At 32.8% G+C, this 72,089-nt stretch overlaps 3 protein-coding genes across 4 annotated transcripts in view; 1 reads left to right on the forward strand and 2 right to left on the reverse strand.

Moving 5' to 3' along the window:
• Positions 1-12,625: 12,625 nt before the first annotated feature.
• LOC114186865 (uncharacterized) lies at positions 12,626-20,250 on the reverse strand. 2 transcript variants are annotated; one of them, XM_028074908.2, is made up of 3 exons: positions 19,999-20,250; positions 14,147-14,244; positions 12,626-13,434 (listed from the first exon to the last, which is right to left on the reverse strand). In XM_028074908.2, exons 1-3 carry the CDS (start codon positions 20,162-20,164, stop codon positions 13,354-13,356), a joined length of 345 nt encoding a protein of 114 aa, XP_027930709.2. In that variant the 5' UTR covers positions 20,165-20,250; the 3' UTR covers positions 12,626-13,353. The 2 variants fall into 2 exon arrangements, with proteins under 2 accessions (XP_027930709.2, XP_085530707.1); XM_085674581.1 differs by having other exon boundaries at positions 14,147-14,256.
• A 12,442-nt stretch (positions 20,251-32,692) lies between these two features.
• Positions 32,693-37,115, reverse strand: LOC114188424 (uncharacterized). Its single transcript, XM_028077011.1, has 2 exons — positions 36,635-37,115; positions 32,693-32,718 (listed from the first exon to the last, which is right to left on the reverse strand). Exons 1-2 carry the CDS (start codon positions 37,113-37,115, stop codon positions 32,693-32,695), a joined length of 507 nt encoding a protein of 168 aa, XP_027932812.1.
• Positions 37,116-70,715: 33,600 nt separating this feature from the next.
• LOC114189196 (glutathione S-transferase F9-like) overlaps positions 70,716-72,089 on the forward strand; it is a 5,293-nt gene continuing 3,919 nt past the window's right edge. The window contains exon 1 of the mRNA XM_028077911.2: positions 70,716-70,859. Within this exon, the coding sequence (XP_027933712.1) occupies positions 70,719-70,859 (141 nt within the window). The 5' untranslated portion in view covers positions 70,716-70,718. The remainder of the gene's footprint in view (positions 70,860-72,089) is intronic.

A 72,089-nucleotide genomic window follows, 5' to 3' on the forward strand; every position in this document is an offset into this window, starting at 1 on the left:
AATGGTATTAACTAATTATTACATTAGATACAAAGAAGGGCATGTGATTAAGTTAATTCGAATTTCTTTAAGAGAAATCTAATTAATTTTATATGACCATGAAAGAGGGAGTACTTGATATCAATCGATTATTCTGGTGAGTATTGCAAAAATAAAACTCTCTTAGTTCTCAATGCTATGTTGTTTGGGTTAATGCAACTCTTGAATCCAAGTATTCAATCTTTAATGTAACTCTTGAATCAGAAAATTCTTTGTTTTCAACCATTCTTCATAAATCACTCCATTAATAAGATATTAAGCAAATTTTCTAAGAGATGCAGTGGTTATAAGGGGTGTATAAGCTGGATTAGAAGATAATTGAATTATAAGATGTATATCAAAACTACTTTTAAGTTAATTTTCCGTTGAATCTCGTAGAAGATAATTGGATTTTCAGGCTAAGAGGTTCACCATAAATAGGTGAATTGTGGAAGTCAGGAGATATTCAAATCAAAGTAGTGCAATAGTCTATTATAGTGTTCAGAGTGAAAATTGAAAATAGAAATGTGAGTGATTTTTTATGTTAGAAGAAACAAAGAGTTTAAAGTGAAAGTTGAAGAGTTCAATTGAAACGTTGAGTATCTAAGAAAAGGAAGCTAACTAGATTATAATCTCTTTTGAGCAGTGTTGTATAATTATTATTTGATGATAAAAAACATGTTTTTTTTGAAGTGAATGTGTTGAAAATTTTCATATTTTATGAGTTCATGGATGATTAACAAACTAGTTTTTATTATTGTCATGTTAAGGTCAGAATGCAAGTTCATTATGGGACGACTTTAGTTAACTTTTGGGTGTTTAAGGGAGCTAAAGAGTATTAATTATAGTGATACAAATTAATTGTACAATGTGTATATTCACTGGTTTATACATGTTATAAATCATTGTTATCAACTCTGATTTTATATGTATATGAGGTGTGATTGTATGATTGATGTATTGTGTATCTCAACAAAAGGTGGGCTATGGATGATCAACCATGGCAATGGTACCTTATGACTAGAGATGGCAAATAAACCCGTCCCCGTGGGTATTGTCCGAACCCGTCCCCGTTTTGACGGGGAATCCCCGCATTGACTAGGTATGGGTACGGGTATGGAGAATCCCCGACTTTTTCAATTGGATTTGGGGATGGTTATGGGGATGTACATATCTCCGCCATAATACCCGTCCCCACCATATCTTCGTCATCATTTAAATTATTAAAATATTCACAATTAATTAAGTAACCCTATATATATATATATATATATATATATATATATATATTCAATTTTTTATTTATTCTAATTATTTGGTTTGTTATGAAACTCATTCCCATCTCCAATATATTTTTCATCTCATAATAACATTTATGTAATTATGTTAAAATGATGTATGTCAATTAAAAAACATTTATGTCTCATATTTGAATATTTCTATTATTTTTTTAATATTTTTATTTATTGTATATTTTCCTTTTACATGAGTATGTTTAATACTCTCAATTTAAGTGTTTAATAGCATAAATCTTTCATTTACTAGGTAATATAAAAAAAAATTACTTATTTTTATCAATTGTTGTTTCATTTGAAGAACTCTTTTGCTTCGCTAAAACAATTATTTCTCAACCATTGAGTATATATATGTTGATATTTGAAAAGTGTTCATAGATGTCGAAGGTATTTTTCATCTTATCATACCTTTAATTATACACTCATTTTTCTTTGTGCGATTTCTTTCAATAGTTTCTCAAATTGTTTCTAAGACATACATTTGTTAATTTTTTAATATTTTTATTTGTTGTTTATTTTCATCATGTAAAATACTATTTCAATATTTTATCTAATTATTTTTTGTTTTTTAACTCATTATATCAATCATACTGTAATTTTTCACTATAATTGTATAAATAACTTTTATTTACTACAATATCAAAATTTAACGTAATTGCCATGAATATTTTTTTATCACCATCCAACATATATTGGAGTTCAAAAGATACAATATCCATGTTAATTTTTTTATTATGTTTATTATTTGTTATTTGCGTCATTTTGATTAAATGATGTATTATCATTTTTATTAGTGTATAAAAAAAGAGATTAACTAGAATTTAAAAAATTGAAGTAAACAAACATTTAAAATATATTTTAATTGAATATTTGTTTTCCTTTAAATTTTTAAAAAAATATTTTTAAATGTTATCAACTAGGTTTCATTAATGTTTGCAGTTATCGTCGGTAATGTATTTGGGTTCAAGGCACTGCCAACGCACAACCACTATGCCAATTCATATTTGGTGATAACCATTGGTGATAACCATTATAATCTTATGGTTATACTATCACTCACCATTCACAATTCCATTACCAAAACAAAATAATAAATAAACCATACAACACTTAATTGGCATACATAGGACTCGAACCCAAGTCCTCTCACATAATCAAAGTACTCTCAACCACTTAAGCTAGTACTTTTCCACGTCACACTAAACAACAATTAATGCCATAAAGGCTCTTTCAACTCGTATTTATTGATTAATTTATTATTTAATTAATTGATTTCACGGGTCTTACACTCTCTATGAGCAAAAGGATAGAAACTTTGTGTGAGTGTAATAGTTGATAGTTTTATATGAGCAGGATATATGATAGCTTTGTGTTAATTGGCAACTCTGTGTGGGCTTATAGTGGTTCTGTGTGAAACTATGAATTGGGCAAATATAAGACCTTGTGTTGACATTATCTTTGCTAATGTACATGTGTTACTGTATGGATGCTGGAAATTGAATTAAACTATGTGGATAAATTGTGATAATAAAGTATATATTGTAGTTTTAAACTATAAGTTATTTGTTTTTATGTTAGCTTATCTTTTTATTTGTTATGTTTGTGTTTGAATGTGATGATCATGATTTATCATGGGAATAGGTGATAATACATGTGATGTGAAAGATGCATAACAATGAAGAGTGTTATGCAGACAATTCTTGGGACTAAATTGGTCAAAAGTTTTGAAGAGGGACTAATTCCAAATTTTACTGAAACTTGAGGGACCCAAAACATATTTAACCCTTATATTAATAACGTACCAACATACCTCTTATACCAAATATTCTATAAATATATGTTTTTAAAGAATATCATAACGTAATCAAACTACTAAAATTTGTCATAATTATTGTTAATATGAGAATATTTACTCTTATAAGCATATCTTAGTATCTCAATATTATTGAGGCTTATTAGGTCTTGTTGAACTATATTATTAAACATATATATATATATATATATATATATATATATATATATATATATATATATATATATATATAAGTCTTCTAATACTATGGCATAAAAATAAAAATAGCAAAAAGAATTTTGAAAGTAATGAGAGAATGAAATCCACAGAAGTTAAATTAAAATATCGTAGAATAACTTTACAAAGAAATATTTTAGTATGACAAATTTAAAATATAGTGGTGACAAGTTTAAAAGTGTTATAAGACTTTTTTTGATAGAGAAGAGTAGAGATGGCAAATAAACCTGTCCCTGTGGGTATTGCCCGAACTCAATCTCTGCTTTGACGGGGAATCTCTGCATTGACTGGGTATGAGTATGGGTATGTGTATGAAAAATCCCCGACTTTTTCAATTGGGTATGGGGATGGGTATGGGCAGTGGCGAAACTTGGACAAATATCTAGGGGTGCCAAATTAGATTTTTTATATATAATTTTTTTAATTAAAAAAATATTTCCTTTACTTAAACCATGCAATTTAAATCTTTCAATTTTTAATCTTCCTAATTTATTAAATTCACATAAATGAGTGTTCTAATTTTTATTTCAATTCCAGACTATTCAACTAATTCATTGTATGCAGTTGAAAAATACAAAATATCAACATTTTATAATGTTGGGTTATACTAATTTGAGAAAATATAATTAGGTTTCATGCCAATTTCATACAAAAAATTCCTAAAATCATAGTTAGGGTTTATACTAATTTGGGAAAACTTAAGTTGGGAAAAATATCGTAATGGAAGAATCATAAATTTAATTTCCATAAATCATAGTAGGATACTTATTCATGAGATCGTGTGAGTATGCATTATTTATTCTTTATTTTTTCCAATTTCTTTTTCTTAATCTATCTTTCTTTTATTTCACACTTTTTTGATGACTTGTGGAAAAACCTTATAACCAGATATAAAACCTTAATCTCTTTAATCCAGTTATTAATCTATCAAATTAATTTTTATTTTACTTTTTAAACAATAAAAATATAATATATATATATATATATATATAACTTAATAAACATAATATAATAAATATAAATTTTAAATATATATATATATATAATAAAATTAAAAGCTTGGGGGAGCCATGGCTCCCCTTAGTCCCAACCATGGTCCGCCAATCGGTATCGGGATGTACATATCCTCGCCATAATACCCGTCCCCGTCATATATTCGTCATCGTTTAAATTATTAAAATATTCACAATTAATTAAGTAACCATATATACATACATACATACATATATATATATATATATATACTCTCAATTTTTTATTTTTTCTAATTATTTGGTTTGTCATGAAACCCATTCACATCTGCAATATATTTTTCAACTTATCATAATCTTTATGTAATTATGTTAAAATGATGTATGTCAATTAAAATTTTGGGTTAAATATGTTTTTGGTCTTTTAACTTTCAATGAATTTTGGAATTAGTCCATTTGAATATTTCTATTACTTTTTAATATTTTTATTTATTGTATATTTTCCTTTCACCTGAGAATTTTTAATACTCTCAATTTAAGTGTTTAATAGCATAAACATTTAATTTACTAGGTAATATAAAAAAAAACTTTACTTATTATATTAATTTTTGTTTCATTTGAAGAACTTTTTTTTTCGCTAAAACAATTTATGTTATTTCTTAACAAATGAGTATATATGTTGATATTTGAAAAGTTTTATTAGATCTCTAATGTATTTTCCATCTTATCATACTCTTAATTATACATTTGTTAATTTTTTAATATTTTTATTTGTTGTTTATTTTCATCATGTAGAATACTATTCTGACATATTTTATCTAGTTATTTTTTATTTTTTAACTCATTATCAACTATATTGTAATTTTTTTCACAATAATTGTATAAATAACTTTTATTTACTACAATATAAAAATTTAATGTAATTATCATGAATTTTTTTTATCAACATCCAACATAAATTGAAGTTTAAAAGATACAATATTTATGTTTAAATTTTATTATTATGTTTATTATTTGTTCTTTATGTCATTTTGATCAAGTGATTATTATAACTTTTATTAGTGTATAAAAAAGAAATTCATTAGAATTTTAAAAAATTGAAGTAAACAAACATTTAAAATATATTTTAATTTGAATATTTGTTTTTCTTTTATATTTTTTAAAAAAATATTTTTAAATGTTATCAACTAGAGTTTCATTAATGCTTGCAAGTTTAATAAATATTTTGGTTCTCATGAAATTTTATTTGGTATTCTAATAAAAAATGTAAACAATTATAATTATTTCAAAGTATTTGATATGGAAGAAACAACCATCCTCCTAATATTGAATATTTGATAATATTATGTTTACTTTACCGTATTTTTTTATTATTTTATGAAAATTAATTAAAATTAATATTGAAGTGGTAAGGAAACGGGTACGGGTATGGGTACGAGATTATACCCGTTATCCGATGAGGATGGGGATGAGAAAAAAGTTTGATACCCGTTGGGTTTGTATATGGGGATGATGTTGAATTTTTTCTACGGGGATGGGTATGCAATGACGGATCTCTTTGGGGGCAGGGAGGGGCCCTGGTCCCCCCAAAATTTTGATTTTTTTTAGTTATATATATATAATATAAAAATATATTTAAAATTTATTAAATTTTAAAAAAATTAAATTATAGGTAATATATATCAGAAATTAATAAAAATTAAATTTTTACTTTTTATTTCTTTTATTTAATCATAACATTTAATGTAAATAAATAATAAAATATAAAATTAAATATAATAAAAAATAAAAATATTCAGGTTTAATTTTTCTTTTGGTCCCTCTTTTTATTTAAAAATTGACACTAGGATTAAGTTAATTACACCAATAAAGTAAATCATCCATATTATGAGTCTCAATTTTAATGAAAAGATCATCATTGACCTGCTTCGAGGAATTTAATGAAATATATCGTAAAAGACCAAATTACATCATATTTTCAAAAATCGAGACTAAATTGAGATTAAAAAAAAATTGGAGGACCAACTTAACATTGTTAAACGAAAGCATGAATCAAAGGAGTAATTAAACCAAATATTTATTAACATAATTTTTATTTTCTTTTTCATTGTGTTTTTAGTTTTTCACAAATTATAATAATCTCTCACTCTCATATGTCTTCTTTGTAAGGCCCACTTATATTATCTACCCTAATGTTTAAGGGTTGCCCTAATCTAATGGGCCTAAGCGCTGGCCTATGGGGTGTCCAAAGTCCCTAAGACGGCCAAACCCTCTCAATTTGTCCTCACTTTGCAAAAACAGTACTCACTCCTCTCCTTTTTCCCTAAAATAGAGCTATGTTAGGGTTTGGTTCCCGCTTGTTCGTGCTAGCTCAAAAGCTGACATCGTCTCACGTAAGTTGGTTCTTGAACCGTACTCCCTCCTTTCTAAGTTTGTTTTCGTGGTTTCTGTTAGGGTTCATAGTAGTAACCCTGTTATTATTTCTATGTCGTTGTTCCAGTTCGTAAATCTGCTCTTGGAGCTACTGGGTTCATTGGCTTAAGGGTCAAAGTCTGATATTAGCCCTTTTCCAGGTAAGGGAAGCTAGGGTTCAATGTTTTATTCGATTTCCCTAGTGTTTTGATTCTGTTTTCTTGGTTTGAGATAATTGGTTGATGTTATCATTGCTTGGGAACTGTAAAAATACAAATTTGGTTGAAATGGCTATTTGTGCACGCGGGAACCGTGGAGAATTCTGATAATCTCGCCCAAGCGAGCCAGTCTCGCCCAAGAGAGAGTAATAGAGGCTGCTCGCTTAAACTTGCGCGAACTGTCACCCAGGCGACGTGCCCTTGTTTTGAGCGAGAGTCCATCTCGCTTAGGCGAGGAGGTCTCGCCTAAGCGAGAGGACACGAAGGCCACTGTTCCTTCTTTTTGAGCTCTCGCCTAGGCGAAGGGAGCTCGCCCGAGTGAGGGAAACCTCTCGCTTGAGTGAGATCCTTCAGCCTGAGTGAGAATTGGATGAGAACGTGCGTTTGTTCTGTTTCTTCTTTAATCTTGGGTGTTTGGTACATGCTTGATTGAATTTCTATGTTATAGCATGATGTGGGTGAATATGCATGAGTAAGAAGGTTTATAGGTGGTGAATGGTGAGTTTGGCATGATCTTGATATGGAATATATATGAATGGTTGGATATATATATATATATATATATATATATATATATATATATATATATATATATATATATATATATATATATATATATGGTCATGAATTTGGTATGAGCAATAATGCACATTGATGGTTGGGATCATGGTTTTGGTTTGGTTAGGACGTAATTCCACGATAGTTTCGTGGTGGTGTCTCATTGGTTAGGGTGTAATTCTATGAGTCTCTAGGTGAGACCTCATGGTGGTGCCTCAGTTGGTCGAGACGTAATTCCATGACCCATGTTAGTTGGAGTTCATGGTGGTGCCCCATCTATATAATTTAGTAAGGATTCAATGTAAGGATTGCATCTTGACACTCTAGAGAGTCAGTTAGTCTCACATAGAGCGTACTGACTCTAGTGGTGAGAGTAGCAGGAGGCTTGAAACCCATTAAGGGCTAACCTTGTGTGTGAAGGGATGAGACACTGGAACAATTAGCTCGGTAGAGCAGTAAAAGCCACCACAAGTGCAAGCATCCGCTGAATCTGGCTAATTATATGTATCCAGAGGAGTCGTGTCTGAGTCTTAGTGTATTGTTTGCAAGTCATAACATGATTGGTTGGCTTATGCATCTTCAACCATAAAATTGTATGCAACTGTATGATATATAATTTTCTGCTCTAGCTTACCCTTTTGTTTGTTGTATGTTCTGTGTGTGTGGTTTTCTCTATTTGCGATGATCATCAATTTATTGATGTGAGCATATGCGAGAATTCCTCATGGCCAACAGGGAAATGGTGACTCCACTACATAGTTGGTTTGGGTTGGATTCCTTTTGCTTGGGATTTTCTTTTAGGGCTACAACCAAGTATTGCCTTGTCGTTAAGTCTTCTTTTGAAATATGGTTGATACATTATGATACTATGTTACCGACATCGTGGTGTGCTTGAGTTTCCTTCCTATTTCTTTTGGACAACTGTAAGGATTAATGTTTATACTCCAGGACCATGCTTCTATTACTATTTTGTGTAATGCTTCATTTAATTATATTATATTTAAAATGAGGCGTTACATCCTTTTTTTTAAAGAAAAAAAAAATAGACATAAACTCATTATATTTCTCATTTATGCTCTTCATTTCCTGTCTCTTGTCTTACTTGATAACAAAAACATTATTATTTTTTATCTCATGAGCTTTTTGTATATTCATTTTTTTAATGAATATAGAAAAAAATAATAATGTATTATGTATTAATAATAATGAATATATTTTTCTTTTAATAATTACGTGTCTTAATTTTTTTTAGATTATGATCAATTATTTTTTAGTATTATTTACAAAAAAAGTATATTGATAAAGAATGGAAGAATAAATTAATCGTTTAAGAGTGATGAAAAGAAAATTATTGACTAAAACAAGACAGATTCTACCTCTTCACATATTATATTTTGAAACATTATACTAATGATAAAAGATGTTCAGTTAGAGAAGTAATTTTTTGAAGCATTATACTAATGATCGAATCTAATGATCTCAAAATTATATTACTTTGGCCCCTCCGACACTTTTGATCAAGATCCACCACTGTGGGTATGGGATAGCGAAACCTGTTCCCGCCACGTTGCGTTGCCATCCCTAAATAAGAGAGATTTGTTATTATTTTAAGATTTAAATAAGACTTCACTTTACAAAAAAATTAAAAATAATTGACAAAAAAACTAAAAATAATTGTTTGAAAACATTAATAATCCGTTATATTATTAATTGAAGCGTTGGTTTTATAAAACTTTCTTATTGGAGAAAAAAATTATAAAGAGATGTTAAAAATAATGTAAAACAATAAAAAAAGAAGTTAACATTTTTAAGTCATTTCCTTTCTATTAAAGTCTTAATTTAGTTTTTAGAAGTTCCCCAGAATGCAAGTTTCCTTGAATCACATTAATTTTTAAAAGGAAAATAGTCAAATTTAGTCTAATGCAATAGTTTTATAAAACTTACACTTAAATTAACATTTATTTTAGTTGCTCACACTTAAATCAATATTTCTTTTAGTTAGTGACAAAAAAAAAATTCGAGATAGAAAATTATTCATAATTTTTTTATAATATTCAAATTTGAAGTTTACAACCCTAGAATAAAAATTACTTCATAATTGCAATAGAAAATATTACAAACCTCTCAAATAAATAGACATAAAAGCTGAGACATCACTTAGACAACAACAATTAAGTTAAATGAACCTTAAATGCATTGCACATGAAAGAATGCTGGTGGTTCCGGTAGGAGAGTGTGTATTAATTGTTTGTTAAATTTGCAGTTATTTCTTGTTATGTGTGGGCCTATAGTCATGGAAGGTAAGAGATATTTAAAATTGGGTCTTTCTTCCTCCACCCCATTTGTTTTCTTCCTACACCCCTAAATAGGGAAATGTTGACTTTAACCCTTAGTCAAAGTCAAAATATCCTAAACCTGCTTTCCCATTCCGATCATTTTCTCTTGCACTGCACCTTCTCCCTCTCATCACCTCCAATTCCTCTCCTATGCATCGAGTTCCTGCACCTCTCTCTCTCTCTCTCTCTCTCTCTCTTCATTCGTGAGTTGTTGCACCAACTTCCCACTCCCTCTACATCAAATTTCCATTGAGTGTGTTTTGGTGGAAGAGGTGGCCGGAATGTGAAAGAATGGTGAAAGTATTTTTAATTTATTTTGAAATGCTTATTTCAAAACATATTTCCGAATTCAAGAATAACTTTCGGAATGAACACTCGGGAATAAATTTAAAACACTTTTTTGTAATACCAATTTCCGAAGCCATTACCAAATCCGGCAACTCCTTATGGAAACAGGACCAGATCATTTAAAGGGCAGTGGGCCATGACCCCTCCAATAATTTTAATTTTTTCTTTAAATTATATGTATATTTTTGAATATTTTTTAAATTATATTTATATTTTTGAAATTATTTGAAATTATACAGATATATATATATATATATATATATATATATATATTTTTTTTTTTTTTTTAAAATTTTTAATTTTTTAAAAGTGTAGTATATTTTAGAAATTAATGGAAATTAAATTGTGTGACTTTTTATTTCTTTTATAAAACACACCCTTTAATCTTAACAAAGTTGGTCATCTAATTTTTTTTAGTTTCAATTTGGTTCCGATTTTTGAAAAAGTTTATGCAATTTTGTTATTTTCATTGAATTTTTTGAAGTGGATCAAAAGATTTTTCATCAAAGTTAACACTTGGATTATGTTAATTGTACCAACAAAACAAAACATCCTTATTAACCGTTTCAATTTTCAACAAATTGAGACTAAAAAAACATTAGACAACCAACTAGACATTTCTGGACAAATAAAGAAACAAAAAAAAAATATTAAACCAAATATTTATTAAGATATTTTTTATTTCTTTCTCATTGTCTTTCTAATTTTTCACAAATTGTATTCATCTCTCATTTTCATATGTTTTCTTTTTTCTTTTTGAAGAAAAAAAATTAGACACAAACTCATTTTTTTGTTCTGATTTCTCATTTGTGTTCTTTCTTTCTTGAAAAATAAAGGTAACTCTCTATCGTGTTACCTGGTAACAAAATATTAGTTTAAGAGTTATTAACATGATTTTTTTTTATCTTACAAGCCTTTTGCAAATTTATTTTTTATGAATATATAAGAAAAAAATTGTATTCTAATATTATTTTGAAAAAATATTTATATAGATGAAAAATAAAATAATAGATTTTATTTTTTATTAAATGATTAAAGGGAAGCTATTCGTGAAGATGAGAACAGATTCATTCTACTTCTTCTTCATATATTTTGAAACATTATACTAATAATCTAATCTAATGATCCAATTGTTTAGTTTAAAGAATTATTTTTTGAAATATTATACTAATAATCTAATTTAATGATAAAAAAATTATATTATTTTAGCCCCTCCAAAATTTTTAGTCAAAATCCGCCACTATCTAGAAAGGCCATTATGGATCAGATTCAACTGTGACAACATCTTCCATCATGGTGTCCTCATTGTGTGGCTTTTATTTGTTTGCAACTATCGATTGATAATAAACATAGCTTAGAACTATGTCCAGTTGAGTGAGTTATGCTTGTTTTTATAAAAATATTATTTACGTGAGAATAGTACTAAGAAAATTGAGTCATGCATGCATTAATAGCATTAATACACTCAAAGCATTTCTCCACCGCAATTACTCATGTACATGCATGCTTCTCAACCTTCTTATACACTACCATTCCTCTGCAATTGAATCCAATTACTATGTGTTGAAAGTCATACATTAACTAGAGATAACACCAATTTAAAGTATATAAGTGGTCGCAAACATCACCTTACAAGCTAGTTTCATAACAAGAAAAATTCTATTTAGCTACAGAAATTAGTGAGAAAAAATATTAGTAGCTAATCCCTCTCTAATTTGCGAGGAAATAACGAAAAAATAAAACTGTAGCTTGTCTATAGCAAAATAGCTACAAATTCACTTAAACATCTATTTGTAACTAATTCCTCACTAATTTGCGAGGAAATAACGAAAAAATAAAATTGTAGCGTGTCTGTAGCAAAATAGCTACAAGTTCACCTAAACATCTATTTGTAACTAATTCCTCACTAATTTGCGATGAAATAGCGAAGAAATAAAATTTGTAGTCAGTTGGTAGCTAATCTTTCTCAATTAAAATTATTTTTAATTTTAGTATAAAAATATATTTTTTAATTTAAATATTAAAAATTATTTTTAGTTTAAATATTTTAAATTATTTTTAAATTAAGTAATTAAAAGTTATTTTAAATTTGAACATTTAAAAATTATTTTAAATTTAAATATTTTAAAATTATTTTAAATTTAAATATTTTAAAATTATTTTAAATTTAAATATTTTAAAATTACTTCTAATTTAAATATTGCAAAATTATTTTTAATTTAATTATTATAAATTATTTTAAATTTAAATATTTTGAATTACTTTTAATTTAAATATTTTAAAATTATTTTTTAAAATATAGTATTATATATTAAAATGTAAATGATAAATATAAATATTAATAAATTAATTAAAATATATAATAAAATAAGACAAAATGATTTTATTAATCCATAACTAACAAATAGAAATTATATTTAAAATATTATTATGAGGAAAATAAATTTACGAAAAACAATAAAAAAACTAATATACTAATAGATTATCAAGATGTACTTTATTATATATAACTTAATTTTTAATTTATAAATATCATTTTTTTAAATGAAAAATAACATTTATCTAATACAATATTTTTAGAAATTAAAAGTTAGAAATATATGAAAACTTGTAATTCGTATGGTAACATCAACAACAGTATTCCCTCGCTTTAGGCTTTCCAAATAAAAAAAAGAAGAAGTACGTGATAAATGGTGGAATCAGCAATAGTGAAATATCTCAAAGAGTGATTGTTTTTCTTCTTCCAAACTCATCAAATGCGGCATTCAAACCCTCTATGACATTTTTCGATTCATATTTCCTCCATTTGAATTTGCTCATACATTGCTTCTTCTACTCCCAACTTTTCCTTCCTTCGCCATTTTCTCATTGCTGTTCACTATTCCATCTTTAGTATTTCACTCATTCATGACAGTACTTTTCTGTTTAAGAGCTCATGGCGTCGTTCAATCTATGCATGGTGTTGGTTGATGTCCAAGGTTTCAATCTTCCATTCCAAATCTGAAATTCGTTGGAGCCTTTGATTCGATTAATCAAAACAGGTATTTCGTTAAATTTTTAGGGTTTGAAATTTCGTTGAATTAATCTTCCACTCCAAACTGAAATTTCGTCGGGGCTTGTATGATTTGTTGTTCTGCCATAATTGCTCTTATGAATATAAGTTGGTAGCTACCTCTTATGACTATTTTCTTCACTATTATGTATCTTCACTGTTTGTTTCCCCGCATATGGCTTCCTTTCGGCAGAAATCTGCATGATTTGGTTTATATAGAGATTTATGATTTCATATGACAAACTTTCATTAAAATATTTCCATGTTACTGTTATTTATACTTTTCCTTGAAAAAGAGTGTTATATCTCAATCCCAACTTCCACATTAGGTGCTGCTAATTGTCAAAACATTAGGCGTTTAGCCTTAACTGGGAGTACTTTTAAATTATTATTAAAAGATTATATAATTGAAATTAAGGAAAAAATAAATCAAAGATACGTGTGTTTAAGAAAAGAGGGGACAAATTCATAGAGCTACTTTGTTCTTTGCTGATAATAATACAACAGTTACTGGTCAACAATATCTGCTACAGAGTGGTTCTCTTCCAAGGTTAAATAAGTTGGCCTTATGAAATTGGATGCAGTCATTTATTCTTTCTGTTATTACCTAGCTACTAATATAGCGTTTAAGAATGAGTCTTTGATCTTAAATGTTCAATTTCATTAAAGAAGGTATTCGACATGGTTTTTTTCTTAATTAGTTAGGTAGTTGTTTTCATTGGAGTAATAGTCCTTTATTTGTTTCATAAATAAAATAGTCTTGTGATTGCATGAAACATGAAGTTAAATGAGATACTTCACATTAGTTATGTTCCTTTACTTTAGTTTGGCTTATCCAAAAAGTTATTAGTTATCTTTTCAATTTGTTTCTGTAGAGAACAAATAAGATATGTCAGACACAAGTGCTACCTTACTCAGGTCTACTATCTCCTCAGTAGGCTTCCTCTTGGCCAATACATGTCGCCTATGGATATCTCGGTGTGATCGGTTTGGACCGAGGGGGTTACCTGCAGAAGAGACTTCGAAGCTCAAGTCAGCAAAATCTCTAAGAAAGTCAAATCTCGTGATTAAGAGAGTAATGAATGCGTACCTTTAATCCGTGGGGTCCATGCATATTTATAGATTATTAATTATGACTGACCACGTCATGGGCTAGGCCCTCGTTTGGGCTATAAGTGGGCTTGGGCCTTAACCCAGACCCCTTAGTTCGATCATCGTGGGCCCTGTGAGTCTTACTATTGATGTTCTGAATTTGCCAAGTCCTTGCTTAGTTTCCTACAGTTAATGGCCTAGGCCGGTTACTCTTTAGCGGCTTAGGCCGCTGTTGTTCTTTTAGTGTGTTCGGTCGATGTTGCGCCTTAGCGGCTTAGGCCGGATACTTTGATTCACTTTAGGGTGTGTATGGTGATTGTTATTATTTACATCCTTGGTAGTTACACAGACGGGTTTTATGGTTATTACTCGGCTCGGCCGGCTGGTGTGGTACACAATTAAATAATAAAGTCCTCAGTACTCTCCAGTACTATAGATTTAATGCATATTCATTGAGAAAACATTAATTATTATATTTATAAACTAATTATTAAGCACATATAAAAAAAAAGATAAAATGTAACTTAAGATTCAAGCCTACTTATTATGAGATTTATAGTATTTAACCATATATCTCATTATTTAGTGAATTTATAATTACAAATTTAAAAAGACTAATAAATTTATATTTTACTGCAACAATTTCAATTTATAGCATAACAAAAGAAATAATAGAAGTTATATATCTTTCCACATTTTTTCATTGGTTTTCTTAGGTATATTAAATAATAAAACATTACATACTTGCATATATTTTTCTAAAATACTAATTATATTTACTTGAGTAATAAGATTGGCTTATTAACAAAGACTTTCGAGTGTTTGTATTAATTATGAGAAACTGATGTATGAATATCATATTCTCTTAATTAAATGACAATTATATGTTCAATTTTATGAGTACCAATACTATAATATTGTTCAAATTCTGGTTGCTTTTCTTATGTAAAAATAGATATGGCAGATATAATATCTTGCTTCAATTAATGTTTACTTATATTTACTTTATTTTAACTAATTTTTGTTCTTAATTTTAATTATGTCTTCAATTATTGTCAATGTTTAAACTATCTGCAAGGACAATGAGACCTGATAAAGGATGAATGTTGCGAAGAAAAGATCAATTTGGTAGTATAATTGAGGAATTTAGAAATGGTGTTGATGACTTCATTCAAGTAGCTAAAAGAGATCCGAAATATGCTGATGTAACAGGGCACATTCCTTGTCCATGTGGAAAATGTAGGAATCGTTATTGGGATATATCATTTAATGTGGAAAAGAACTTGTATGACCATGGATTTATGGATGGGTTCACAAATTGGACCCTTCATGGTGAAGAAAGGTGGACAAATGGTGCGTATGTTGTCCAAGATCGTGCTAAAGGAAGTAAAAATCCATATCATGATATGGTTATGAATGCTTTCCATGCTAGATCAAATCTAGAAGTACAAGAGGTGGAAGAGGATCCAAATCCACTAGCTAAGAAGTTTTTTAACTTATTAAAGAATGCTGATGAACCTTTATGGGATGGTTGTAAGAAGCATACAAGATTGTCAGTAGTAACACAACTCCTAAACTTGAAGTCTGAGTTTAACATGAGTGTTAGTTGTTATGATCGAATGATTGCTATAATCAAAAGCATGCTTCCAGAGTTAGAAAGGTTGCCTGAAAATTTGTACATATTAAAGAGAATGTTGAGTGAATTGGGATTAGGATATGAGAAGATAGATGCATGTCCTAATCATTGTATGCTATATTACAAAGAAAACAGTGACAAGAATGTTTGTTTAGTGTGTAAAGAATCGCGATTTAAACCCAAGACAACAACAAAAAACAAGGATGTGCCTTACTTAGTGTTAAGATATTTCCCCATTATTCCAAGACTTCAACGCCTCTTTATGATTGTTAATACTTCAAAATATATGCAATGGCATGCAGATGGAGTACGCCAACATGAATCAATGATGACACATCCAGCTAATGCAGAGGCTTGGAAAAAATTTAACACAGCTCATCCTAAGTTTGCTTTAGATCCACAAAATGTCAGGCTTGGACTTTGCACGGATGGTTTTAATCCATTCAGTAATTCAAGTAGCCCATACTCATGTTGGCGAATTTTTTTAACACCTTACAATCTTCCTCCAAGCATGTGTATGAAAAGGGAATACATATTTCTTACTCTTATGGTTCCTGGACCCAAATCACTTGGTAAAAGTTTAGATGTTTATCTCCAACCTCTAATCGATGAGTTAAAGATCTTGTGGTATATTGGAATTAATACTTTTGATGCATGGAAAAAATAAAATTTAATTATGAAAGCAACATTAATGTGGACAATAAATGATTTTCCAGCTTATGGAATGTTGTTTGGATGGAGCACTCATGGAAAATTTGCTTGTCCATATTGTATGGGGGACATTAAATCATTTACTTTGAAGAGTGGTGGTAAACCTTGTTGGTTTGATTGTCATCGTCAATTTTTACCTATCAATCATTCATTTCATCGTGATCAATGCTCTTATAAGAAGTCGGTAGTTGAGAAGTCGGTAGTTGAGAAGTCTTTACCACCACAAGAATTTAGTGGCATGGATGTAATAAATCAAGTAAATCAACTTCAAAAAGTTACGTTTGGCTTGAAATCAAGCAAGCAAAAGCAACCCGACTTTGGTAAAACACATAATTGGGTTAAGAAGAGCATATTTTGGGAATTACCTTATTGGTCTACTAATATGGTTCGTCACAATTTAGATGTCATGCATGTTGAAATATGTGGGGTTGAGATAGGCTTAAAGTCCACTTTTTAATATGGTGTTAGAGCCATTGTTAAAGCCTATCCTAGCGAGATTGTTGGACATATATCGTTCCGCCAACTATCGGACCACCCATTAATGTCTAGTCCCACGCACGAGATGAGATGTATAAACCTTGGTGTGAGGTGTGTGTTGGAATTCCCACATCGACTAGAGATAAGGCCAATTCAGAGTATATAAGTGGGTGTAAACCTCAACTTACAAGCCAATTTTGTGGGGTTAGGTAGGCTTAAAGTCCACTTCTTAACACTATGAATTTCTCCATCCCAAGTTTGAGACAACACCACGTGATAATGCCCAACCTCTCTCCATCACAGGCCACCATGAAAGGCTTTTTATCTCAACACCTAAATCCTTCACCCACATCGCAAAAACTACATAATACAAGTTTTAAGGGTCTGCACTTCCACACCCACCATCATTGTCTTCGACAACGTGACCCTCACCCCATCCTTGGTCTTCCATCACTCTAACCCCACCATCTTCCCCACCACCAATGGTTATAAGGAAAGTGGTGAAAATTCGTTGGATACTGCCAATTTAGGACAACTTGGACCTTTTCTTGATTCATTGCTATTCCACTACCCAATACTGTACAACCCACATAATCAAGCTCTTGGAGTCCAAAGGAACATTTTGTTAGATTGGAATGTAGTCGGAGTATTTGAGAGACCAAATGGTAAAATAATCCATTCATAATGACATTGGGGTATTTGGAAAGTTGTTTTGTGCTTAGACCTTAAATAAAATTTAGAGAACTAGTTTGCTTCATATAACTCATCGATTAACTCATCCATAGTTGGAATAGGGAATCTATCTTTAATTGAGATGGTGTTTAAGGCTTGATAATTCGTGCAAAATCTCCATGTACCATCCTTCTTTTTACAAGAATGATAGGGGATCATCATAATTATTCCTTCTTTTAGCATGTCAGCTATCATCTTCTCTATTTGATCCTTCCTACTATGTGGGTATCTATAAGGCTTCACCTGCACTGGATCAACTCCTTCGATTAAGGGAATGGAGTTATTTTGAGATTGTGTTGGAGGCAACCCAACTGGAATGTCAAAAAACTTATTTATATGTGTGTAGTAGCATAGCGAGTTATGGGTCCATGGTTGATGGTAATTCAAGTGGCTAATATTTAAAGCCCTCACTATTTGAAAATTGTAAGGCAAATAATTCAACAATTACATCGGTATTGTGCACCTTTCATATATAATTAAATTGGGCGAGTTGTGGCAAAGATTGTTTTTCACCGTGTAATGTAATAAACTGGATGCCTATGTAAAATTTCAAGGACAAGGTGCTATAATTAGATAGGTTTGGTCCAATTATAGGTAATCAAGCAGCCCCTAACACCAAATCTGCACCTGAAGCTGATAGCAAATTTCAAAGTGTGTCCTTGAATTTTCACTCCCAATTATTAGATAAATTCTTCTACTAGTAAGGAGTTGTCATTCCCAATTAGAACCTGTAAATATGGAACTAGTTCAATCGATAATTTCAAGAATTGTGTAATTCGTGGTTGAAGGAAGTTATTTGAGCTGTCACTACTGAGTAAAACTTGCACTGTTGTCCCATTTGTTGTTCCTTGGAATTACATTGTCCTTAACCCTACAAAGCCTTTAAGTGCGTTGTAAAATAAATGATTGTCTAACTATTCTGTATCGTCACCAAATTCTTTTGAATCAAGTGGTTTAGGTCACCATTTTGGTTTTTCTTCCTCTCCCACTAAAGAACAAAATGTCGCTTGTTAGGACCTTTATGGTTAGAAGAGAATTTGTCATCATAAGTGAAACAAAGACTATTGTCTCTCCTTAATTGCCTTTTTATCGATGTTAACCTTTTGTCATTTGTGGGCTTGTAGTTTGGGGCTAGTAATAGAGGGGGTAAGTTGATGAATTTTAAGGACTGAATGATTGATATTGTCATTGCGAAGTAGTAGAAATGAAATGGGAGTTGAAACCAATCATCCATCGTTGTCCATCTTCAACCAACCAACTCGTCCTTCTAGCAAGCCATCAATTCATTGTTAACACAAAGAGAATATGACTGATTGGGGAAGCCATCGTTTGGGTTTGATTGGATATGACTGATTGGGGAAGATGAAGCGGGAATATTTGACACTAGCATTGGGATTTCGGTTCTCTGTTTTTTTATTTTGATTTTATGCAGGTGAGCAATGGAGATGAGGGTGTAGGTAGAAGAATGGATTTGGAGTATTGGACTGTTTTGTTTGGTGTGTCTGCAGGTTTGAATGAATTGGAGGCTAGTGTGGGCATATGAATCTGATTGTGATGGAAAAAATGAGGAAGAAAAGTTTGGCGTTGGATGAATGGAAGGAAACTGCGGCTGTGGGTTCGGTTGGGGCTCTGTTTTGGTGGTTATGCGGGAGGATGCAAAGGTTTTGGTGCGCTTGGGGGAAATGAATTAAGTCGAATGAAGGTGTAATGGTTGGTGCGTATATACGGATCGTGTTTTGGTGGAGAGAATGAGCTGAGAATGTTGCTGAAGATGGTGGGTCTTGAACGAAGATTAAACATAGAGGATAATGGGGTGGTGGATAAAATTGATTTGGAGATTATGCGTGCACATATGAGGTGAGGGAGAATGGACTGGTGAGAGTGTGTTATAGGTTGGTTTTCTTGTAGTATGAGACTGTGTACTATAAGACTGTGAGAGGGAAGTGAAGTACGGGTTTTCTCCAACACTTAAGCAAAACAATATTTGAACACTAGTACATCACTAAATAGATAAAAGAATGATGCGAGAAACGCACACGCATACATTATATCACGTTCATTTAGGAACAAAACACAACAAAGCCAACACAAATCATGAAGGCACCAACCATACCTCTTGAAGCTCTCGGTGTGCCAATTTCCCCGAGTGTGCTCTTCGTTCTCCTCCCTCTGTATATCTGCTTTTCCCAATTTTTTGCTTTCTTCCCTGTGTAAGCTTGTGAAATTGTCCCCCCAAATTCGTCTTCCCCCTTTCGTGTGGAAAGTTGCACTTTAGCCATAGCTGCACTGCTATGCTCAGACTGCCTCCCCTGGTTCCTGCCATAGTGATACACCAATACCCAACCTTTCTTCTTTTTATGTCCAAACCCCCCAATAACAAGATAACGTATGAATCTGGCCATATTTTGCATGGCAGAGTCAAGTCAAATGACTTTCATTATTATTTTTTATTTTTATTTTTTTTATTTATATATTTTATATGTTTTTTTAAGAGCAGAAAAACAAAATAGTGTGAAAGTAAAATAAAATGGAAATTGGAATTAAAATAAGATAAAATAAAATAAAGTAAAGTAAAAATAAAAAAACATAAAAATAAAATAAAACAAGATAAAATAAATAAAATAGATAAATAAAAAACAAAACAAAATTAAAATTAAAAATAAAAAGAATAAATAAATAAAAGAATAGGAGTATATATGTACATCCAAATTAATGTTGATTTTTTTTGTGATGTGTTTTTTTTTAATTATTATTAAAGTCAAAATTTTATTTCGTATCCGGACGAAATTGGGTGTTGACACTATGTCTCATATCTACCATCTCGAATAGATAAACGTGATTTGTGTGCTGTAATCAAGACAAAACCTAGAGGTCACATAGAAGCTACTAATTTAGATTATGATATGCCTTACCAAGAAGACCAAGTTTCACACGTTAATGAAATCATAGAAGTTGAACCTATTTTAGGCTTCCAAGATTTAGAAAATGGTGTTGAAGTAGAAGATGAAGCAATAGAAGAAGACACGGAAGAAGAGGAAATTCAAGACTTTGATTTGGAAGAAGATGATGAAGGGGAATTTGATGATCACGAGTCAGAAGAAGACAATGAAGAAATGGAATTGGATGATGATAGTTCTGAATAGGCGTACAATAATTAGATCAATGATTTGTACCAATTTCTGTTTGGGCAATTTTTTGTTAGATTTGCCTTTTGTGTGTTAAACTTATGGCTTTTATTAAGTACTTTTAGATGAGGGTGGAAAAATGATACATTGTTCTTGTTTTTTTTCCATGGTTACATGACATAGTTCGAAGTTATGTTTCAATAAGGGAATAAAGGTAAAGTTGTCCAATGTTTATGTTTTGTTCTCTATTAGGTTTGACAACAACAACCAATTTGATTATCAAATATAGAGTTATTTGATACTCTAGTTGAGTTTCTGCAGCATAAATGATAACAAATATGAATTTAAGTACTTTGAAGATATGTTTCTATGAAGTGTAATGTGAAGATGTTTGAATTTTAGTACATTTTTCTATAGGGAAAAAAATTATACATCTCCTTGCTTGATTTCATTGAGTCCTAAAGTTTGAAGGAATTGTCTCATAATAATTGTAAGAAAAATCATTGCTACATATTTACTTCCATTTACATAATTATCATGAAATGTACATCATTTTGATTTTTAGGTAGTTTTTGTAATGTGAGTTGTTTCTTAGCTACATTTTACCATTTTAAACTTGTTAGGATAATTTCTTTACAGTTGACTAGGCTAGTTTAGTGCAATTTCCAAACTTTGGCCATTTTATTAAGAGTTTTACAGGTTTTGATAGTGAATTTTGGAAGTTGTCTTAGGAACTAGTTTTTGAGTCAATTCTTGGTCATGTCTAGGTCATTAGAACTTGTGCAAGTAGTTTTAGTCCCTGTTTTATGTATCTTTTACAGATTTAGCATCTTTACTCTTTCCTTATCTTCAATTTTATGATGTGTATGTATGTAAAAATTTATGATTTGAGTAAGATTGATTTTGAACTGGTTCATTGCATTCCTTTCATGGATAATTAGGTAGTTAATATTTTTAAGAATTAAAGGTTGTCTCCACTCTCCACTAAGCGATGTTTAATCAACTACAATCATAGAAATTTATCATAACACAAAAACAACAATCCCCATCTTTGTAATTGTAAAACTTTTTGAAATTCAAATGAAGTTATTTGCTCTTGCAATTTATGTGAATTAGTACACTAAACATAATTTAAAACTTGCACTCAACATTTTACATATTATTAGATCACACCAATTCCTTATAGGTTCAAGAAATTTTGGTTGTGGTTCAAAATTTTATCACAATTTTGGTTGTGCAGCTCCTACTATCTTTCTCTTCTAAAGATGTAAATAAAATTGTTTTATCTCTAATTTTTGAATTATTTTAAAAGATTAAGATAATTGGTTGCACACCAAATTTTTTCCACATTAGTTTAAAAGGGTGAGATAATTGGTAATTGAGTTTTAAACTATACATTCCCTTGGCTTGGATATTGATAACAAAATTGCACGTGAGGTTTGGGATCAATTACTCTCTTTTTTTCTTTTCAAATGTGGTCTGTTATTGCATGATTCTCCGACCACACAACCCTTTTAATTCATTTGCACTAAACAAAGTTCAATGTTGTTTGTTACAGTTTGTCTGCAAAACCACATGTTGAACAACTGATATGATACATCATTGAAGAAGCTCTAGAGGATGTTGAAAAGAGGTTACCTTTTAAGTAGAATGCTCAAAATGAAGATTGACTAAGTTTTCATTTAAGTGGATATTTTCTATGAAACCTTATAGTTATAATTTTTAAGAGGTTTCCCTTTATTGCTTGTGAAGTAGTGCTTTGAAAGTTACCTTTAAAAATATTTTTGGTTAATGTTTTGAAGTAGTGCTTACCTTATTCCTTTTTGACAGTTGATGAATTTGTTGTTCTCCTTTTTAGATTTAAATCACTCCCACGATAACCTACTAGTAGGGTATTTTCGGTTAATGTCGTGGGCATTCTTGAACTTGCCCACAAAAATAAGTCTATTGACTAGAGAGTTAGCTTTTGCTTTCCCATTGATATCATGACTTAGCATTCTGTTTAATTTTCCTTCATTCTCTTTTTAATTTAATTATTTTTTTCCATTTCAAAGTTCCTTTTATAAATAATCTTAACCATTGTATTTATTAAGTTCTTATTCTGCTTTTGGTAGTTGTATGCTTATTGTTACATAAGACAGTTCCTTTCATGAAATATGTTCAAGCAAGTCCACAACTTCTTTATTGATTCATATTCCTCAAGTATGTTACTCATTTTTTATTTAATAAGCCATCGATAACAAATACAAATTTATATATGTAAAAAATTGTTCTCTAACACTCCTCTCTGATTTAGTTGTCATAGCCCACAATTAGCCTTTGTTTGGTTAAAGGAAGTAAATTAAGGGAGTGAAAGAGAAAAGAAAAGAAGAGAAACCTGTTATAATATATTTTTTCCATTCTCAACCAAGTTTCCACATGAAAAATCAATTTGGTAAGCACAATGGAGTAGTTCTTCTGTCAAACTCCATGCTCCTATTGATATTCATAATAATTGATATTCATTTCTTATTGAAATAGTTCCAATTAGTCTAACTAATCGAACACATGAAACAATAGCAGAGAAGATTATAGCTAAAGTATAATAGCAAAATGTCAACTTATAAGACAAGTACAAATTTGTTAACCTAAAAATGCATAAAAGGATATTTCATATTTAAAAACTAAAATCATTACCTTATATACAATGATTATACATAATAGTAATAATAATAATAATAATAATAACAAAAGGAACTTACATAAACAACGTGATGAATTGTGTGGGGATTGAAAAAAAAGAATATTTATTTTTGTAAACAGGCCAGCGGGCCAGCCCACCCCGCCTCACCTTTAGCCCGTGTCGCGTTTTTTTTCTGCGGGTCTGTGGGTGAGCCTGCTTGGTTCGTCTCGAATTGCCATCCCTAACTGGAATTAACCTGTTTTACTATTGTTGTGTTCTTTTATTTACTTGTCATTTACTCTTTGCACATCAAAATCCCATATCTTCATATTAACTACTTTTAATTGCATTAAGATAGATTTTTATAAGAATCAAATATTTAAAATCAATTTTGTATTCGTTGGGAGATGACTCCGGCTTAGCTTAACCCTATCTAGTTTGTTCACTACTAACTCGACAATACTAAAGTTGCTATAATTAAGTAGTGCTAATTTGATCGCGTCAACGACAACATTATCAATATGTCATTGCCATTTTTTTTTCTTTTGATTTATTGTACGCGTTTTTGTTTTTTCACCTAACTTTGGCATTTTCTCTCAAGGTGACATTGGGTCTACTATTCACAAATATCTTTGTTCTATAAAATCAAAAAACTATTTCTCCTCATTTTTTGTGTGTTTGTTTGGTTGCTAACTATTTTCTAATAATTCAAGAATACAAAAACAATATAAAATTTTCAAAAATTAAAAATCAACTTGTCCTCAAATCTTTTTTAAAGAACTACACGATCATTGATTTTTCATATGAAAATACGTATGAGCAAGGTCAATCATTGTCACTTAAAAAACACCTCATTTTCCTACTAGTTCTCCAAATAGTCTTTTTAAAAAAACTATGTAACCTTGATTTCTTATTTTGGATGAGAATACGTAGGAGCGAGGTTAATCTTTGTTAGACCCAATAGTAAAAAAATATTTTTTTTCTTTATTATTTGGTATATGCATCATCTTGTTTGATTTTCTCGTTTGATTTTTGGGTAAAATAAATATATTAAAAATCTACCTTTATTTTGCACACTTAATTAAAGGAAATCGTTCTTAAGACGAACATTGTGGAATCCTTATACTTTCCTCACATGTAACCGATTTCTGAACCCAAATTTGGTTTGAAAGACTATTGTTTAAAAGTTTTTCTATAGTTTTCCATAATAAACTATAATAGCGACTCTTATGTATCCTTTAAATTATTTTTTACCATCCCGTCACGATTTTAGTTGTCATAGTTAAAGTGAGAATATTATGTTAATTATTGAATTCAATTAATTATTTTTACTTAACTTAATTAGAATAAGATTTATTTAAGTTTTTAAAAACAGAAACTAGTTCTTTTGTAAGAAGGGAGTAATTGAGAAGTAAATGAGAGGTTTTGATTCATTGTTCCACATGCTTCATATGATCCGTTAAGAGACAAAATTGGTTTCCTTTCCTAAGCAAAAGTTTGCAGCAGCCTGGGTATTTGTTCCATTTCACAACATGCTCTCACATTGAAATTGAAGTTGAAAATGAAAAGAAAAGAAAACTATTTCCAATGCACAAAAATTTCTTAATGGAGGGTTCTCTCTTACTTGGTAATTCGGGCACAAATTCCATATTTGGTAAGTAAGGACCACGAAAACCCACACAATGATATAATGGCACCCTAAACCCTAGCTAGTACTATATGGCATCAAATGTCATTACAAAGTTTCACATGGCATCTCCTCCAACATGTCATTTCTCACAAAAGAAAGGTGCAAAGCTTCCAAGCAATGATAATGGGGAACAATGAAACTAATTTATATAAAAATATAATAACATTGTTAATTTTTTTATCATGCAAAAGGTACTACCGAGAAATTCATCTAAAATAATAACTTAATATTCACTTTTAAAAGAAGTGGTAATGCATGCAGTTGAATATGGGTTTGGTACGGTCAACAGTGAAAAAAATAGTTGTTTTATGAAAGTGGTGGGGGAGGAAATGTATATAAAAGTTAAACATGTGAAATGACAGGGCATGATAGAAAATTTGTTTGATGATGGCATGGTTGAAACAAGAGAAAATGTATACTCACTTTGCCAAAGGAATTTTTAGATTTTTATTTTGTTCCACATGTTTGGTCTTGAGAAATTCTTAATTTGTTTCGACATTTTTGGGGAAATTGTTGGCTGTGATTGCTTTACGCCTTAATGCAGGGATAGGGATGCACTTGAAAAGAGAATGGGGATGGAATTATTTAGTTAAAAAAAAATGGAAGAAAGTAGAAATTTTCTTTTAGAAAATTATAAAATCCATACACCTTGGAATCAGCTAGCTGTCATGTTTTTATTTTATTGATTGGTTAACTGTGAGTTGTGTGACCAAAATATTTTAATGGCCACGGAAATTTGATATATATATATATATATATATATATATATATATATATATATATATATAAAATGGTGAACCATTGTTATGATAAGGGAGCCATGGCTCCCAAAAAATTTTAATTCTATTTTTTATATATATTATATATTTTTTAAAATTATAATTATATATTATTATTTTATTTATATTAAATTAATAAAATATTTTATTTTATCACCTATTTTATTTATATATATTTATTGTATAAAAAATAAAATAAAAATCAACTTGATGACATGAATTAATGAAAGATAATAGGTTTTATCAGTAGTGATGAGATTCTTTTACAGTAAATCATTAAAAAATAATGAGAATAGAAAGAAAGTAAAGAGAAAGATTAGAAAACAAAAGATTAAAAAATGCACAAGACCTCTCATGAATCAAGGTTAATATCTTATTATGATTTATGTGTTTATGATTCTCCTATTATGATGATTTTCTTAAATTAAGTTTTTTTCCAATTAGTTTGCTTAATTATGATTGTAAGGATTCTTTTATGAAATTGGCACTAATCCTAATTATATTTTTTCCTGAAATTAGTATAACATAGATTATGAAATTTAGAAATTTTGTGTTTTCCATTGCATATGGTAAAATTTGTAAGATTTTATGGATGTATCTTGGGTTGAACTACAAATTTCGCTGCACATAATAAATTAGTTGAATAACCTTGAATTGGATTAGAAATTAGAACATCCCTATTATGTTAATTTAATGAATTAGAAAGATTATAAATTGGAAAATGCATAAGAGAATCACTTTATGAAAATGATTGAAACAAAGAAAATAAAGAATTTTTTTATTTAATTAAAAAAAATAATTTATATATAAAAAGATTTAATTTGGCACCCCTAATGTTTTTGTCTAAGTTTCGCCACTATATATGTACTTATTTATAAAATTCATGTTAGACATTATACTTTGACATGAAAAATATTATTAAGAAAAAATAAAATAAAAAATAAAAAATATGGATGTGAAATGTAATCTATATACAAAAAAGTATAACTAAAACTTCCAACTAAAGAATTAAACATCTCTAAACATAGGATGTTGATTGATGAGTATATTGTAAATGCAATTCGAAAACTTGAGTTTATGCAATTGGGATTAATAAGTTTTAACTAAAATCATTGATTTAAATCAACATTTAAAGTCTTGGTAGACATTAGATGAGATCAATTAAAGAATCTAGTTAGTTGACTTTTATTAGACGTTTTGATAGATCATCCATAAGCTGAATTTTGATGTTATGCATAGACATTTTCTGAATATTCTAATTTGTGCTTTGTGTAGCTAAAGTATAAACAAGCTCATAAGTCATTTATAGAAGGTATAATGATAGATCATTTAATGTATTTATGGATGATGCTCGAAAGTTGATTTGGAGATTTTTCACTAATTGAGAGAGACTAGATTGTAAATTTTACGAGGAAATAAAGTATTTTTTAAGATGGAAAAGAGAAGATGATTCATGAATCGTCTAGTCGGTGTATGACTAGAATCATCTTGTTAGTGTATTTCCAGAATCATCTTGCTAGTGTATTGTTAGAATCGTCTAATAAATGTATTGCTAGAATCTTCCCCTACAAAAAATATTGGATTTACCAACAAATTCTTTTCCATCGGTAAAATTGACTCACCGATCAATTTAACTTATGAATTTTAGATTTCACTTGTCAACAAATATACTTTTGTCGATAATTCCTTCATTTAAAGTTTATTAATAAAAAGAATTTTAATTATAGAAAACATTTATCCATTTTTTTTTCTTTTATAGTATAATATCATTTTCAATATTTCAATATTAATTATTGATATTTTATTATTTTCTTTTAAATCATCAAAGCCATTATGACTAAGAACTATTATTTAAGCTAAAAACAACGTTCTTAATTTCCTCAAAATTAGGATACTTAATGATCCTCCAAAATATTATCATGAGAGTATGAATACATGATTAATTATATCTTCCTTTTTAGCCATTGTTTGAAAGAAGGATGTGTTTCCATCACCATCATTGAACGAAGCGTATTAGCCTCTCTTTTTTTCTTTCCAAAACAACTATTGGTAATTTAATGTTACATCGAAATCTGGCATAGCCTAATGCTCTTTTAAAAGAATGGATGGATTAAAGAACCACAGGGGGGGCATTGTTTAAAGCCATATAGATTCCAAAAGCTGAGTTTTATCAACTATAGGAATATCAACAAGGAAGGTAGGATATCCATTTACAATATCCATTTATTACCCGTTGTGATTTTTATCCGCGAATATTCACGGGTACGGATTTTTTTGACATCCCTAATCAACTACCTTATGATGGACATTACCAAAGACAACTTTGTTCCAAACCTTAAGAGTATTTTCCAAATTCTATAATTTTTTTTGTAACATGAACATATAGGACAACCAACAACAAGTTAAGAAAAAGATTATTTTATAACTCCCTTATAGTTAGGATGTGTGATTGTTGTTCCTGGTGTAATCAAATAAAGATTAATCTAGTAAGTAATCGTCTAATGGTTTGCAATAATCATTTAATGTCTTTAAATTGTTTGTTTGTTGCATAAAAGTTTAACAAAAAGAATTACATATGGTTAAGTTAGCCCAAATTGTCTCCTATCGAATTTGATTGATGATTTGAGTTACAACAATACTTATTGAAATATGCAATAAGATTTAGAAAAATAAACAATAAAGGATGTTTTAAAACAAATATGAAAGATAAGTTCGTTCTCAAGATCCTCCGTAGTTAAATTCTTCATTGGTTTTCATCTAATTATCACTCAATAAATTTCGAAACAAATCGCAAATGAACTAAACAACCATTTAATTAATTTGTTAAGTTTCTCGATTGTTACACCCCATACAAGAAGATCCTTTTCATACTTTACATGTGCACTAACAATGCAAAATCTTATGTATTCTTTTACCTCTTTTTATTGAGCAAGAAAACATACAAGTTTGAGTTAATCATTTAGTTAATTCATCTAGCTTCCTACTTATTTCAAGTAATATGACATTTACACTTTATTCATTCCATCATATATGAATGCAGTGCCACAAAGACTCCACATGTGCAGCCCCTAACAATGTAAAGTCCTTACTTTTTACTTAAACAAGGGATTATCAAAATCTAATAAGAATAATAATAAAATATATAAGATCTAATTAGAAACAATTGTTCTAAAATAATCCTGAGAGCATAAATCAGAATTCAAAAAGAATAAATTTAAGTAGAATAAATTTTGACCAAAATTCCAAAGAATAACATATTTATTGTACTTAGTCTCTGAATCAACTATGAAAGTAGAAGAGTATCAACCAAGAGGGATTAGCCTTAGATGAGGAAAACCACCCAAGACATGAAGGAAAATAGTGGTGGATGGATGAAGTGAACAATTATGAAATGATGAAGGTTGTAGTGGATCTTGCCTTTTATAGTGGTATAGCTGGACTTTAGCTACTGCTTAGGTTTGCACTTTTCCCATCTTTAGTTGTAGGAATTTGAGAACCATGTTATCTCATATCAGAATGTCTTTTGAATTTCACACAGAATAAAACCTTAAAAACAATTTTATCTTGTAGAAAAATCTAGCTTAATATATGATCCAAATGAGCCCCCAATGTGTTAAATGATAGGCGTAGACAAGGTTCTCCAACTGATACATGTCAGGAGAAAATATTAGACTATATCGTTAGACAATTTAACCAAATATGTTCACCAAATGGGTCATGTAGATGGTTCATTTAGATGAATCCCTCATTAGATGATATCGTCATACGAGTTTGGTGACATACTAAGTAGACAAGTCAAGCAATGTACTGAGTAGACGATTCGAGCATCAAGCAATATATTGACTAGACAATTTATGTGAGAAAAGAAGTCCCACATCGATGGGAACTTACTTTGGGGCTTACTTTTAATGTTATAAAAGGAGTCCAGTGTTTCCTTAGGAAATAATCCCAAAGTCTCTCCCTTTCTATTCCTTTTTGCTTTATTTGCTTGAGAGAAGAATTAAGAGAGAATATTAGTTTCTCCTCTAAGAGAGAAGGTTAGTTTCTCCTTTAAGGTTCTCCTTGTATGAGTTTTTTCCTATTTCCAAGAGAGAGGTTGCCATTGTTTTCTCCTTGGAATTAGAGAGAATGGTATGTAATTTTTCCTTTCCTTTAATAAATTATATTCATTGCCTATTATCTACTTTTGTTCCTTTATTTTTATCTTTTATTTTAGTTGTGAGTACTTGTGCTAGTACTCTGATACCCAACAGTGGTATCAGAGCTATTGGTTCGTGTGATTATCTTCCGCTACTATTGTCATTAGAATAGTGTTGTGATAGTGGATAAAGTGTGGTAGTGTGAAAGTGCTTGTCTAGGAAAATTCTGGCTAGGAAAGACTTGGTACTTAAGCGTGTCCATTAGTGACCCACCTCTCTTTCCTGGGAATTACCTGGTGCATTGGTTCACGGTCTGCCTCCATTGTTCTGGTAGACAGTACTATTCATAGTGAGAAGTGCATAAGTCGGTTTTAAAGCCATGGCAACAAGATACGAGATAGAGAGGTTCAATGGGAAAAATTTCTCATTGTGGAAACTGAAGATGAAAGCAATTTTGAGAAAGGACAACTATCTAGAAGCAATTAAAGAAAAATCTGACGGAATTACAGATAAAAAGTGGAAGGAAATAGATAACAATGCTATAGCAAATTTGCACTTAGCATTGGCAGATGCGGTTTTATCCAGCATTGCGGAGAAGACCACAGCAAAGGAGATTTGGGATACTCTCACAAGCCTGTACGAGGTTAAGTCACTTCACACAAGAATATTCTTGAAGAGAAAACTCTATACTCTTCGAATGAGTGAGTCCACATCGGTGACAGACCACATAAACAATCTAAATACGTTGTTTGCCCAACTTTCAGCGGCAGATTTCAACATAATTGAAAATGAACGTGCGGAGCTTCTACTACAGAGTTTACCTGATTCGTATGATAAACTTGTCATCAACATTACAAATTACAACGTTATTGACCTCCTACGCTTTGAGGATGTTGCCGGAGCTGTTCTTGAAGAAGAATCCAGGCGAAAGAACAAAGAGGATATGGTGGAAAGTGCAAGGCAAATAGAAGCTTTGGTGATGACGAAAGGTAGATCAACAGAACGTGGATCTAGTGGGAGTCAGTCTCATGATAGATATCAAAGTAAGAAGCATCTCAAATGCTACCATTGTGGCAAAAGAGGGCATGTGAAGAAAAATTGTTGGCATTTGAAGAATGGAGGAAAGAACTTTGAGGCATCAACCTCACAAGGTTGTATGGCAAATACCTCGGAGGACGAAGATATTCTGTGAAGAAGAGGAGAGATCTGGTAAGTCATGAAAGCTCAGAAGATCATGGCAGATGTGTATGTGCTTTTGGGAGATACGTTGCAGGAAGCTAATGCAATGGTTGCATCGACAAGTCAAGAAGAAGCGATGTTGATGTGACATCGTAAACTTGGGTATAAGTCAGAGCAAAATTTGCAAATCCAGGCGGAACGTAATCTCTTACTCGGGCTCAAGAAGGTTGTTTTACCTCTATGCGAGCACTATATGGTAAGCCAACAAACATAGTCATAGATCGCAGATTGCTAGTTTGACTACCAGAAAAAGGAAAACACAAGAAGACTTGGTTTATTCTGATGTAAGGGAATCACCAGAGTTATCACTAGGAGAATCAAAGTTTACTCCAGGAGATTGTGGGTGTACTACATCAAGAGGAAGTCAAATGTGTTGTTACCAGTTCAAGGAATCCAAAGCACGAGTAGAGCTTGAAACTGGGAAAATTAAGTGCTTAGGCTATGCTAACAATGTGAAGGGGTACCACTTGTGGGTCCCACTACCCACAAGGTTATTGTTAAGCAGAAATGAAATGATGCTCCAACCAGAAGGCGTTAAAGAACAAGAAAACATGGTTTGCATGGTTAAACAAATCTCAGTACGGTTTAAAGAGGGCGCTCAGGTGTTCGTACCAGAGATTTGATTCCTTCATAAGCCTCGGTTACAACATACTGGGTGTTTAGACCATTGATGTTGTATGTGGATGACATGTTGGAGGTAGGCCCCAACAAAGTTCAAATCCAGGAATTGAAGGCAAAATTGGCTAGGAAGTATGAGAAGAAGGACTTGGAACTAGCAAACAAGGATTTCAGGGATGCAAATACACCGAGACAAAAAAGATAGGAAGGTTTGGCTTTCTCAGAAGAAATACTTACTAATAATCTTGCGACGCTTCAACATGCAAGATTGCAAGCCAATTTCGACCCCACTTTCTATCAATTATTCCTCACGTATGAGTCCTAGTAGTGAAGCGGAGAGGATGGAGAAGTCTCAAGTACCGAGTGCATCGGTGGTGGACAGCCTTATGAATGTTATGATGTGTACAAGACCAGACATTGCACAAGCAGTGGGAGTGGTTAGTAGGTTCATGGCGGATTTGGTGGAGAGCAATGAAGTATTGACAAAAGGTCCTTAGAAGGAACCTCAGGTGTTGCATTGCGTTTTGGAGGATCAGAATTATGTGTCAATGAAGTCTATGTGGATTCGATCCTACTGAAGTCTACAAGAAGAACAAGCAACATGAAGGCATAGAATAAAACATGGTGTGAAGATTTGATTAATTTCATCAAAATCTTCAAGTGGGAGATTGTGAGAAAAGAAGTCCCACATCGATGGGAACTTACTTTGGGGCTTACTTTTAATGTTATAAAAGGAGTCCAGTGTTTCCTTAGGAAATAATCCCAAAGTCTCTCCCTTTCTATTCCTTTTTGCTTTATTTGCTTGAGAGAAAAATTAAGAGAGAATATTAGTTTCTCCTCTAAGAGAGAAGGTTAGTTTCTCCTTTAAGGTTCTCCCTGTATGAGTTTTTTCCTATTTCCAAGAGAGTTGTTGCCATTGTTTTCTCCTTGGAATTAGAGAGAATGGTATGTAATTTTTCCTTTCCTTGAATAAATTATATTCATTGCCTATTATCTACTTTTGTTCCTTTATTTTTATCTTTTATTTTAGTTGTGAGTACTTGTGCTAGTACTCTGATACCCAACAATTTAAGCAATATATTAAACGCTTCATCTTTAAGAACACTTATTTTTCTTCATTATGCTTACAATTCATCTTTGTATGATCTATAGACGGTTTATGAGCTTGTTTTCACTTCTTTCACTTCAGTTACGCAAATCATAGGTTAGAATTCTTAGGAAACATCATTACATTTCATATCGTTCAAAACTAGATTTTTAAATAGTTCTTCAAGTCATCTAGGGAAATTCCACACACTATACTCTCTAATTAGACTTGTCTAACTAAATTATCTAGTGCATTTTCTGTACATAGAGCATATATAATTTAACATGGTTTAAAAATCTAATTTTATTGCATAATTTGATTTAAAGCTCATTTTGTCCCATTTGCACAGATCCTAGTTAAAACAATGAATTTAAACTCAATTATTTCTCAAGATAGATAAGATTAAGTGTTAATGCATTCACCAATGTGATAACCACATTTTGAAAAATCTAAGAGTAGTGGCTTATAATGAAATCTAGTAGCAGAAAAGGTGACCAGTAAAGGACTATGGTAGGAGCAATTTTAGGGAGAGTTTAATATATCAGGTTAAACCACATGTCAATATAATGAAAATTAATAAAGACTTTATCTAGCTTTCAAACAATCTTATTAGAATCTAGTTTACCATTACTCTAAGTAAAATAAGGACCAAAAGTTGGAAAGGTAATAAGTGCATTAGAATTAAACCAGTCGTTAGAATTTTGTTAGGAGCTTGATTATTGATGTTGATACAATGAAATAAATGTCCTTCGTCTAGTGCACTATGAAACACTATATTTTAATGCTATATTTTGTTCATCATCATCCCTTATATATATATATATATATATATATATATATATATATATATATATATATATATATATATATATATATATATATATATATATATATATATATATATATATATTTACAATTATTGTAAAACTATGAAATAAAGTTCCTCAAGTAATTAAAATAATTTAGGATGGTAGTGAAAATATATGTAAATTGTAACATCCCATCCGGATATTACGAATTTAATAAAATAAAATAGAAATAATACGTCAGCAACATTTATTAAAGTCTCATTTAATAATAATACCTCGTTTCCCAAAACACGGGAAATGTAAAACTTCATTAAATTACCAATAAGTCCATAAATACAAAACTGTGAGTTTAGTCAAGTAGGCCATGAGCCTTTACATCATATATTAAAATAGAGTAACAAAAACATGAACATAAAAATTCTCGTAATCATCCCCTCTCCGTAGCTAAGCCTCACCAGCTCCACCTACATCATCACCTGCTCAAGTGTACTGTGTACACGATCATCGCCAAACACAAGCAGATAGGGTGAGCTAACAGTTGAAACACACAAAATTATACCAAACATACATATACTTGTATAACCAATACAAATAATATAACAACAATACAAACTCTTTCTTTATACTGCATGGCCACAACCATATAAAATATCCTTTCTTTTCCCACAGAACCTTACTCCCTTTCCATCACATGGCCACCACCATGTACACAGATGCACCTAGTGGAAGTCTCGTTACCTTCCCTCCACATGGGCACCACCATGCATAGTAGGTACATCAGGAAACCTCGTTCCAATTATTCTCATGGCCACAACCATGTTAGCAGTGTTCTATATCTTCTATTGAGTATCTCAAGGTGCCTTGCTGCCACACCTATCGTCCACCACCAATAGAGCACGTGCGAAAACCATGCTACGGATCACACACCATAACGCCAGGTGGAGTTCCCAAGTACGAACATAGTCCGTAACGTCCCAGAACTACCAAACTCGTCAGCAACCATTGAGGAGGGCAATCCATCTGGACCCATCCGTACTGGCCACAACCAGCACACTCACACCGGCACACTCGCCAACCCGAGCCACAACTCAAGGTTCCTCGTGTTCATCCGCTATCCCGAGCCACAACTCAAGGGAAGTCATTCCGGGCCACAACCCATAGAATGCCACGTGCTTAACCCCTATCCTGAGCCACAACTCAAGGATACGTTCCGGGCCACAACCCTTGGAACACCAGCAAGCCCATATCGAGATATTCTTAGAAGCCTTATAGACCATACTTTACAATTTCTACTTCATCCCATTAATATAGCAATAACACATGCTTTGAAAGTTTCCCGACACCCTCACTCCTTTAAAATATACTCCTTTGTTTAACCTGTCCAACCTATCACGCTTAAGCTAGACCCACTAGCTTGGGCGAGCCCCTATCACCTCTGCATCCTATGAAGTCTCGCTTAAGCGAGATCAGTCTCGCCTGGGCAAGACTCCCACTCGCCCAAAAATAATATACCTCGTCTAGGCGACGAGTTCAACAACAACCACCAACCTTCCCTCGAGATCTCGCTTAGGCGAGAGGTGCTCGCCTGGGCGAGACGCCATTCCGCTCAAAACAACAATCGATCTCGCCTACGCAAGATATCAAATCAAACCACCTAAAACACCCACGAATTCTCGTTTGGGCGAGGTATACTCGCCTAAGCGAGATGACCTGTCGCCCAAGACCAAATCACACCGCCTGGGCGAGATGCACGAGCAAAATAGAGGATACACTTCCCTGCATGTCTCGCCTAGGCGAGCCTAGCTTGCCTGAGCGAGAATTGCAGGTTCTGGCACTGATTCACGCATACACACATTGCACCAGCGACCCGAAACACATCTCAAACACACCAATTCATTAAGCACAATTTGGATAGGCACATGAGCATTATTTGGACACGAAAATAATCCCCAACCACCCAACTTTGCATAATCACAGAATGCACAACATACCATCCCATTATAGGCAAACTCTTAGGTCCAATTCCAATGCAACAGTCCCCAAAATCCACAACCCCGAATTCCCTCAAGTATAGCATGAAATTTAGGGCAGCAATTCATCAAAATCATACAAAAACAGTGCAGTTAAGATAGGGTTCGGGTTCAGCTCCCCTAACCTGAAAAATCCCTTGCTTAACTTCTGAAATTGGGGAATTTCCTTTGATCACCAAGGCTTGCCTTATCACCACTTCAATTAGCTCTATCTAATTCTCTCAAAACTTTCTATCTTAGCAAAAAGAAGTTAAATTTGTGTCCACCCAGGTTCGAACCCACACCATGCCAAAGTCAAATCAATTCCAAACCATCAGGCCAACTTATGTTTCTTGCTAACACACACAATTCAAGTATACATAGGACTCGAACCCAAGTCCTCTCACACAAACAAAGTACTCTCAACCACTTGAGCTAGTACTTTTCCACGTCATATATAACAGATTTTAATGTCATAAATGCACTACCTTCCCGTATTTATTAATTAATTAATTATTTAATTAATTAAATTCCACGGATTTTACATTACCCCCACCTTTAAAATTTTTCATCCTCGAAAAAGAGAACTTACCAGTGAAAAGATGAGGGTAAGACCTCCTCATGACATCCTCCATCTCCCATGTCATTTCCTGAGTTGCCTCATCCCATAACACATTCACCGTTCTGATCTCCTTCCCCCTAAGCTGCTTCACTTGAGAATCCAAGATTCTTACTGGTCCAACCCACATAGTCAAATCCTCGCGCACCTGGACATCATCCTGCTCCAGCACATGATTAGGATCTGCCACGTACTTCCTCAGTTGTGAAACATGGAAGACGTTGTGCAGATTTGCCAAGTGAGGTGGCAAGGCAATCTCGTACGCGGCGGGTCCGATCCTCCTCGTAATCTGATACAGACCAATGAACTGAGGGGTCAACTTCCTCGATTTCAGGGCTCTCCCAATGCTTGTTGTAGGTGTAACCCTGAGGAATACATGGTTACTAGCCTCAAACTCGAGTGGCCTCCTCCTCTTATCGGCGTAGGATTTCTGCCGACTCTGAGTTACCCGCATCCGATCCTGTATCACTCTTACCCTCTCAGTAGTCTACTACAGGAATTCTGGTTCGAACACCACAAACTCTCCATCTTACTGCCAACACAATGGGGTCCTGCATCTCCTACCATACAGGGCCTCGTATGATGCCATCCCAATGCTGGAATGGTAGCTATTATTGTACGTGAACTCCACCAATGGCAACATGTCACTCCACGTACCCAGGTGATCTAACACACAAGTCCTCAGCAGATCCTCTAGTGACTGTATGGTTCTCTCAAACTGCCCATCAGTCTGAGGATGATATGCCGAGCTCATTCTCAGCTGCGTGCCTAAGGCATTCTGCAATGACTGCCAAAACCTGGAGGTGAACCTCAGATCCCTATCCGACACAATACTCGCTGGCACACCATGAAGTCTAACAATCTCTCTGACATATAACTCCGCTAGCTTATCCAATGACATCTTCTGATTGATTGGTAGGAAGTGTGCACACTTCGTCAATCTGTCTACAATAACCCATATCGAGTCATGTCCTCTCATAGACCGTGGCAAGTGCGTGAAAAAATCCATGGAAATGCTGTCCCATTTCCACTAGGGAATGTCAAGAGGCTCCAGTGTACCACCCAGCCTCTGGTGCTCAATTTTTGCCTTCTGGCATACCAAAAAAGAAGCGACATAGTCAGCCACATCAGTCTTCATACCCGTCCACCAGAAGGTCGCTTTCAAGTCCTTATACATCTTAGTCATACCTGGATGTATGCTAAGACGACTCTTATGCCCTTCATCCAAGAGCATCTTCCTTAACACCCGACTGCGAGGTACACACACTCTCTCTCTGAATCTCAGGATACCATCTCTGCCCATCCTGAAGTCTTTTCTCTTTTTAGTTCCTAACTCACTCATAATCTGCTGTAGTTCTTGATCTTTACCCCGTTCCTCCCTAACCTCATTTAAGAACTCATTAGTGATTTAAAACATGCTGCATCGTATATGATCAACACTTGTGTATAGATTCAAGTTCATATCTTGCAGTTTCTCTATAAGCTCCAACTCCTTCATCATCATAGCAGACATATGAACTCTCTTCCGACTCAGAGCATCAGCAACTACATTGGCTTTCCCTGGATGGTATAGAAGCTCAAAATCATAATCTTTTAAGTACTCCATCCAACGCCTCTGTCTCATATTCAACTCTTTCTGATCAAATAAGTACTTCAAACTTTTATGATCACTGAACACTTGAAACTGCAAACCATACAAGTAATGCCTCCACGTCTTGAGAGCAAAAACTACCGCAGCCAACTCCAAATCATGCGTAGGGTAGTTCTTTTCGTGTACTTTCAGCTGGCGAGATGCATAAGCAACATGTCGTTTGTCCTACATCAACACACACCCCAAACCCTGGTATGAAGCATCGCAGTACACCTCAAACATCTTGGCTGTATCTGGGATAGCTAAGATGGGTGCAATGGTCAATCTCCTCCTTATATCCTCAAAACAGACCTCACACTCGTCTGTCCAAGAAAAGGACTGGTCATTCCTGGTGAGTTGAGTCAATGGACTCACCATCTTGGAGAATCCTTCCACAAAGCGCTTGTAATACCCTGCCAGGCCCAAGAAACTTCTCACCTCGGTCACAGTCTGTGGCCTTTCCCACTTCACCATTGTTTCAACCTTTGCTGGGTCCACTGAGATTCCTTGGTCTGAGATTACATGGCCCAAGAACTGCACCTCATCAAGCCAAAACTCACACTTCGATAACTTCCCATAAAGCTTATCCTCTCTAAGCACCTCCAACACCACTCGCAGATGATCCGCGTGTTCTTCTTTACTCTCAGAATATATCAGTATGTCGTCAATGAATACAACAACAAACTGATCCAGATACGGCCGAAATATCCTATTAATGTAGTCCATGAATATAACAGGCGCATTCGTCATCCCAAACGGCATCACCACATACTCATAGTGGCCGTAGCGAGACCTGAATGCAGTCTTCTACACATCCTCTAGTTTGAATAAGATCTGATGGTATCCAGACCTCAAGTCAATCTTAGAGAACACAGCTGCTCCCCTTAACTGGTCCAGCAGATCATCAATCCTCGGCAGCGGGTACTTATTCTTAATTGTTAACTTATTCAACTGCCGGTAGTCAACACACAACCTGGAACTGCCATCCTTCTTTTTCACAAGTAATACCGGTGCCCCTCATGGTGATGCACTTGGCCGGATAAAGTTCTTCTCAAGCAGATCCTTAATCTGTTTCTTCAACTCTGCCAACTTAGCTGGTGCCATCCGATATGGTGCCATAGATACTGGGCCAGCACCAGGGATGAGATCAATGGTGAAATCCACATGCCTGCTTGGTGGCAACTCTGGAATTTCGTCATGAAAGACATCCGCATATTCATCTACCACAAGAATCAGACTAATCTTCTCTGCAATACTCTTCTTCTCCGTCTGAGCTACTATCATAAAACATGTAGCCCCCACTTCAATCTTCTTCTCTGCTTGGTGGGATGATATCAATTCCAGTCCTTCTGCAAAATGGTTGTTGGCCAACCAATCTATACCCAAAATCACATCTAACCATTGGTAAGCAAATGAGATTCACCTTGAACCTGCGGCCTGCCACCTCTATAGGTCATCCCACACAAACAGACGTGGTGGATACCTCCCCAAACGCTGGTGTCGCAACTATTAGCTCGCACGCTAGCTCTCACATCACTAGATCGAGCCTCCTCACGCATTCATTGGATACGAATGAATGGGTAGCTCCTGAGTCATACAACACAACAACCTTGTGATCAAACAACAAACTAGGTTACCTGACTGGGCGGCCTCAGTAGTCGTCAAGGCGAATACACGACCAGGGGCTCTAGGTCGATCCCCTACTGGTTTCTTCACTAGTGCACCTCCAACTGGTTTCTTATTCGGGCAGTGTCGTGCAAAATGGCCCGTCTGATCACAAACGTAGCACTTGCCAGTGCTACCACCACTACCACTAGAACTGCCAGAGGGTTTTGGACAATCCCTCCGATAATGCTCCCCACCATAGTTGTAGCACTTTAGTTTCTTAGCCGAACTCTGTGGCCTATCATACGGCTTCTTCTGCTGCCGTGAATCAGATGTAGTCTTCTGAGGTCGGGCCCCTTTGCTGGGCCCCATCTCAAGTTGCTCTACAGCCTTGGCCTACTCCACCAAGACTGGGAATTCCCTGATCTGGAAAGGTACAATAAAGCGGCGCAACTCGTGTTTCAACCCGCCCTCATATTTTCGGCATCTCCACTCCTCGGTAACAGTAGGTGTGTGGAACCTGGCCAAATACTCAAACCTGTCTGTGTATGCCTGCACAGTTAGGTTCCCCTACTGGAATGTGAGGAATTCCGCCTCTCTCTCATGCCTGACACTGGCTGGAAAATATTTCTCCAAAAATCTCTCCCTGAAGGAAGTCCAGGTAACCTCCTCGCCCCGGGTCTGCATGAGCTGCTGCATGCCTGTCCACCAGTACTCTACGTCAGCTACCAGCAGGAAGGAGACAAATGAAAGCTTCTGGGCATCTGTGCAATCGATCACCCGGCAGATTTTCTCACACTCTTTAAGCCAAGCATTGGCTTCATCTGGAGAAGATTTGCCTGCAAACTTTGAGGGTTTATGTCTCATAAAGTCCTCCATCGACACCGGGCGTGTGGGTGCTACCATGGCCCGAGGTTGCGCTGCAATGGGCTGCATCGCATCTACCATCCGATGTATCGCCTGAGCGATCTCATCAGCCCCAGCATTATTCCTTCTTCTCCTATTTGCCATAGCTTGAGCACGCCACATATAACTGTTCACATCAAATAGCTTTGGTTAAGACTTCATACTAAAAGATAGCTAACACACAAGGATCAAAATGATCTCCCAAGCACACACGGTAAGCTCACTCCCCATAGACGCCAAAAATCATTTTGAAAACAAAGCTCTGATACCATATGTAACATCCCGTCTGGATATTACGAATTTAATAAAATAAAATAGAAATAATACGTCAGCAACATTTATTAAAGTCTCATTTAATAATAATACCTCGTTTCCCAAAACACGGGAAATGTAAAACTTCATTAAATTACTAATAAGTCCATAAATACAAAACTGTGAGTTTAGTCAAGTAGGCCATAAGCCTTTACATCATATATTAAAATAGAGTAACAAAAACATGAACATAAAAATTCCCGTAATCATCCCCTCTCCGTAGCTAAGCTTCACCAGCTCCACCTGCATCATCACCTGCTCACATGTACTGCGTACACGATCATCGCCAAACACAAGCAGATAGGGTGAGCTAACGGTTGAAACACACAAAATTATACTAAACATACATATACTTGTATAACCAATACAAATAATATGACAACAACACAAACTCTTTCTTTATATTGCATGGCCACAACCATATAAAATATCCTTTCTTTTCCCACAGAACCTTACTCCCTTTCCATCACATGGCCACCACCATGTACACCGATGCACCTAGTGGAAGTCTCGTTACCTTCCCTCCACATGGCCACCACCATGCGTAGTAGGTACATAAGGAAACCTCGTTCCAATTCTTCTCATGGCCACAACCATGTTAGTAGTGTTCTATATCTTCTATTGAGTATCTCAAGGTGCCTTGTTGCCACACCTATCGGCCACCACCGATAGAGCACATGCGGAAACCATGCTACGGATCACACACCGTAACGCCAGGTGGAGTTCCCAAGTACGATTATAGTCCGTAATGTCCCAGGACCACCAAAATCGTTAGCAACCATTGAGGAGGGCAATCCATCTGGACCCATCCGTACTGGCCACAACCAGCACACTCACACCGGCACACTCGCCAACCTGAGGCACAACTCAAGGTTCCTCGTGTTCATCCGCTATCCCGAGCCACAACTCAAGGGAACTCATTCCGGGCCACAAGCCATAGAATGCCACATGCTTAACCGCTATCCTGAGCCACAACTCAAGGATACGTTCCGGGCCAAAACCCTTAGAACATCAACAAGCCCACATCGAGATATTCTTAGAAGCCTTATAGACCATACTTTACAATTTCCACTTCATCCCATTAATATAGCAATAACACATGCTTTGAAAGTGTCCCGACACCCTCACTCCGTTAAAATATACTCCTTTGTTTAACCTATCCAGCTTATCTCGCTTAAGCTAGACCCACTAGCTTGGGCAAGCCCCCATCACCTCTGCATCCTATGAAGTCTCGCTTAAGCGAGATCAGTCTCGCCTGGGCGAGACTCCCACTCGCCCAAAAATAATATACCTCGTCTAGGCGACGAGTTCAACAACAACCACCAACCTTCCCTCGAGATCTTGCTTAGGCGAGAGGTGCTCGCCTGGGCGAGACGCCATTCCCCTCAAAACAACAATCGATCCCGTCTACGCGAGATATCCAATCAAACCACCTAAAACACCCACGAATTCTCGTTTGGGCGAGGTATACTCGCCTAAGCGAGATGACTTGTCGCCTAAGACCAAATCACACCGCCTGTGCGAGATGCCTTATCACCAAGGCTTGCCTTATCACCACTTCAATTACCCCTATCTAATTCTCTCAAAACTTTCTATCTTACCTTGATTTCGTGCACCTCACAGAGCTCTCTGAAAACAGCCTCTCAAAACCCTTTTCCACTCTCAAATTTTGCCTTTTAAAGGCCCTAATGTTAGGCCAATGCAAAAAAACGAATTTCGGTTTATGATGGAGTTCATTGATATTCAAGCCCATTATTAGTTGTTTTATTTTTCAGTCCCTCTTGGCTACCCCCCTCTTGCTAAGATCTTCCTCACCTATTCATATTCAGTCACACAACTTTTTAGCAAAAAGAAGTTAAATTTGCGTCCACCCAGGTTCGAACCCACACCATGCCAAAGTCAAATCAATTCTAAACCATCAAGCCAACTTATGTTTCTTGCTAACACACACAATTCAAGCATACATAGGACTCGAACCCAAGTCCTCTCACACAAACAAAGTACTCTCAGCCACTTGAGCTAGTACTTTTCCACGTCATATATAACAGATTTTAATGTCATATATGTACTACCCTCCCTCATTTATTAATTAATTATTTATTTAATTAATTAAATTCCGCGAATCTTACATAAATTGACAATAATAATAAAAAATTCATCCATTGGGTCGCGTCAAACACAAAATTCATTTGACTAAGAGTCAAAATTGTATGATGTTATAAATTCATCTAACCAATCATACGTAAGCTCAAAACTTTCCTTGACCGAATAGATGCAATGTTCTTTGCCTTTATAATTTGTTTGTTAAACGTATATCATATTCATGTGGTTTCAATATTGACATACATATAGATCTAGGTTAGGAATGTCTCTTTTTACTTTTACAACAAAACAAAGATAGGTCTTAATTTAAAATACATCACAAAACAAGTTAAACTATACCAGGTGGTGATTTCACAAAATTAGGGGTTATGTGAAAAATCAAGGTGGATTAATCTCATTGTTATAGTTTAAGTCCTTGTTTTCTTCCTCTAAACAACAAGAAAGTAAGGGTGAGTCTTTTCCTTACCTTTAAAACTTCATCATAACATCTTAAAGTTTACAACATAATTATTCAAATGAATTTACAATTAAATGAAAATACTTCTCAAAATTTGAGATTTTCATGAGTCATAACTAACAATGCAAAATAAATCAAGTTGATAACAAAAAATCATGTTTGTATATTTTGAGTTCAAGGTCTCACGCTCATAACTATCAATCTTTAAATAATCATAACTATATAATTTAGGTTCAACATCTTCATGAAATTCATTACATAATCATTGTTTAAGTTGTTTGCTCCCACAAATACGAAATGTGTGGTACCCCACCTTCTGACTCTAAAAGTATAGTCAAGAGGATGGTCGAGAATAAGGTGTGAGGCCTATGATTTGTTTTTACCTAACTAATTAAGTACATCAATATAGTGTAATCATATCACCACCATCTATTAACCCACACCTAACCTTTTTTTGGACTCTATACCTAGTATATGTAACTATCCATACAATTCTTAAAAGAATAGTACTCTTTCATCCTTCATTTCATTAACTATAATTCATTTCTCAATGGTCCTTTCACATAAACTTTGCATACAACTCTTGAAACTAAATTTTTCACAAAAATTTTAACAGCATAACGACTGCATTTCTAACCGCCCAAAATTTTCAAAACATTCATATATAAGACAACAAATACAACTTATATGTGTGTTATATAACTATTTTAGTGCTTCATGTATTACATTTAAATCCTTAATCCCTCGATTGACTTAATATATTATACAAGGATGTTGCCCCAAAAGAAATAGTGTAAACACAAAAGATTAAAACCAAAACAATAACCAAAAAAGAAAATAGAATTCCCACATACATATTTCTAAAATAAAAAAATTGTTTTGTTAATAACTTTATTTGTAAACCTTGAAATGAGTTGATTTTTGAACCTAAGCCTAGGTTTTCACACCCAAGGAATATATTTTTATAGTCAGAGTTTTCAAATTGTGTATGGATAGATACATATTAAAATGCCTCATAATAGATACATATACTTAGAGAAAAAATGTGTCATAATAAAAATTTAGAGATTTGTGTTGACAAAGATTGATTAAAAGATTTTGATGATGACAAAGATGTTGAAGAAAAACTCGAAGATATTGAAGACAATATAGTTTATGTTTAAAGATTCTTATTGTAATAGACTTAAATTTTTTCTAGTTAGGTGAAAAATTGTTAGAACAATAGCCAGCTCACAACTCCTCTGAGAGAAACTCATTTTTTTTGCAAACATCAGTATGGTAATCGATTACCAACTTATAATAATCGATTACCAACTCAAAAAATTCTATTTTTCAAAACCTACTTAAGATAATCGATTACCACGAATGGTAATCGATTATCACTGACAGTTATAACTTGGCTCTTGAAAAATGACTTGAAATAATCGATTACCATTTCTGGTAATCGATTACCATTGGCAGTTATAAAAATATTTGTTCAAATTTGTACATGAGATAATCGATTACCATTTTGGGTAATCGATTATCCTTGGCAATTTCAGCTAAACTCTTCATTTCTAACTCAGCCTACGAAAACCTCTTTAAATAGAACTCAGTTTCCAAACTTCAAACCACCTTTTTAAGATTCAGAGTTCTTGTGTTGTGATTGCAAAGTGTTGCTCTGTGAGATTCTTAAAGAAAGCTTTGAAAAACCTAGTGTAAGTGAGTGATAACTTTTTCTAAGTGAGTTCTTAGAAGATTGAGTGTTGTGCTGTTACTAGGAAAGCTGGTCATCCTCTGTGTGATTTATGGGGAGTTTTGTTCATCTCTTGTGGTTGTTCAAGAGAGGTGTTTTCTAATCCTTACTCTTATATAATCTGTTGTATTCTGTTTATTATAGTGATTGAGTTAATCTCTTTGTTTAAAAGATTAACAACTAGACGTAGGGTCTTTTGATCTGAACCAATACAAATATCAGTGTGCATCTTTCTCCTTTAAACTCTTTATTTATCTGCACTTGCATTTAAAGTAACTGTGATTTTAAGTTAATCATTTAAATTTTGAGAAAATGTTTTAAAACCTATTAAGACTTATAAAAATCCAATTCACCCCCCTCTTAGTTTTTGACCATAGTTTAAATATTCCGCTGCGCAATACCAACAATTTGGATTGATCCCTCTTACCTTAATCAAGTAAAATGAACTTTGATATTGAAATGAAATGCTCAAAGTGATGTGGGAAATAGTGAGAAAAATCTGGGAGACATTGTTGTATTTGAAGAAATATGTCTTTAATCCTAGTAATTACATTTGGAAGGTTTTCATTAGGAGAGAAGCATAAAATCTATTCAAGCTTATCCCGTACCATAAATTTGTCATGTCATAAGGGTAAAAAAAAAATATTAGTTTGTTCTTATCAAGGTGCATGTAATTTGTGAGAGAAATGTGCTTGGCCCACTTATTTATATTATTTTCAATTGGGACCAAACAATGAGCTTGAGTTCAAGGGTTTGTAATACAATTTTTATTTTATTTTATCCGTGTCTATTCCCGTGTTGTTTGGTCATTCTAGTTTACTTGTATCATATACTCTTCCTCGGCTCACATATCGTCTACAACACTTAGTTATGTATAGCCTGTTATCTGTAAACACATATCATCTTCTATGTGTAAAAACATATTGTCTTATATGTTCAACCACACTTAGAATTTAATACACTCGTATACTATCCTCAGATTTACTCTACTCAAAGTTACATAATGTTTACTCTATTCAATTTGATACTAAGCGTAAAAAAGAATAGATAAAAATAAACTTTGATTGAATAAATTAAAGGAACAACTCATTACTTACATAACACCTTAAAATACACTATGAAACTACAAGAGAATCAACTCAAGAGACTTAGCCTTCCTTGTGGAAGGCAAAACAAATATAATGTAAAAGAAAAGTAAAAGTGGTGATAAGATGATTGAGGGTGGAGTGATAATTGTTTAATGCTCATTGGTGTGCTTATTAGAAGACATTAAGCAAGTCCAAGAACTTAAAGTGATGATAAAAGATATTAGAAGACTTGTATTTTAATTTTGTACATGATTATAGCCTTTGTAGTAAGTCATATTTTAGTGAATAATTTGTGTGTAGGACTTAGTTAAGAGATTCCCAAAGCAGCATGCACCAAAAGCACTCAACAGAGGTGTTTTTTAAACCTTGAACTCTTTCTTCTATGATTGTAAGTTTGGTTTATGTTTAGTGTTTGAGTTTATCCCTCTTCAGAAAGATTAACAACTAGAGGTAGGGTCTTTTGACCCAAACTAGTATAAAAGTACCTTATGAAAGTTGGGTGTCTCTTTATAGAAAGAAAGAAATTTGATTGTGCCCAAATTTATTAACATAGACTAGTTCAGTGCATCTGACTTCCCATTTCCTCAATTATTGACTAACCAAGGGCTCAAATTCTTTGTGGAGTTGCAAGGAACCTACTACCCTGACTTGGTAAGGGTATTTTATTACAACTTTAAGTACAAAGATAAGGTAGCATTCAACAAAGTCAAAGGAATATATGTAATTCTTTTCAATGATATTTGGGAAAATGTTGCAAAGCTTCCCATTCGAGAAGATGTTGTCAATGTGCTAACCGGGATTGAAGGCTTCAGCAGGCTACTCGCATTTAGATCATTTCTGAAAAATCCTCAGGAAGACATTGTAAAACAATTCTTGGTTTGAGGATTAAAAATAGATGAGAGGCTTATGCACTACTTAATTGTTTGGATTTTGTGTCCAAGGTCCTTAAATCATGCATAATGAGACAAAAATTAATAATAATAAATAAAGAAGATAAAAATTTTATAGTAAATGAAAGGTTTGTTATTGTAAATAGTGTTAAACATTCTCATGTGAAAAGAAAAGATACAATAAATAAAAAAATTATAAAGGAATAGAAATATTCAAATGTGAGACATAAAAAATATTTAATGGAGATACATCATTTGAACATATTTGTATAAAGACTATGAAAAGACGAAAAAATATCTTAGAGATGCAAATGAACTTCATGACAAGCCAAATGGTTCCATAAGAAATTAAAAATATATATATAGTGTGTGTGTGTGTGTGTATGTGTGTGTGTGTGCGTCTCTGTGTGCGCGTGTGTGTGCGTGTTGTAACATCCCTAAAGAATATTACTAAATTTTAATAAATAAATAGGAACTAAAATAAATACCTCATTTAATATAATACCATTTCCCAAAAACACGGGAAATTTAAAACTTTAATATACATGTAATAAAAATAGGAGTCCATAATTTTTAAAACTGAAAAAAGATTCAAATGGCTCCCAAAAGGTTACATAATTATCTCAGAACCAAAATAATAAACATATGTACAAAATCCCATGCTATCCCTCGCTCCGAGTCTAAGCATCTCCTGGCCCACCTGTTAAATCATCTACTCCCGGATAACGAGTTATCCAATCATCGCCACACACACACAGAAAGGGTGAGCTATGCACAATATATAAAAAGATACGTGAAATAAATATGTCATCCATCCCAAAAATAACATGAATAAATATTTCATTATTTTCAAATTACCCAACCATGATCTCATATTCCTTCATGAGTCATATACATGAACTAGGTCTTGGGACTTCACTATGCTTCCACGAAACTAACCCATTCGTGGTCCAACCCTATGAGCCTATCCCGCTCATAGTCCTGCCCTACAGACTCCTCGTCTGTAGTAAATCATCCAAGCCTTCTCAACTTGGACCTTGGCATGCACGCAATCACCATACTATGGACTCCCCGCCCAATAGTAGCCGACGGGAACATAGCAGTTCCTTGATCATCGTGCACCCGACGCATGTAATCACCATACTAAGGACTCCTCGTCCATTAGTAGCCGACGGGAACTCAACCAGTTCCATGCCCATCATGCATCCAACCATCAAGCACATCCCAGACCCCTATTGGACTTAGTCCTTCAAGCCCAAACACCACAAACACAAGCATATAATTCCTTTAGGAAATAACAAGCAAACAGTCCAAATAGTGCACAAACACATGACTCCGCGCCATTCTCGCTTAAGCCATGTCAGTTCGCCCAAGCTAGAACCTCGATCTCGCTTAAGCTAGCCCACCTCACTTGAGCGAGTGTGTAACAATGGCTATACCTCTTCATCTCGCTTAGGCGAGCTCTTCTCGCCTGAGCGAGACCCTAAGTCGCTCAATACACACAGAACTTCTCGCCTGGACGAGGATTCAATCAAACAAACATCAATTCTCATCGCGACCTCGCTTAGGCGAGCCATTCTCGCCTAAGCGAGCATGCTTATCGCTCAGAACCCCAAAACCTCTCGCCTGGGAGAGATGTTGCGCTAAAAAATGGTTCAGGTTTCCTCGTGACTCGCTTAGGTGAGCCATTCTCGTCTGGGCGAAAGACCCAATCGCTCAATCTTGATATTGGTTGCCTGGGCGACACGCATGATTCAAAACCTGATACGAGATTCTACAACTCTCGCCTAGGCGAGAGTAGCTCGCTTGGGCGGAAGTTGTAGAGGTTCTCCACTGTTTGCACACCAAATTAACTACAACTCACGCCAATAACCAATTACACTAGTATCATTCAACATACATCAACAATTGTGCCTTATAACCGCATTTTCATCCCATTTGAATACCAAACTCGTTACTTTCCCAAAAGAACTACGCAACACCCCAAACCCCACATTCAACTCATATGAAATATCAAAGATTTGATACCAGCACCAAGAATACCCAATTTCTCAATCACAAACGCATATAATACCCAAAAATCACACCACATAAAATCCAATTTGAGAACAAAACGCAGAAACCCAAACCATATGAAAATACACATAATGTCAGCACCCCTAACCTGGATGCTTGATTGAAAGTAGGAAGAAAATGGGGTTCCTTGGTTCACCAATGATTTGTCTAGACCTCTCTCTCAATTCAGCCCTTGCACACCCAAACACTCACCTATCACTATAATCTTGTAATTATGATATCACTCACCACTCACAATTATATTAACAAAATGATAATAAATCAAATAACACACAACAGGCATACATGGGATTCAAACCCAAGTTCTCTCACACAATCAAAGTACTCTTAACCACTTGAGCTAGTACTTTTCCACGTCACATCAAACAATAATTAATGCCATAAAGGCTCTTTCTACCCACATTTATTAATTAATTTTCACAGGTCTTACACGTGTATGTGTTTGTGTGTTTGTGTGTGTATGCTTGTGTCTATATATTTGTGTGTGTGTGTGTGTGTGTGGGTATATAAGGTTACTTAATAGACAATGAGTATTTTAATAATTTAAACGGTGACAGAGATGCGTATTATGTAAGACCCGAAAAATTTAAATAATTAAATAAATAATTATCTAATAAATGAGTAGGAGCCTTTATGACATTTAATGCGGATTGTTATAATGTGGAAAAATACTAACTCAAATGGTTGAGAATACTTGATTATGTAAGAGGACTTGGGTTCAAGTCCTATGTATGGCAATTGTATGTTATTTTAATATATATATTATTTTAATGTTATGTTTGAATGTGATTAGTGATAATGTAATCCTAAAATTATACGAATTATCATGAAACATGAATTGGTTGAATTGGTTGTGTATTGACTTTGTAATTGAGAGGTTGTGTGTTCAAACCTCGCAAAGAACGAATTAAACTTTCTTTTTGCCAAAATTTCCTTTGGCATGAATGTGAAAAGGCAGAGGAACCTTAGCTGCCAAGAGGGGCAACCTAGTGAGCTGAGAAACACTTTGTTAATGATCATTGAATGACCATTAAGCATTTTGTTATTATTTTTTGTTTTGGTGGAGTAAAGGGTGTTTAAGGGGGTAGTAACTTAGAAAGAGAAGGGAATTGGAGGAGGAAGGAGGACTGCATTTTCGTGTGGGACTTGGGCAAAGGTTTTTCAGAGGTTTAGAGCCATTGTGCAGAGAGGGTTGAGAGCTAATGGTTGGGAGGTCTACGAAGACCATTAGAAATCAAGTAGAAGTGTGAATTCTCATTGGAGCAAGGAATTCCAGGTAAGCGGAGTTGCTTCTTAGATTTTGTAATTCGTGTATGAATGATTATGCCTTGCCATGATATGATTGCATGGATTTCCCCTTTCTTTTACACTGTTTACGTAGGTTTCTGAATTTTTGCCCAAAAACAGCCTAGCGGGCATGAGGATGCCGCCAGGCGACGCATTCGTAGTGACCTAGTTACTGGGTTCTGGTCTGAACCGCCTGGCAGACCATCAATTTTTTTCCAGGCGACACAAAGTTGTTCTAGGTTTTTGTTGTACTTTGGTGCAAGAGTCATTGCGACTTTTGAAATTGATCCCAATAATTCCAACATTGGTTGGTGTATATCGTGTTTGATGCATAATAATGTAAATTGTACGATTTAATTGTATGATAAAGTTTTGTGGAAAGGATGCGAGGATAATCATTGAATTATGATGGGGTTTGGGAGAGGTCAATTGGGAATTGATCCCAAGGTCTGACTGTTAATTCCTCAGAATAATAATTTATGCTATTGTCGGTATATACATATGTATTAAGCCTAGTGAAATGGTGAGACAAGGCAGCGAGAGTTTAAGAATCCATTTTCGAACAGAGGGAAACAAAGAAATGCCCAGGGTCTGTTCTGCCGCCTAGCGACGCATCGTCTGCCGCCAGGCGATAGTTGGAAGCTTTCCAGCTTAGTGTTCTGATGGAATAGGGGCCGAGAGTGGTGTATGGCTCATCATGATAAATTTTAGGTGGATGAGAATATTAGACATAATTCTTAATAATTTAGAATGCCATGATGAAATGATTATAAAGGTGTGCTTATAGCAGGGGTATGTGGGAATTGGTATGAGTATGGAAACTGAAATCAAGAGGAAGAATAATGGTAATGGAGATTATGGGTGCCGAGAACAAAAGTATAGTTGCTATTGGATATAGACTCATAATTGTTGGATAATTATAATACGGTGGGCTAAGATATCAATCATAAATAGGTAGCTTTAACGGGTATCTTTCTCCATAAGCTTGATTTAGATATTATGCAATGTTAAAGTACTTGGTAAAATCATGGGTCTAGAATAAGGGGATTGACAACTATGATTGATGGGCACTTGAACCATGTGAGGGCTATAGATTACCAAGAATTTAACCTTGATTGACGATTATATATTTGGACTTTTGGAAGTGCTTTGGATTGTAAGTTAATCTGTTTTGGGTGCTAAAACCAGTGGAGTTTCGCTACTGGTATAGTGCTTGACGGCACGGGTGTGGCCGCCAGGCGATAGGTGCGGTAGGGATGTCCTTGCAACGTGTGGCGCCTGGTAGCATGGTGTGCTCCGCCAGGCGATAGACCCTAAAACAGTGGGTCTGGGAGAGGCCTGGTGCCTGGCGGCACTGGTGTTCCGCCAGGAGGTCTGCATAGGAATTTTGCCTAGCAGTGCTTAGGCTGCACCAGGTGATAATGCTGCAAGCAGTGGTTGAAAACCTTGGGGTATTAAGGTCTTGGCCAAGAAATATCTATAATAAGTTAGTTGGGTGGTTTGTTATTATTAACTTATGTGTTATTTTATTATGAGCTCTCCCTTTCTGTTTGTGTTTGGCGATGATCGTGTGACTTATCACGCAGAAGCAGATGATATTCTAGGTGATGCTATTGATGCATAGCTAAGGAGGGAGGGATATCAGGGGACCTTGGACTAGATGATATTCCAGGTGATTCCATTATTTTTGTCGAATTTTAGAACTTGTAACAACATTATTATTTAGTTTTGTTTAATTTATGGCGTGCTGAATAATGTTTTAAATTTTCTCGCGGTTGGGAATAATAAAATTATGAGGTCTGCTTTTAAATTATTATTTATTTATTTTTATTAAGTAATTTCCAGTAGGGATGTTACATATTATGGTAGGTAAAGGGACAGGGACGAGGTGGATATGTACATCCCTATCCCCATCCCCATACACAATTTAAAAAGTTTGGTATTCCTTATAACCATACTCATACCCAGTCAATGCGAGGATTCTCCGTCAAAACGCAGACGTGTTTAGGAAATAGCAACGGGGATGAGTTTATTTGTCATCCCTATCTCAATACCCTCTCCCCTAAAAACTTCTTATTTCAAGAATTTGTGAACACAAAGGTGTGGGCATTATTGGAGAACTTGTCCAACACACTCTTGCATCAAACAAAATTGAATGAAGTGCTCGTAAACAAATGGGATTCCTTCCTCATGGAAATTGTTACATTCTCAAAGGAGATGTGCCAAATGAAGAGTTTGAAGATGCTCAAGATATGCCAGAGGTTGATCCAATTGTTGGTTCTTCTAGCATTATTGCCGGGTCTTCCTCCTCCATGGAAGAAAATATTGCAAATATGTGTAGGAGGATGGAAAAAACATATACTCTTCAAGGTTCTAAGCATGATAAAGTGTGTAGTCTAATTTAGAAAAGAAATTTGATAATTATTCGGTTGATGATAACAATGATATGAGTGATGACTCTTAAATCTTAATTAATAAAATATTTTCACCTTGTTTTCCTTTATATATGGGTTGTCAAATTAAGGGGGAGTTTAATTTTCTTATGTTATTATGATAAGAAAAAGGGGGACAAAAGTTTAAAGCATGACACCTTAAGACTATTTAATGTTTTTCTCTTGTGTAGTTGTGTATTTGGAAGCTATTACAAAAGACTTTAAAACAATTTTTTATAATCTTAAGAAAAGGGGAGATTGCTGGTAAAAGAAGAGGGTGATATAGATCATTCTTCAAGAGTAAATTTTGGTGATGATAAAAGTAAGCCCAAGAACTTAAAGTGATGACAAAAGATATTAGAAGCCTTTGTAATAAGTCACATATTAGTGAATACTTTGTGTGTAGGACTTAGCTAAGAGAGTCACAAAGCAGCATACACAAAGATCACTCAAGAAAGTTTTCTTTTGTTTACAAAAAAGTTATGTGATAATCAATTATCACTTCTCATAATCAATTATCTAATTAAAATCAATTTTTTTTAAAAGATTTTCTTTTATAATCGATTATCACTTCTAGTAATCGATTATCATAGAGAAAATAAGTTTTTAGAATTTTTTTTGTGATAATCGATTATCTCTTCAAATAATTTATTATCAACGAGTAACTAGACTTTTTAGGTTATCATAGAGAAAATAAAAAGTTTTTATGATAATCGATTATCTCTTCAAATAATTGATTATCAACGAGTGTCTAGACTCTTTAGATTTTTGACCTACTTTTCAAATCTATATATTTTGGGAGACCTATCATAACAAACTTTTCATTAAGAGGCTTAGTGCTTTGACTGCAAAAAGAAACTCTATATGTTTGTGAAAGGGTGCTTTGAAAAACCTAGTGTAGGTAGAGCGATAACTTGTGATCGGGTGTTGTTGTTATTGCTAGGAGAAGTTGTTCATCCTTTGTGTGACTCAAAGGAAATGTTTCATTCCTTGTGTAATTCAAGGAAGGTGTCTTTCATCTCTTGTGTCTTCAACAGAGGTATTTTCTAAACCTTGAACTCTTTGTTCTTTGATTGTAAGTTTGGTTTATGTTTAGTGTTTGAGTTTATCCCTCTTTAGAGAGATTAGAAACTGGACGTAGGATCTTTTGATCCAAACCAGTATAAAAATTCCTTGTGCAATTTTCTCTTTCCCTACTCTCTTTAATTATATGTTGATTATTTTAACAAAATTAAATTTTTTTTTCGAATCAAATTTTAAAGGGGGAAAAATAATTTTAGAAGCACAACTTTATTCAATAAACCAATTCACTCCATCTTGGTTTTTGTCCAACGTAAATATAGCTACGACTCTAACAACGTATTTTGAACCTATCCAAGAATAAGAGGAAAAGCCTTTTTCTCCTTTTGAGCTAGCAATAGTGAATAATTTGGATGTTATTTACAATAATCAAAAGGAGAAAGAAGAAACTCACAATTTTGTGTTGGATAACTTCTACAACAAGCTAGAAGGAAGGAATAAGAAGCTAAAGAAGTTGACAAATGAAGAGAGTAGTAGTGTACCAAGTGAAGAATTCTCAAATTGCTCAATTTTTTGGTATTCCCTATTTTGTTTTAAAATGTTGTAATACCCAAAAAACTTATTAACAAAATATTTTGAGATGTTTGAAACCTTGGTTAAATTCATAAAATAGTTTGAGTAACTTTTTTTATCTATATGTGAATATTTGTTTGATTGCTTATACTTGAAACTATTTTTATTTCACTAGATCTTATTCCTAATATATATAATTGATTGCTAATCGATTATTTCAATGTTGTATTTTATTTTCTACTCTTGAAACATGATCCTCTTTTTATTATCTTCTTTTGATAATGCCCTAAGGTGGAGAATTATAACATTACATAAAGATTATTTGCATGGTTTACTTTTCATGGTTTATTCAATTATATGTATTTGTGTTTTAAAAGTCTAATTTAAGAGTACATTTTTGTTTCCAAGTCTCTTGGTTATTTTGTTTCCTTGTATTTCATGTAGGGGGAGCTTTGAGATAAGGGGAGTTTTCATAGCCCAAAGAAGTTTGCTATGATTCTTTGTAGTTGTCTGAAAATGTCATGGAAAGTCAGAGGATTAACATCATAAGACATGTTCAAAATCTTCATTAAGAAGAAGATAAGGTTGGGACATTATAAAAAAAGGTGGAGATTATTGCTATTCAAGAGAAACCTCCAATTTTGGCAAAAGATTGTGTTTTTAACAATGTTTGAAGATGTTGATGAACATTCAAGCTTATCATAGATCTTTCCTTCTTTGTTTTCATATCTTTAACACAAGCACTCATTGAAACTCTAGAACACAACATACATCACTTAAAACTGGAGTAAAATGAGCTAATGATTTTTCGAAAAATAAAAATAAGTGAAAAATGAAATTTAGCATTTTCAATTGATTACATAATTTTTGGCTCTTTAGAGCCTCTTAGAATAGTACAATTAATTATGTTAATACATAACCGATTATTTTTGAAAGCTTTTTAAGCTCCTTTTGTTCCAACTATATAATCGATAGGTAATCGGTTAAATTAGGTTTCAAAATTTAGTGAGGAGCATTCTTAATTGAGTAATTGGTTATTTTTAAAAGATGTCGAAAGTTATTTTTAACAACCTATTAGGATAATCGATTACCATTGAATATAATCAATTATATGCATCAATTTTTGTTTTACAATTTATGTTTTCAAGATATCTATAAAAGGAGTATTATTGGTATTGTTAACACAACTTTTCTAGTATTCAATCAAAATGATATACAATTGTTTCCTGAGATCAAAACACAATTTCAAAGTGCTTAAGAATTTTATAAGATTCAAAGGTATTATTGTGGGGACCTCGAAAATGGTATTTTAGAATTGATATGGCATATGTGTGATGAAGGATTATGTTGTTTCCTTTTAAGATTATTAATATGGTGTTGGTTGATTAAGAAAGCTAAGTGAAATCCCCACTGGACATTAAGATAGCAAGTTATCTAGATGTGAAGGTTCCTTTCACAAAGCTCAAGAGAAGAAGATGATGGATTGATTCAAAACAAAAAGGAAATGGAAGGCACATAAACCATAGAAAACCAAGAACAATTAAAGGAAGAAGAAAACATAAAATGGAAAGGAAAGAAATGGTAAAAATGTGAGAAGCACGCCACTACAAGGCTAGGCTAGAAGCCATGACAACCTTGAAAATGAGTGGATGTGTGCCGCCACTTGCTATGCAAGATAAGGCTTAAAAGTATTCACTCCCAAGGGAGGAAACTCTCACAAATGGTTGAGACACAAGAGTGTTTTACTTTAAAATGTTCAACCCTTTTACATGTCTAGGAGCACCCCTTATATAGAAGAGTTTAAGGGCCTCTAAGAAAATAAAAGATACCTAAGGATGTCTCTACAAAAACCTAACCCTAGCTTCTAGAAACTAGGTCAAATAAGGTTACAAAAATGAGAGACAAAAGAGCTAACTATGGTGTGTGCAAGGCTAATTTCATTCTAGCACAAAAAGAGACAAAGAATGTGTCTCATATGTCTCTAAAAAGTTGCCAAAGTGTGCAAAAAACAAAGGAGACTAAAGATACAAAGGTACACTTGTTTTATGCCTTTTACTTTATGCTTTATGCCTTTGCTTTACTCTCTCCTCCACATCATTTATGCTCCCCAATCACCATGCACCACCTAACATTGCTTTCTTACTCCTAATTAACCTACAAAGCAAATAAACATAGATTAGCATGTTGGCTTAAGTCAAGTCAACTATAGTCAACAAGTCAAACCTAGTCAAAGGTCAACAAGTCAACTAAAGTTGATTCAACTAAGTCAACTTAGGGAATCAAAAATAACAAACACAAATGAAAGGGATGAAGGATTAATGAACTTCCTTTCTAAACATGCTTAGTCTTCTTAAGCATGTGCCTCCATCCTTGGTTGGGGTCAATCCTTCATCAATGTGTGTGGCGTAATTTGTGGGATCTCGTATGTAGATTCTATGGTGGCATTTCTTTAGTTTCTACATTGATGTATGGATTCAAGAAAGGAGATATATGGTGAGACTCGCAAGAGGTCCTATTCCTAAGGGAGGATAATGGCCTCAAACATTGATGGGTTAACCTTGTGAGTGGTAGGGTGTAATCGATTGGCAATGGCTCTATAGAGCAGTAGAGGCTACCATAAGTGCATGACTCCAGTGATTTCAACATTAAATGCATGTATCCGGATAATTGAGTCTACAAAATCTTTAGTTATATGTTTCATTTCACTTTGACTTTTGGAGTTGTATGGCTTTATTATGAAAATTTGTATACTTACTATATGATGTTTCTATTGCAAATTAGCTTACCCTTCTGTGTTGTTTGCCTTGTTTGTGCTTGGATCTCTCTTTTGCAACGATCACCTAATCGATGTGAGTAAATGAAGATCTAGGTTTAGAGGCACCTTTAGAGGATGAAAAGCCATCAGTTAGAGTTGTGGATGGTCTTTGGGAGCATAAGTAGTGGTGAGTTTTTGTGTAGGGCCTTGTTGGTTTAGTATGGTTGTATAAATGTCATATTTTTATAGTCCTATATTTTGTATACCTGTATTAATATACTTTATACTATAGATCATCTCTTATGAGTATTATTATGAAATGACTTATTTTATTAGTTTTATGCTACTAAAACAAAATGTTACATTAATGGTATGAGAGCATTTTGTCCTTAGGATGACCTAAGGGTGATGTTTTCTCATGTCTTCCGTGTATAAGAGTTTAAGTTTAGATTGTAGATATTGTTTATAAAACTAGGAGTATTGAGAATAAAAAGTGTCTTGATAAAGTAATAAGGGTGCACACTCATGACTATATCAAAAATAGTTTTCCCTTCTTAAGTATGAAAGCTTGGAGAAAGAAAAGTGATAGATAACATGCAATGGGTAAAACTAGGTTATGTGGTCAGTAGATTTTGAGAGAGTATGTGTAGAAAAGTCATGTTTGTTAAAGGGGGTAATAGAGTTATAGTTGAGTTATGTTTTCGATACTAGACTAGACATGTTCTTACCTTTGTAATTTATGTGTAATGTTCAATAGTAGTAGAGAAGCACAAATTCAAGGCCAATTTGATCTAGTTACCTTCAAAATTGTTGAAGAAGGTCTATAAACCAATCTTTTGTCTCAAAGATATGAAGTTATTGTGCAATGTTTTTTAATGGGTATGGAAAGTTGACTTTTGATTTTTTGGTCTAGAAAAGATGTTGAAGTCAAAAGACTAAATCTTGGATCAAATAATCTTCAAGGGGAGATTTTTGGAAAGGTAATTTTACAAATAAAGTAAGGTTGGCAAGAGAAGATGAGTATCTAAGGTGGGTGAAAAGTGAGATGTCAATGCATGTGTAAGCAATGAGGTTGGAGAATATGACAAGGCACAAATCGAAAGCAACATTTGAAGCTAGAGGTGTAAGAAGCTTGTGAGAGACAAGAGGATAGAGGTGAAAAGGTTATTCGTTGATGTTTTAATGGAGACTTTTAAGGACCAATCAAGTATAGTGATTCTTTCTCAATAGGAAAATTTTGTTTGTTGGTAAGGATAAGGTAGCATAAGAGCTTTATGCCAAACCAAATGATGAAGGTAGTTGAATCTTCTCAACAATGTCAGTCGCATCAATGACGAGAATGGAAAAGATGTTCAAGTACAAGGGTTCACAAGGGAGAAAAGGATTGTACTTGCAATGAGGCTAAGTGTTTCAAGTGTCAGAAGAGGAGGCACATTGGTAAAGATTGTTCTCAAAGGGAAAGTCAAGCTAGTGTTGTTAGCGTACAATTAAGGAAAAGAGGCGAGGAAAGTTCTCGAGTAGCTAGAAAGGGTATTTGAGATGGTTACTATGAAAGTAACTAACATATTCAAAGATACAACTTACGAAGGTGGTGCTAGGATTAAGGTTATGACTTTGTTTGGAAGTCGTACACTCCTTGGTGTTGCTAGTATGGTAAATAATCCATGGTTGCCTGCAAGAGCGGGTTAAAGTTTGAGTTGGTGGTTTTACTACAGTTTTGGGCAAGTGAAGACTACTCGGCTGTGAGGCAAGTCTCATGGATATCAAAGGATCCAAATTCAAAGGAAATATGACTTGTTTCCTTTGCAAGGGTGTTACAAAATCTCAAGGGGGAATTGGTTTTTTTCCAATATCATTCCCATTGGGTTGTGGTACCCAAATAAGTGATATTCTTTTATCTATGGGTAAGGTGATGGTTGTGTATCAAGTGTGGATCAAGTTGAAAAGTGGCGGCAAAGTGTTATGCAGTACAAAGTTCCTTGACAAAGGCAAGTGAAGAGCATATGCAAGGGATCTCACTATTGACTCGATACATGGACTGGAAACAACGTCAATAGCTCCTTATAGGATGGCTTTGTAGAGTTGGTGAACTTGTAGAAATAAGTGGAGGAACTGCTAGAGAAGTAGTGGTTTAGACACAATATGTCATCACGAGAACTACAATTTAGTGGATCTTGAAGATGTAGTTGTATGTCAAGCTATCCAAGTGAAAACTTTGGCTAAGGGAAATTTCTCTAGGATGGTTGTTTCTTTTTCATAGATGACACTAAAGGATCATCCTTTTGCAGTAAAAAAAGGAGTGTGAAGAGATTTTTCAGGATGCTGAAGAAGAAGTTTATTGGCACTTCAATTCTAATAATTCTTTACACAAGAAAGCCTTTTGAGGTTTACTACTCAATACTCTAGATGTGGGATTGTATGTTGATCAAGTTGGCATAGCGAAGGTGTCATCTTCATAAGGAATGGTTAAACATGTTCAAAGATCATCAAGAGGTAGAAGTGTGTAGTTGCACAACGGAAGTTAGACAAGTCATGAAAGAGATGAATCGAGCTATGATTTCGAGAGTGGTGTCAACCTGAAAGTGAGAAACTGATAGTAGATGCTTTAAATAGAAAAATGGTTCAAGTCCTTAATTTCATAAGGTAAGAGTAGTTATGAGAAGATTTCATTAGTGTAGTCACCTGAATATAATTTGTGAGTTTCTTAAAGGTTGAGAAAAGATGTTGTTTTAAGGATGTTGTTGAGGAATGGTTACAGGTTAGTGGATTAGAAAATGAAAATGGAGTGCCAGAATGAGTTTGTCATTGCAATAGTTGAAAGTTCTAGTTTGGAAGTGGGATATTAGTGTTATGCACTTTGTTATGTAGTGGCCAAAGTTACAGGAAGCATGATGTTGTGGGGTGTTTGTGAATAGGGTGACTGATGAGTGCATATTTTTTTCCTTATTTATGCTTTAATTTTAAATATTTAATTGAGTTTTTGTGCTTAAAAGACTGATTTAATTAAGATTTGTAATAATTGAGCTTATTGAGTACATGAGATAAAAATGGCTTAAAAAGGGTTTTTAGTTGCATAAATTATTTCTAGATATTCTAATGTTTGTTGATGGAGTTGAACCTAAATTTAGTTCTTTAAATGTGTGAAATTAAATTGTTCTAACTTACAAAAATAGGCCAAAATCAATAAATTCTAGAAAGAAATATACATGGAGCTAAATGCACCCCTAACTTTTATTTATACACTCCCCTTCTCAAATAGCCCATACAAACTTTGTTCTACACCCCCTAATACATATATTTTCACCCCTCTTATCACTCACAAATTCTGGCCAACCAGATGCTGCCAAGTGTAATGATCCAGTACTTTTCAATTTGTCCAACCAAGAAGAAACAAGTGTCATGATCCTCCATTCACTAAATTGTTCAACCACATCACGCCACTTCATCATTTCTTCCCTTCTCCAAACTGGACCCCCAACCAACAACATCAAAATGTGGAGCCAACACCACGTTGTTCAATAATCGTTTAACCAAGGCAAACTCAAATCCATGATCATGCACCACCACAGCCCACAATCGTAGCTTGTGCGTTCACGAACCAGAATCTTAATAGCGAGAACAAAGTTCATCGGACTGCCATAACATGAAACCCTCGCGACGTATCTAGGCTCCAAATGCACCTGCAGAAATCGCAAGCAATAAATAAAAATCCTAAATCGTGAGAGAACTACTATAGACGAGCAGCACGCGAACCTCAACGAAAAGCATCATTCCGACAATAACCCTAAGTAAAAAACCCCAATTAGAGAGAGAGGGAGGGAGGGGGAGAGATAGAGAGAAAGAAAGAGAATGCCACGTGGCAACTTCTCATTGCACAGTCAACGGGTCAAAGTTGGTCAAATATTCAAACTTTGGTCAAAATAGCAAAACATGTCAAACACGCTAGGGCTGAATTGGAATTTTGGCAAGATTTAGTTGTTGATAATTATTTAGATATTTTTAGATAATTAATCAAATAATATCAACTGAGAATATCTTTCAGATATTTTTAAAATTGATAAAATTTGTTAATTATTTGAAAGATATTGTAGATAAAAGATTCCAACAACAGAAAAGATAAAGTCCAAGTTCATTCAAGCCCTATAAAAAGAGACTTAGAGGAAGCATATGGATGCATTAGCAACTCTGGTTTTGAAAGCTACCATCCACCACATTTCTCATTTTATTCTTTCCACCTTTTTAATTTTTGTCTCATTCATCATTCATCATGTATTTCATCAAATCCGTGGACGGCTAAGCTTTTAAGCTTGGTTCCACTATAATTTCATTATGGATTCTGAGGTTAAATTAAAATAATTTCCTTTTTCTTTTGATTATTGTTTTTGTTTTCATTTATTTATGTCTTTTGCTTCTTAATCAAATAGAAAATAATAATTTTAAATATAAATACATGTTAACATATGAGCTTAAGGGTTTTTAAATTCAATTCAAACTTTACTTTGATTTTATTTAGAACCTTTCATGTGATTAAATAAGTTTGTACTAATAATTGAGACTTTACTTTGATTAAATGTAATCACTTTAACTAAACTTAGTCAAGACTTTACTTTGATTAATTAAGCTTTTTATTTGGTGAGGAAACAAAGGAACATACATGGTTAGGCATAGTAAATTTAATTGAGATTGTACTTTGGTTGAATTTACTATGGATAATCTAAAAGTTCTCACTTTTAATTGAGATTGTACTTTGGTCAAAAGTGAGAACACCAACAAATTAATTGACTTTATATTGATTGATTTGTAAATCTACAACAATAATTAATTTACAATAATCTTTAGATAATCGAAGATGAATCTATTTTGAAAACAGTTGAATTAGCCTATTTTACTATAATTATTTTAAGGTCTTTTATTAATTTTTTGTTTCATTTATTCTCATATTCTTATTAATATATTTGCATATGCATTCATATAGTTTTAATTGCATTAGGTTAGATTTTTATAAGGATCAAATATTGAAAATCAATTTCGTATTCATTGAGATACGACTCAAGGTTAGCTTAATCATCTAGTTTTCTCACTACTAACTTGGCAATATTGAAGTTGTTATAATCAAGTAGTGTTAATTTGATCATGTTAACGACAACGTTATTAGTGACCAAGAGTGTTCACTTCTTGTCAATATGCCAAAAGTTGTGTGTGATCAAGTAAGTTGAGTGGTAAAGGATGTTTTAGATTGAGACCCAAGGTTACCTTTAGATTTTGGTAAAAGCCTAGAAGAGTTAGTGGACAACATATGGAATATGAGTTTAGTGTATCATTTATAAAAAGTTAGGCAAAAGTAAAGGATGATTCAAGCTATAGTTTTGATGTTGAGAGTGTGCTTAGGCCAATCTATACTGTTGAACACTATATCACATACCATAGAGGCAAGGTTTTCAAATAGTTAAGGTGTTGGGAACGGTAAGTCGGGCAAGTCTAGGTGGTTTTTATGTGAGAAATGAGGATAGTATGTCCTTATCTTCTACTTGATGAGTGAATTTTCAAGGACAAAATTTTTTCTTGTTGAGGAGAATGTAAAGACCTAGAAAAGAGTATTTTAGAATTGACAATGGTTTAAAAAGAGTTTATATAAAAATAAAGTTTATAAATGAGTTTCATTATTTTAAAACACATTATCTCTCTAGAAACTATTTTTCTAGAGTTCTCAGACTTCCATTTGGACTAATCAGTTTCTCCATTTGAGTAGTTAGGTTTTTGCCTTTTCCTTGGCCTAATTCATTTTTCGTCTTGCATGTGGTTTCTTTCCGCTTGCATGTGTCTTTTGAGTATCTGTTGATCAATGATCTTTATGGTAAGTCCTTACTATTTTTGTCATGCTTCTATGTGTAGATAGAGCATCACATGGGTTCAAAATTGTTTTGTTGTCTTAAAGATTCTTGGGCAGTTTTTTCAGGTGAAGGAAGCTAATTGTAATCTGTTTTGTTTGATTGTTCTCAATTAGATGTATGCATGTTGCTATTAGAACAAATTTGGGGATAAAATTTGTTTTTTCTGCTATATATGTTTTGGTATGTATTGCTAATATGGACTTGTATAAATTGGATGATAACGATGTGTTAGAATGGTTGTGATTGGTTTAATTTGCTTTTGTGTGTGAATGAGGAATTGCAATCTGAGCAATTGAGCGAGTTGGTACAAGTCCCATTGTATATAAAATTATTTTGAATCAAAGCACTAAGGTGAAAGTACCAAAAGATCAATTGAACATGTCAAATTCCCTAAATCACAACATTAAGTTCCTTGTTTTTGATACAATGTTGGGCGACAATAGATTGACGTTGAGCGTCAATTCCTTTAATTAGGCTGGAAGCATTTTAGCCCTAGGACGTTGAGTGGTAGGGTCAAAAACATTAGCAATGGCTCTACAAAGAATTAGAAGCCACCAAAAATGCATGTCTCCAATGATTCCGACATTAAATGCATGTATCCATATAATTGAGTTTACAAAATCTTTAATTATATGTTTGATTTCACTTTGACTATTTGAGTTGTATGGCTTTATTATGAAAATTTGTATGCTTAATATATGATGTTTGCCTTCCTGTGTTGTTTGCCTTGTTTGTGTTTGTCTCTTTCATTTGCAATGATCACCTAGTGAGCATATAAAAATGCAGGTTTAAAGACACCTCTGAAGGATGAGGAGTCATCGATTAGAGTTGTGGAAAGTCTTAAGGAGCATATATAGTGGTTAGATTTTGTAGAGGGCCTTGTTGGTTTAGTATGGTTGTATAAATATCATATTTTTATAGTCTTATCTTTTGTAGGACTGTATTAATATACTTTGCACTCGAGATTATTTGTTCTAAATACTATTATAAAATGTATTGTTTTATTGATTTTATGCTACTAAAACAGGTTGTTACATCAATGAATTAAGATATCATTCATGAAATAAGGAAGTAGGATGACAAAACATATATGAATTATAGTTTATAAGTGATTTAAAATAACCAAATTATAAAAATAAAATGGTAATTAATATGAGTGTGTGGAGACAAATTCATTTCACTATTTACCACATTATTTAAAAAAAGTATATGAGGTTTTATGACTTTTTTTTTCTACAAATAATTTGTATAAATTTAACATTCATCATTGTTTTTTCATGTTAGTATTGGTTTTTTTATCAACGTTAAATTTCTTTAAGTAATACGTAGTATAGTAAACATTTATTTAAGTCTGTATTTTGATCTTGAGCGTTTGATGCGGACTTATGAAATTTTAATAGTCATATTACAATATGAAATATTATAAGTATTATAAGTCATATATAATTAGATTATAAAATAGTATGAGTGTTGAAAATTTGTAGGAATTGTGAAAATATAAGAAATATAAAATATATGATAAATACAAGAGATAAACCCTAAACCCTAAACCCAAGAGAAACTTCTTATTTTATTTTATTTTATTCATATATGTAATAAAATATAAAATCAAATGATTTTTACAAGATTTTTTTTCTGAAAATAAGTAATAAAATTATTGATCCCAAAATTTTTCCTTATCAAATGCGAATTTAGGTAGGATGCGGACTTAAACGAGTGCTGAGTTAAGCGAATGTTTATTGTATTTGTATATAAAATAAATTTTAATTTAATAATTTAGTCATTATAAATTCTGAAATGTATTGTTTTATTGATATATATGATTAAGGCAATGTTTTCTAATTAGTGGTACTTGTTTTGTTCTTTTATATACTGAATTCATAACCCCTTTTGTATTACTTATTTTTCAACTAAAATATTTAATATACGCGAGAAGTGGATTCACAAACATTTAGAATAACACACCAAAATAGTAAACAAAAGTACTTTTGAGAAAATTTTATATATACATTTATATATAAAAGGAGCAAATTTATTGTTATTACATAAATTACTTATTTAATTCATTAAAAATAAATAGTATTGTGTATTAAATTTGATAAATATCAGTGAAAACATATGCACCTATTCACATGTATTCACTATTTTATATTAATACAAATAAAAAAATTTTATAAATTAACTCTTAAAATGGAAAAACATATATAAGTAAAATTTACTTCAAGGAAAATAACTATTACTCACCGTAAAATTGATAAAGTTAATTATTTTAATAAAAATATAAAAATTATTACAAACATAAAAAATAAAATTGCAAGAGAATGTTTACACAAAATTATAAATGTAATCTCGCATTAACTAATGGTAACTGGTCGAAGCAAGGACGGGTTTCGATATCTCATAGTCATCTCTAACGAAAACTTATTTCAATCTCTATACTCAAACCTAACATGTATCAAATTTTGTGTCATCCCTATTTTAACCGAGTAACGAGTATACATATGTATCCTTGCCCATACATGTTTTATTGCTATTTCAATATCAATTCATTAATTTTTTTTCTTTCAAAGGAAATACAATATTATCAAATAATCAATATTAAAAGAACATATTCTTGTTTCTTCAATTTCAACTATTTAGAAAGAAATTATAATTGTATATATTTCAAGTTAGAATACTAAATAAAGAACTAAAATATTAATTAAATTTGTGAACGATAATGAAACAAAGTTGATAAAATTTAAAAATTCTTTTAAAATATTACAAAAATAAAACTGATATTTTAATTGTCTCTTTACTCTCATTCTTTAAATTCTAAGGAAATCATATTTTTTTTTAAACACCGATAAAAATTATATACACCACTTGAATTAAATCACACAAAGAGCAAAGATTAACTAATAATAATTTAAATTTAGGACATATTCTTCATCTTTTGAACTTCAATATGTGTTGAAAGATGACAAACAAGATTCATGACAATGACATTAAATTATTATATCATAGTAAATGAAATTATTTTATACAATTGTAGTGATAGAGTTACAATTATTATATCATACATATATATATATATATATATATATATATATATATATATATATATATATATTAGCTAGATTACCTCGTAGATTAGAGATGGCAAATAAATTTCTCCCCGTGGGTATTGCCCGAACCTGTCCCCGTTTTGACGGAGAATCCCCGCATTAACTGGGTATGGATATGGGTACGGGGAATCCCCGACTTTTTCAATTGGGTATGGGGATCGGTATGGGGATGTACATATCCCTGCCATAATACTTGTCCCCGCCATATCTCCATCTCCATTTAAATTATTAAAATATTCACAATTAATTAAATAACTCATATATATATATATATATATATATATATATATATATATACTTTCAATTTTTTAATTCTTCTAATTATTTGGTTTGTCATGAAATGCATTCGCATCTCCAATATATTTTTCATCTTATCAGAATCTTTATGTAATTATGTTAAAATGATGTATGTCAATTAAAAAATTTTATGTCTCACATTTGAATATTGCTGTACTACACCTAGGCGGCCTAACCTGACCACAACCATGAGATCCGCTTACACAGCCTCTTAAGGACACAAACTATGATAATATATGTCGAACAACCAATAGTAAGTGGCCTAAGCCGCCTACTTGAACAAATGGAACGAGAACTTGCTAACCCTAAAACACTACCAACCAAGATCCTAGGGCCCTCAATAACCAAAACTGTGGGACCTGGGTTTGGCCCAAGCCCAGCTACAACATAGTCAAAAGCCCAGCCCATGATGTGGCTAGACATAATTAATAATCTATAAATATGCATGGACCCCACGAATTAAAGGTACACATTCATTAATTCCCTAATCACGAGATTTGACTTTCTGAGAATCCTTAGTTGACTTGAGTGTCGGAGTCTCTTCCGCAGGTAACCCCTCCCGGGTCCAAATGGGTCCAAACCGAGACACCAGCAAATAGTGCATACATACTGGAAGAAAGCTTGCTAGGGAGATTGCGGATTGAGGTAAGGTGATACTCGTGTCTGACATCTCTTATTTGTTCTCCGCAGGAACAATTTCTATTATTTTTTAATATTTTTATTTATTATATATTTTCCTTTCACATATGTGTTTAATAACATAAACCTTTCATTTACTAGGTAATATAAAAATATTATATACTTATTATTATTATTCATTTTTTTGTTTCATTTGAAGAACTCTTTTTTTTGCTAAAACAATTTTCGTTATTTCTCAACCATTGAGTATATATGTTGATATTTGAAAAGTTTTCTTAGATTTCTAAGGTATTTTTCATCTTATCATACTCTTAATTATACATTTATTTTTCTTTGTACGATTTATTTTTCATATATGTACATTTGTTTCTGAGACACATTTGTTAATTTTTTAATATTTTTATTTATTGTTTATTTTCATTATGTAGAATACTATTTGGATATATTTTATCTAATTATTTTTTATTTTCTAACTCATTATCAATCATACTGTAATTTTTTCACTATAATTATATAAACAACTTTTATTTACTACAATATAAAAATTTAATGTAATTGCCATGAATATTTTTTTATCGCCATCCAACATATATTGTAGTTTAAAAGATATAAAATCTATGGCAAAATTTATTATTATGTTTATTATTTGTTCTTTACGTCATTTTGATCAAGTGGTGTATTATAACTATTATTAGTGTATAAAAAAGAGATTCATTAGAATTTAAAAAATTGAAATAAATAAACAATTAAAATATATTTTAATTTGAATATTTTTTTCCTTTTATATATTCTTTAAAATATTTTTAAATTTTATCAACTAGGTTTAATTAATGTTTGCAAATTTAATAAATGTTTGGTTCTCATGAAATTTTATTTAGTATTCAAATCTAAAATGTAAACAATTATAATATATTTCAAAGTATTTGATATCGAAGAAACAATCATCCTAATATTGAATATTTGATAATATTATATTTCCTTAATCATAATTTTTTATTATTTTATAAAAATTAATTAAAATTAATATTGAAGTAGTAAGAAAATTGGTACGGGTATGGGTACGAGATTATACCCATTACCCGACAGGGATGGGGATGGGAGAAAAGTTCGATACCCGTTGGATCTGGGTATGGGGATGAGGATGAATTTTTTCTATGGGGATAGGTATGGGATAGCGAAACCCATCCCCGCCCTGCCCCGTTGCCATCCCTATGAGTATTTTAGTAGTTTAAACCAGGATGGGATAAGGGAGGGAATGGGTATTAGGGCAGAAATGGGTAATAGAGCGGGTGTGGGGACGACGATGGAGTGGATGTGCACATACTCATCCTCATTCCCATACCCAATTGAAAAAATTGAGCATTACCTATATCTAGAGATGGCAAATAAACCCATCCTCGTGGGTATTGCCCGAACTCGTCCCCGTTTTGACAAGGAATCCCCGCATTAACTGGGTATGGGTATGGGGAATCCCCGATTTTTTCAATTGGGTATGGGGATGGGGATGGGGATGGGGATGTACATATCCCCGCCATATCTTCATCCTCGTTTAAATTATTAAAATATTCACAATTAATTAAGTAACCCTATATATATATATTCTATTTGTTATTTCTTTTAATTATTTGGTTTATTATGAAACTCATTCGCATATCCAATATATTTTTTATCTTATCATAATCTTTATGTAATTATGTTAGAATGATGTATGTCAATTAAAAAAAAATTATTTCTAACACTTGAATATTTCTATTATTTTTTAATGTTTTTATTTATTGTATATTTTCCTTTCACATGAGAATGTTTAATACTCTCAATTTAAGTGTTTAATAACATAAACCTTTCATTTACTAGGTAATATAAAAAAATTACTTATTATTATTAATTTTTCTTTCATTTGAAGAACGTTTTTGTTTCGCTAAAACAATTTTTTTTATTTCTCAACCATTGAGTTTATATGTTGATATTTGAAAAGTTTTCTTAGATCTCTAAGATTTTCATCTTATCATACCCTTAATTATACATTTATTTTCCTTTATCGATTCCTTTCAATAGTGTCCAAATTGTTTATAAGACACACATTTGTTAATTTTTTAAAATTTTTTTTTTGTTTATTTTCATCATGTAGAATACTATTCTGATATATTTTATCTAATTACTTTTTATTTTCTAATTCATTACAATCATACTTTAATTTTTTCACTTTAATTGTATACATAATTTTTATTTACTACAATATAAAAATTTAATGTAATTGCCATGAATATTTTTTTATCACCATCCAACATATATTGGAGTTCAAAAGATACAAGATCTATGTTAAAATTTTATTATTATGTTTATTATTTGTTCTTTGCGTCATTTTGATCAAGTGATGTATTATAACTTTTATTAGTGTATAAAAAAGATATTCATTATAATTTAAAAAATTGAAGTAAACAAACATTTAAAATATATTTTAATTTGAATATTTTTTTCCTTTTATATTTTTTTAAAATAATTTTAAAAAGATATTTGAATATATTTATTAAATGTTTGCAAATTTAATAAATATTTTGGTTCTCATGAAATTTTATTTGGTATTATAATCTAGAATGTAAACAATTATAATTTATTTCAAAGTATTTGATATCGAAGAAATAACCATCCTCCTGATATTGAATATTGGAAAATATTATGTTTCCTTTACTGTAATTTTTTATTATTTTATAAAAGTTAATTAAAATTAATATTAAAGTAGTAAGAAAACGGGTAGGGGTATGGGTACGAGATTATACCCGTTACCCGGTGGGGATGAGGATGGAGATGAGACAAAAGTTTGATACCCGTTGGATTTGGGGATGGAGATGGGGATGAATTTTTTTTACAGGGATGGGTATGGGATAGTGAAACCCGTCCCCGTCCCTCCCCGTTGCCATCCCTATATCCAATCAATGTGGGAATTTTCCATCAAAATGGGAATGAGTTCGGACAATACCCATAAGGATATGTTTATTTGTCATTCTAGTGTTAATGGTATATATGATCTATTATTAAACTTAACTATATTACCTCATTCATCCCAAAATTATACCGTCTTTTCGTTTTGGCATTTTTATAATTGTCATTTAATATATTAATTAATAGTTATTTAATATATTAATTAATTTTCATTTAATATATTAATTAATATTGTAATTTTTTTAAGGATTTTTCATTTAGTATATATATTAATTGTTTTCCGTATCTCCTAATCCTACTTCATTCTCTATACAATGGTGGTGAAGGTTTATGGAGATTATGCTAACCCTAAGAGGGTGATAGTGTGTCTGATTGAGAAGGAAGTTGAGTTTGAAATAGTCCATGTTGATGGCCTTAAGGGGGAGAATAAACTGCCAGAGTACCTTAAGTTGCAGGTTCTTTTCTCTTTCTTAAATCAATTTTAGGCTTTCATTTCATCCCTATACAATAACATACATGTTAGATATGATATAGTTGAACTATATGATAATTTAAGCACTTAGTGAATTATAGGGATGACAAATAAACTCTCTCCTATGAGTATTGCTTGAATTTGTCCCTATTTTGATGAAAAATTCCCGCATTAACTAGTTATGGGTATGGGGAATATCTCCCATGAATATTGCTTGAATTTGTCCCTATTTTGATGAAAAATTTCAGCATTAACTAGCTATGGGTATGGGGAATATCTGGCATTTTCAATTGGGTATGGAGATGGGGTTGGGGATGAGGATGTACATATCCACCTCATCTTCGTCTCCATGCTCGTCATAGTACTCATCCCCATCTTATCTCCATCTCATTTTAAATTATTAAAATGCCTATAGTCTAGTAAGTATCACATTATATATATATATATATATATATATATATATATATATATATATATATATATATATATATATATATATATATATATATATATATATATACACACACACACACACTCTCTCTCTCTCACACACACAACAAATTCTCTATTTTTTACATTACACATTTACTATTTTTATTTCTTCTAATTGTTTGGCTTGTTATGAAACTCATTTGCATCTCTATGATAGTTTTCCACTTATCACAACTTTTGTGCAATTATGTTCAAATGATGTATGTCATGAAACTCATTGGCATCTCCATGATATTTTTCGTCTTATCACAAATTTTGTGCAATTATGTTCAAATGATGTGTGTCAATCAAATATTTTTTATTTCTCACATTTGAATATTTCTACTCTTTTTTAATATTTTTATTCATTGTATTTTTTTTTCACATGAAATGTTTAGCACTTTCAATTTAAGTGTTCAATAGCATAAACCTTTCACTTATTTATTGTATTTCACACATTTGAATATTTCTACTATTTTTTAATATTTTTATTTATTGTATTTAATTTTTTCACATGAAAATGTTTAGCATTGTCAATTTAAGTGTTCAATAGCATAAACTTTTCACTTACTAGATAATATAAAAAGCTTATTTTCTTTATTCTATTATTATTAATTTTTGTTTCATTTGAAGAACTTTTTTATTTCGCTAAAATAATTTTTATTATCTTTTAACTATTCGACTATTTTGATATTTGAAAAGTTTTCTTAGATCTGTAAGTTTTTCTTCATCTTATCATACA

The sequence above is a fragment of the Vigna unguiculata genome, chromosome 6 (assembly GCF_037176805.1).
Source record: "Vigna unguiculata cultivar grain cowpea cultivar isolate G323 ecotype 2 chromosome 6, ASM3717680v1, whole genome shotgun sequence".
Classification (NCBI taxonomy): domain Eukaryota; kingdom Viridiplantae; phylum Streptophyta; class Magnoliopsida; order Fabales; family Fabaceae; genus Vigna; species Vigna unguiculata.

Excerpts from the sequence above, each read along its gene's own strand:
- LOC114186865 (XM_085674581.1), bottom strand. The coding sequence starts at position 20,164 with ATGGCTAAAGTGCAACTTTCCACACGAAAGGGGGAAGACGAATTTGGG. Across the intron at positions 14,257-19,998 it reads CACACCGAGAGCTTCAAGAG|TCTCTTCTGCAGGTAACCCC; the intron begins GTATGGTTGGTG and ends TGAGCTTCGAAG. Across the intron at positions 13,435-14,146 it reads AGATAGTAGACCTGAGTAAG|ATTTCTGCCGAAAGGAAGCC; the intron begins GTAGCACTTGTG and ends CAAATCATGCAG.
- LOC114188424 (XM_028077011.1), bottom strand. The coding sequence starts at position 37,115 with ATGCGGGTAACTCAGAGTCGGCAGAAATCCTACGCCGATAAGAGGAGG. Across the intron at positions 32,719-36,634 it reads TTACCCTCATCTTTTCACTG|ACTTCAGTAGGATCGAATCC; the intron begins GTAAGTTCTCTT and ends TTCTTCTTGTAG.